The 72,089-nt window shown below is 44.4% G+C and overlaps 3 protein-coding genes across 6 annotated transcripts in view; 2 read left to right on the top strand and 1 right to left on the bottom strand.

Annotated features, from left to right (window-relative positions):
- LOC147635476 (putative beta-1,4-xylosyltransferase IRX14H) overlaps positions 1 to 25,190 on the top strand; it is a 58,494-nt gene extending 33,304 nt beyond the window's left edge. For both annotated transcript variants that reach the window (XM_086802767.1, XM_086802766.1), the window contains one exon: positions 24,135 to 25,190. In XM_086802767.1, the coding sequence (XP_086658893.1) occupies positions 24,135 to 24,381 (247 nt within the window). In that variant the 3' untranslated portion in view covers positions 24,382 to 25,190. The remainder of the gene's footprint in view (positions 1 to 24,134) is intronic.
- Positions 25,191 to 27,775: 2,585 nt separating this feature from the next.
- On the bottom strand, positions 27,776 to 59,649 carry LOC147635474 (uncharacterized). 3 transcript variants are annotated; one of them, XM_086802763.1, is made up of 13 exons: positions 59,429 to 59,649; positions 59,193 to 59,325; positions 59,014 to 59,076; positions 30,688 to 30,732; positions 30,524 to 30,589; positions 29,712 to 30,394; positions 29,575 to 29,620; positions 29,284 to 29,397; positions 29,038 to 29,154; positions 28,821 to 28,912; positions 28,703 to 28,728; positions 28,575 to 28,615; positions 27,776 to 28,392 (listed from the first exon to the last, which is right to left on the bottom strand). In XM_086802763.1, exons 1-13 carry the CDS (start codon positions 59,515 to 59,517, stop codon positions 28,114 to 28,116), a joined length of 1,794 nt encoding a protein of 597 aa, XP_086658889.1. In that variant the 5' UTR covers positions 59,518 to 59,649; the 3' UTR covers positions 27,776 to 28,113. The 3 variants fall into 3 exon arrangements, with proteins under 3 accessions (XP_086658889.1, XP_086658888.1, XP_086658891.1); XM_086802762.1 differs by having other exon boundaries at positions 28,575 to 28,728; XM_086802765.1 differs by lacking the exons at positions 59,014 to 59,076; positions 59,193 to 59,325; positions 59,429 to 59,649 and having other exon boundaries at positions 28,575 to 28,728; positions 30,508 to 30,589; positions 30,688 to 30,728.
- Positions 47,831 to 50,101, top strand: LOC147635475 (uncharacterized). The gene has a single exon (XM_086802761.1). The coding sequence runs from the start codon at positions 48,364 to 48,366 to the stop codon at positions 49,960 to 49,962; it is 1,599 nt and encodes a 532-aa protein (XP_086658887.1). The 5' UTR covers positions 47,831 to 48,363; the 3' UTR covers positions 49,963 to 50,101.
- Positions 59,650 to 72,089: the final 12,440 nt, after the last annotated feature.

The following is a 72,089-nucleotide window of genomic DNA, read 5'->3' as shown; positions in this document are numbered from 1 at the left end:
CTTGGTATTTAACAGATCTATCTCATGGCAAGAAGGCCATTGGTACAAGTTAAAACGCAAAGCAAATGGTAGCATTGATCGCTACAAGGCCAGACTTATTGCAAAGGGGTATGCCCAGCAAAAGAGCATTGATTATGATGAGACCTTTGCACCCACATCTCGTATGACTACCATTAGGTATCTCATTGCTTTGGTAGCACATCATGGGTGGAATGTACGTTAGTTGGACATTAAGACTGCATTCTTGAATGGTGATTTACATGAGAAGGTGTATGTATCGCAATCTCCTGGTTTTGATGTGAAACGAGAAGAGTCTAAAGTATACAGGTTGAAAAAGGCTCTTTATGGCCTTAAGCAAGCTCCTAGAGCATGGTATGAGAAGATTCATGCATACTTGGTTGCAAATGATTTTTGCAACAGTCCAACAGAGAGTACCCTCTATGTGAAGAGGAGTAAGGACACATTTTTGGTCATCGTTCTATATGTTGATGACATGCTGCTCACGGGACCCAATATATATCAAATTTCAGCCTTTAAGGCTAATTTGTAGTCATCGTTTGAGATGTCAGATTTAAAGCCCTTGCATTATTATTTGGAGATTCAGTTTATGCAGCGCAATGATGGCATTGTTATGCTGTAGTCTAAATATATACAAAAGCTATTGAAGAGGTTTAATCTTGAAGACTGTAAACCTGTGGCTACACCTATGGAGACAGGTACTCGACTTAGGAGACTCTTTTGATGCTAGTTTGTATCAACAGGTTGTTGGATTCCTTCTTTATGTATGTAACACGAGGCGAGATATACAATGTGCGGTCTCATAATTGAGCAGATTTATGCATAGCCCAGGTACGAAGCATTGGCAGGCTGTCAAGCGGGTTTTTTGCTATTTGCAGGGCACTCAGTATTTTGGATTGTTTTATGCAAAAGGGGGTGAGGCACAGTTGCATGCTTTTAGTGATTCAGATTGGGCTGGATGTTATGACACGCGAGTGTCCACTAGTGGGTTTTGCTTTCGCCTTGGTGATTCATGTATATCATGGCTCAGCAAGAAGCAGCCTACAGTGGCCACTTCCAGCTATGAAGCTGAGTACATGATAGCTTTGGCGCTACAATTGAGTGTGTATGGCTCAGACGTCTTATGGCTGATTTGGGTGTTGGACAATCGTCTAGCACTACCATTTTCACTGACAGCCAGAGTGCATTAGTAGTTGTGAGGAACCTAGTGTTTCATGCTCGCACTAAGCACATTGAGGTGCATTATCACTATGTCAGGGAATCTCTCTCTGTAGTAGAGATCAGCTTGATCTATGTGCCTACACATCACAACATGGTAGATTTATTCACGAAGGCTCTTCCTCGTGAAAAGTCCGAAGCTTTTCGTAAAGCTTTGGGCTTATTGCCTTTTTAGGATTGATCGGCCATATCATGTACATGTTCACATCATCACTCCAAGGGGGGATTTGTAGCATTATATAGTAGTGATGTGTGTGAACACACTTAGGACCGCCGGGGCATTTTTTCCCTCACTAGGAGGTTTTTTTCCCCGTGCGTATGTACATCCTCTTATCTACCTGTCTTGGGGTGTGTACTTATCTTTTGTATCTGGCACACATTTGTTCATTCTATTCTAGTGAGTTTGTGTGCTCTCAAGCTTCTCTATCTTGTGTGTGTGCATTGTTGAAACCCTAATCCTAATTCCAACACTGGTAGCATTGGTCTAGTCTTCATATAGACTAGACCATAGATGTCACAGCTTTTAGTTGGGATATGTTTGTTCATGACCTAAAGACCAGTTTCCTCCCGCCCTAGTATATGACCGGTTTGGCAGATGAATTCTATGGACTCAGACAGAACGGGTCTCCAGTGCTTAAGTTTTCCGGAAAGGTTATCACTTTAGCATAGCAGTTAGGGCTATCTGTGCAGGCCAAGATGGATCAATTCATTCGTGGATTAGATCCCAACAACATCCGGTTCACAATTTGCAACTTTGAACCCAGCACATATGACCGGGCTCTGACTCTCGGTCAAAATGAAGATGAATGGAGGCAAGCCCAAGCAGTCATCCCAGTCCAGTACCAAATCCCAACAGCAGCAATCTGTTGCACAGCCAGGGAAAGGTAATGCATCTTCCAAAGATACTAAAAAGGACGGCAGTAATAGCTCCAATTCAGGGGGTAAGAAGGATAAAGAATCTAAGCCTAAGAAAACCCCCGATGAAAAGGTTAAAGCAGACATCACTGGAGGTTATCTCCTTCCAGAGGAGCAAAAGAAATACCAGTCAGAAAACAGATGGTTTTTCTGTCATATCATAGAGCATGGTAAGAAGGATTGCCATAAATGGCAAGCGGAGCAAGTTGCCAAAGCACCTTCTACCACAATTGCCACAGCATCTCTAGCTCCTCCAGTCCCGCCTACTACCACTAATGCGGTTTAGCTTTTACCTTCTATGCATCCTATGCCATCCATGGTATTTGATACAAAGCAGGAGAGTGAGAGCGATGCTGCACAGAAAAGCCTCATCCGAGCTTATGGCTCTGCCAAGCCGGCAGTTTGTAGTCCTGTTTGACATGGGCAGTTCTGAGGATGCCATCTCTCCCCATTTGGCTAACAAGATGAGCTGCACATTAGTGCGATATCATTTGTATGTGGATGGGTTCACACCCGGTCTCTGCACCCATATATCTCAGAAGGCACAACAGCTTGCCTTTGAAGTTTAGAAGGTCTCATTCCAACGAGATTTCATTGTCTCGCCTCTTTTGGGGTGTGACATGATCTTAGGAATCCAGTGGTTTCACCAATATGAGCCTATTCTCGATTGGGAGCAGGACACTTTTACTATCTGTAAAGGTTTTCTTGAGTTCGTCATGATTCGTGGGAATGGAAGCATCCTTGGTATCCCATTGATTTCGCATCTCTAGGCTCGACGCACTATCCGCAAGGGAGCGAAAGGAGCACTACGTTACCTCATCGATAGCATCTATCTCATCTTCAGTCCCACAGTTAGCAGCCCTCTTGTCCAAACATCAAGACATTATGCTTAGGGACGATCTTCTGCCTAGTCTTCCTCCATTCCGTCTTGAGGACCATCATATCGATTTGGTCCTTGGATCAGAACCTCCTAGCAGGTTTCCCTATCGTCTTTCCAAGACCTTAGAGAGCGAGCTAGAAAGACAATTATCTGAGCTCCTCCGAGCTGGATTCGTTCGGCCTTCTTTCTCACCATTTGCTGCACCCATTCTATTTGTCCAAAAGAAGGACAAGTCTGCACGCCTTTGTGTAGACTACAGGGCATTGAATAAACTCACCATTAAGAATAAGTTTCTTATGCCAAGGATTGAGTGCATTTTGGAGTGTTTAGATGGTGCAAAATTTTTCACTAAGATCAATCTCAAGAGTGGTTACCATCAGGTCCGCATTTTCGAAGCTGACATTCAAAAAACAGCTTTCCGGACAGAGCGTGGTCACTACGAGTTCATAGTCATGCCTTTTGGGCTTACAAATGCACCAGCAATCTTCAATAAAATGATGTCCAGGATTTTCACAGTCCTTAGTGGTAAGTGTGTCTTCATCTTTCTTGATGACATGTATTCTCAGCCACTGCTGCGGAGCAGCATGAGAAAGATGCTGAGAAAGTCTTGCAACTTTTGCGAGATAATGGGCTCTACATAAACGCTAAAAAGTCTATCTTCGGCTTAAAGAGGTTCAATACTTGGGCTATATCATCGGTTCCGATGGGATTCGATTGGACCTCTCAAAAGTTCAAGAGATCTTAGATTGGGACATCCCTCAGACCGCCCAAGAGATCCGTTCTTTCATAGGTCTTTGTCAAGCCTACAGCACCCATGTTCACCAGTTTTCCAACCTTGTAGCACCTCTCACCGACTTGCTCAAGGGGGTGAAGACTCGTAAACAAAAAGTCTCAGTCACAGGCAAGGCAATTGATGCATTCCGTGTACTCCAGAAAGCTGCCTTAGAAGCACCTGTTTTGAAGTTAGCATCTTGGGATGAACCTTTTGAGGTAATTACCGATGCAAGCAATGTAGCCATAGGTGCAGTTCTCTAGTAAGATAATAGACCCGTGGCCTAGTACAATCGAAAGTTGGATGTCGTCGAAAAGAATTATTCGGTTTATGACAAAGAGCTTTTGGGTGTGATCACAACGCAAGCCTTTTCTTTATGGATAGGTTTTCACAGTCAAAACAGACCACCAAGCACAGTGTGGCTTCAAACCATGCCAAGTGCCCAGTGGAGTGATCGGCAAGCCAGGTGGAGTTAACTCTTCCAACGATTTGGAGGAATGATTGAGTACATCCCTGGTAAGCATAACCCAGTAGTAGATGCTCTTAGTTGAAAGGCCAGCATCCAGGCAGTCCAGGAGTCTACCATTCTCGAAATCATGGGGAAGGACTTAGATAGCATGAAAGACCAATATGTCGACTCCCTTGAGTTTGGTACTCAGTATAATTTGGTCCTCACTTCTGAGCTTGGCCATTATTCAGTACAGAACGGTTGGTTGTTCTTCAAGAACCGCCTCTGTGTCATTCGGAAAAAGCGATTAGCTCTTCTCCATGATGTCCATGACTCCTTAGTTGGAGGACATAGGGATATAGCACCCTTGAGAAATTAGAACGGTCCTTTTATTGGCCAAAAATGAGGCGTGATGTATATTCACATGTTCAAGCTTGTAAGATTTGCCAAAAAGTTAAGGTTCCACATTCAAAGAAGGCTGGGTTACTTCAACCTTTGCTTATCCCTGACGGACCTTTCATCGACATATCTATGGACTTTGTAGGGCCTCTACCAGCATCCACCGGATCTCGTAACACTCAGTGTTTTACCATTGTGGATCGCTTCAGGAAGTTCTGCAAGCTCATCCCATGTAAGCATACGGCCACAGCTGAGGACGTAGCTCGTCTTTTTCTCAAACATTGGTACCCAATTTGTGGTTTGCCTAGCACCATTACATCAGACAGAGATTCCAAGTTTACCTTGCGTTTCTGGAGAGCATTATTCGAAAACTTTGGAATGCATGTGACACATTGACTTCTTCAATCTTGACTCCACTTTTGCCCTTTGGCTTCATCTTTGTCTTTGTCCTTTCCTTTGCCCTTTTCCTTTTGATCATTCTTCCATTTGTAGCATTGCTTTTTGAAATGTCCCTTCTTGCCACAATAATGGCATTCCAAGTCCTTTTTGGAGCGGGACTTGCTCCTTCCCCATTCTTGGCTTTTACCCCTTTGTTGGGATTTCCCACGTGCATTCATTGCATTGGACTTTCCAACAGAGTTGTTTTTCCTGTTCATCTCCTCTTGAAGGAGAGCACCTGGCTGACAACACCATTAAACTCATTTAGATGGGCTCTCATAGACGCCCCTTCCTTCATTTGAAGACCTACGAGTTTCTTCAACCAATACACTTTACTTGAGGCACGTTGCTGGGCATACAAGTCCTGCAATCTTTGCCACATTCCCCAAGCTGTCTTCTCTTCACGTATGCTGAAAAGTAAAGAGTCTGACACAGACAACATGATGGTGGATCTTGCCAGCTCATCCATATCTTCCCATTCTTCAGCAGTAAGAGAAGCGGGCATTACACCCCTTTCTTTGATGGGCTTGTGCTGCTTCTTCCGGAGCAACACATTATAGCACTGGGTTTGCCAAATGTCATAATTATGTGAGCCTTCAAGCTTCTTGATGTGAAGCAATGAAGAGCTCTCACCTGTGGTTGCCATAGCAATATGCAACCTTTGACATAGTCAATGCCTGATTCCCTGCAAGATGTGCAAACACTGCACCAAAGCACACAAAGTGCTCACAGTTGTTCTCCCAAAGTTTATCTCCCACTGCGGAAGCACGAATGCAACTCTCCTCCCACTGAATGTGATAAAATCAGCAAAATCTGGTTGCTGCAGATTTATGACAGCACCTTAGATGTGCTCTGTTCCCCTTCCAAAGTACTGTACAACAGTACTAAGTGCTCACCAATGATGTACCAAATCTGTACCGGCAAGTACAGTAGCTGAAAATGAGCCTTTTCCTCACCCAAATCAATGTACAGCCATGCCAAAACTTGTACAAAGTTGTACCAAATCTGTACTGGCAAGTACAGTAGCAATAAATGCTCTCCTGGCTGTCCAAATGAGTGAAAATCAGACCTTGACAGTCCCTACCACTGCATACAACAGTCCCGGACAGAAATTGAGCAAAAGCCCCTTGACTGAAAGTGGATTTCTGAGGGTTCAAGGCATAAAAGTCTTCCCTGCTGCTTTGCCAAGCTCAACAAGCACAAAATCTTGAAAAGCCCCTTGATTCAAGATCAATTTCTGATCATGCATGGTACATTAATGCACATGAAGGCATCCAGAGTCTTCACAATGCTTCCCCCTGGCCACATATACATCCAATACATAAAAGCCCTTTGATTTACTGGCACATTGAGTGCTTGACAGGCATCAACACATTGCCCAAAACATCAAATGCCAGTGCCTGCATGCAAATCAACCCAATTGGCACAAAAGCCCTTTAATTTGCACTCCAATTTCCTGCAATTTTGCCTCGAATGTGAGATTACTCAGATCATACAGCATGTATGAATGCCCAATGGCACAATTACATCAAAAGCCCCAAATGTTGACATCCAATTTCCTGCCAATTGACCCGGAATGTGACCAATGTCACCCAATTGTTGCCAATTGTGCTCAAATCTGAGCAATTTGGACCTGTACCTGCTCAATTGATGAAAATGGACATGCAAATCCAAAATTGAAGCAAATACCTCGTACAAATTTAGTAGGCGGGATTTGCTGACGGGCTGTTGCAGGCTGATGGTCAGCGGCAGCACAATCTTAAAGCTCTCTGAGCCAGACGGTAACAATCATGGCCGCTTCTCTGACATTGCGATTGGCCCCTTCCTTCGTCCGGCCTGCGCTCGAGAAGGGCTCTCTGGCTGCTGCTCTCCAGCCCGCTTCTGTGGCTGCCTCCTTAGGCCTCAAGCCCTGCTCTGCAGCCAAGGTCTCCTGCTCTTAGTCAGGATGATCTGAAGGACTTGGCCTCCAAATGCAGCGAGGCGGGCAAGCTTGCCGCCGTGAGCTTGATGACCTCGGCGCTGCCCTAGAAATGATCCCTGCCGCTTGCGTTACTTTTGCTTTAAGCTGCAAGTTGGCGTGAAAGCACCGGGGACGCCGATGACGATGACCTTCTTGCCGGCCGCGTCGGAGAAGTGAGGATTCTCTAGGAGCGTTGGACACGTGGAACGGCGGGGACGCGACACCTTGCGCTTGGGCGGGCGTGGTGTGCGTTGCTACGCCTTGTGGCCAGGCCGTGTTTGTTGCCGCCGCCTTCGCCTGCGTGTCTTTGCGTTAAGGCCGCCCTCGACTTCCTGCTCTTTCCGCCCACCTGCCTGCGACTGGTTCAACGCAGGGACACACAGTCGCTGCCCAACGCAGGGACACACAGTGGTTTCAAAGCAGGGACACACACGCAACCTCTCTCATTGTCTTGCAGCGCACGTGCTCCTTGCTAAGCACTAGAAAGCTCCAAGCAATCTCCTCTGCTCGTGTCAAGCTCAAGGCTCCATAGTCGAGCTTCTTCTTCGCGATGAAGACGACTCTGCACACCCGCACACACACGGACACAACCGTGGCTCTGATACCAGTTGAAGGAAGAGAGTTAGAGTTTCATGTGGGAGACATACACAGAGAAGAAGGGAGAGAGAGAGAGAGAGAGAGATATGTGTGGGGATAAAGTCAACTCACAGTATGAGTGTGTGACTCCCCTATCACACATGTATATTTGCTCTAGTACACATAGTGCACTTAGTACATTAAAAGTACTAAGTGTACTATGTACTAAAAAACTTATGGGCTAGTACACACTATAAGGGTGGGCATAATGCCTTTACCCCAACATTGGACCTTTCCCAATAGTTAAAAAGTTAAGTGATGTCTCCATGAAGATGAAATTGCCTAACAGTTGGATGATGCATGATGTTTTCCATGTTTCTTGGCTAAAACCATATGTTGGACCAGAAGTTTTTGATGTTTCAGATGAATAACATCCAGACACAGTAGACGAAGCCGAAGTCATCGAGCTTGAGCAGATCTTTCTTCATCGTTTGAAGCATGGTTCTGGTCGACGGATACGTCAGTTCTATACGAAGTTCCGAGATTGAGGTACCCATGAAGCCATTTGGCTAGACGAGGAGTTCTTTCAACAGTAACCCCAGTTTGTCATGTGCACAGTGTGTATCTACCGTGTGCTACATGCACACAAGACTAGCTTCGAGGTTTGGGGAAGCTTGGAGCTAGGCAGGCTGATTGGCGAGTTGAGTTAAGAAAAGACTAGCGGACGGGCACCCAAGTATTAACGGGCGGGCGCCCAAGTGTGGACGCCCGATGACCGGCCAAGAGCCTATAAAAGGGTGGCCAAGGTTAGTCATTTCATATAGAGTCTCGCGAGATTTGTGAGAGCTCTATGGTCTTGGAGCGTGGATCTAGTGCAAACGTGCACCTGCTTTACGCAGGCGAGGCCGACAGCAATCTCGAGGCCTGTGAGGGTAGCTTCGTGGTGGTATGGGACGTCGCGAGGTGGAGATTGATCGGTACGTCAACCTAGTTAGCTCAGCTCGTGGCTCGGTGGGGACAGCCAAGACCGTGGGCTTGCCCATGGCTGTCATGGTTGGGAGGTGAGTCAGGTCTGCACCCCCTTGTTGTTTGTTTGTTTGTTTGCAGGATTCGAGTCTCGTACCAGGAACGATCACGAGGAGATTCAGTGGGGATTTGACAGTGGTATCAGAGCATGCCTCGTAAACGAGCAAGTCGGTAGGTAGAGAAGATGAGGTCGAAGAAAGGTATGTGTTCAAAAAAGCTTGCTGTTTTTTCTGTGCATACTGCTGTTTTCAGATTCAGTATGTTAGCGATTGCGGTCTAGAAAGGGTTGTTTGCTTTGCAAAGAAGAGGAAAGATGGTTTTGAATTGTATAAACAGTTTCAGCAGAGAGAAAATAGAAAAAAGCATCTTCGTTTGTTTTGGCTGAACGAGAGAGAGAGAGAAAGCGTGAGAGGCGAACGTGGCAGTGCTGGTCGTACCGAGCGATGCTGGTGGGCAGGTGTTGGGCAGACGTGCCTATGCAGGCGGCCAGGCTGGCAGCCGGCCAGGCCTACGTAGGCCGCCCTGCTGGCGGGCGCCTAGGCCTGCGTAGCCAGGTGGCCAGGCGCCTAGGCCTACGCAGCCAGGCGACCAGACTGGCGGGCGCCTGGGCCAGGCTTGTGCAGGCGGCCAAGCCTAGGCGTAGGCCAACGCAGGCCACCCTGGATGCTTGAGCAAAGCTGGCGCCGGCAGAAAGGTTGGCGAAGACAGCCGGTTGATGACGTCAGCAACGCAGGCAGCTGGCAGCGCTAATCTAGGAGGGAAGAGAAAAAAAAAACAAGGAAAGCACTCGCTGATTTGGGCTTGCTTTCGTTTTTTTTTAGTTTAATTTTTTTAAAAAAAGTTTAAAAGCCCCCCTCCAAGGTTTAAAGGTGTTTGTTTTTTTGAAAGAAAACAGAATATATATATATATATATATATATATATATATATATATATATATATATATATAACACAAAAGCAAAAGCTCAAGTAGCTTTTGGGGATAGTGCCACACATCTCTCAAGTTCTCAAGCTCTCAAGCTCTCAAGTTCCCTTGCACTTTTATTGTGCGAAGATCGAATATTCTCTCCACTTGTCCTCTTCACGATGTCGACCCAAGAATCGGAGGTGGAGCCCCTTGTCGAACGCGAAGGCTTGCCGGCTACGGAAGATACCGATGCCGATCTTTTTTACGATTGTGTGTCAAAATCAGATTTCCACGAGTTCAAAGTAGCTATCGAAGCTTCTTCTTCGGAACGTCAGGCACAAATTGCAGCCCAGATGCAAGCCTTGCAGAACTCCATCTCTCTTTTGACCACTATCCTCTCTACTCTTTCGGGTATGGATACCTTGGCCTCTGCTTTAGGCCCCAACATTACTCCGGAACCGTTCGGGGGCGAGCAAAAGCAACGTACCAAGGAGATCGTGGACACTTGGCTACATAAGTGGCAGGTCCATTTTCAGTTTCATCCATATGATGATGGAAAAAAGATCCAGTTAGCAGCAAGTTTCCTCTCCGGCAAAGCTTTGCTTTGGTGGAAGAAACTCAACCCTAAGCCAACAACTTGGGCACAATTCGAAGACGTCTTCAAGAAGGAATTCCTCAAGAAAGAGGATGATTATGATGTTGTTGCCCGGTTTACAGCTTTGACCATGATCTCGCAGCACCTCACTTATGACGTCTACCTCCAGAAGTTTAGGGACAAAGCTACAAATATGGATTCCACTACTCTTTTGGGGTTCTTCGTAGCTGGTTTACCAGACTCATACCGTTTACAAGTTAAAAATAACAAATGCAAAACATTGGACGAAGCCATTCATTTAGCTCGTATCTATGATGATACAATGGTCTCTTCCAAGTCTAAACCCGTTACCGAGCAGGGAAACAAGCACAAACGAAAGTTCTCCGCACCTATGGCTAACACGACTGAAGGAAAGTCTTCGGACCAACCTTCGAAGAATTCAAGTTCGACTCCAGCGAAGAAGAAATGACTCCTTAGGGCTTTAAAGCTCAAGAAGGAAGGACGTTGTTTTATCTGCGAAGAAGAAGGACACATGCATAATGAGTGTCCGAAGCAAAAGGGTGCAAAGACCAATGCAGGATCCAAACCAAAGGCAGCTAATCAGTTGTCTTTGACAGGTACGTCAATTACTGTACTTTCTCGCCCTAGTACATGTTCTGATTGTCTGTTCAACTCTAAAGTATTTGGCTTGCATAATCTTCTCCGAGTTTATGGAGAAGTGAATGGCTATAAAATTCACATTCTTCTAGACCCTGGCAGCTCACACAACTTTGTTAACTACAAACTTGTGCAGAAATTGAGTCTTGATACGACAACCCAGCGATCATACCTATGAGGTATGCCTACCTGCGGGAAGGCAAGTATGGGATCGAAAGGTGGAGATCCTTTCAATCTAGATTCAGGACTACAAAGATACTCTGGAATGCTATGTTATGCACCTAGAAAATGTAGACTTGTTATTAGGGATTGAGTGGTTTAAGACTCTTTAAGTCTAGATAGATTGGTCTAGTCATATTTTTTCTTTTCAGCATAGGGACATCCAGTATAGTATTTTAGGTGATTGTATTTATCCCTCTCAGGGACCTCTTGTATATACAGTTGATTTTGGAAATATAATGGATTCTTCTTTGTATACCGCTTTCCATTGTGTATTGATTCCACTTTCTTCCTTTCTCATCCTTTCCATGGATGTAAATGAATTAAGTGTGTTTGAAAGCAAAGAATTACAGAAGATACTTGATTCGTTTCAAGATGTATTTCCTAAGGAACTGCCATCGGGTTTACCACCTGAACGGGCCGTCGATCATCGTATTGACTTGATCCCTGGTGTCCATCCTGTCAGTATTCCACCTTACAGGATGAGCCAAGCTAAGGAAGATGAGTTGGCTAAACAACTCGAAGATTATTTGAGGATGGGCCAGATCCGTCCAAGTAAATCACCTTGGGGTGCACCTGTGTTGCTTAGGAGAAAGAAGGACAACACCTGGAGAATGTGTATAGATTACAAGAGATTGAACAAGCTGACAATTAAGAACCATTATCCTCTCCCTAGATCAGATGACTTGATTGACCGATTAGCAAGAGCGAAATATTTCACGAAGATAGATTTACGTACTGGCTATCACCAGATACATATTCATGAAAGGCATGTCGAAAGAACCGCCTTTCGGACTAGGTATGGCCATTATGAGTTTCTCGTATTACCTTTTGGGTTAACCAATGCTCCAGCCACTTTCCAGCAAATGATGAACGATCTTTTTCGTGAACATTTGGGAAAATTTGTGGTGGTGTTTCTGGATGATATTTTGATATATAGTCGTACTCTTGAGGATCATGTTAGACACCTCACGATTGTCTTATCTATTTTAAGACAGAATCGACTATATGCTAAGTTAAGTAAATGTGAGTTTTTTATGACAGACATCATTTACTTGGGACACAAGATCACTAGAGATGGATTGAGCATTGACGATGACCGAGTTCAGAAGGTTCTGGACTGGCCTATACCGCGAACAGTGAAACAACTTCGTTCTTTTCTCGGTTTTGTTGTTTTTCTTCGGAAATCTGTGCGAGAGTACTCTCAGCTTACACTACCGATGACTGACTTATTGAAAGGTCGTGGACGTAAGTCAAATCAGCCTATCACTTGGAATAACAATTTGGATATGGCCTTAAGACTTTTGAAAGATAAAGTCAAGGAAGCACCTATCTTAGCATTACCCGATCCTAGTCGGCCTTATGTTCTTGAAACTGATGCCAGTGACTATGTCATCGGGGCTGCTCTATTTCAGGATGGTAGACCGGTTGCTTTTGAAAGCAAAAAGCTAGACGACACTCAATCTCGTTGGTCAACCCTTGAGAAGGAGCTTTATGCTGTGATTCATGCTCTCAAGGTTTGGAGACATTATTTATATGGCTCCAAGTTTGTGGTATTGACTGATCATCAGTCAATCAAGTATGTGTGTGATGCGGATGATTTGAGAGGAAGGAAAGCTCGTTGGGTTGAATTAATGCAAGATTTTGATTTTGAGATTCGTTATAGAAAAGGGTCCATGAATAGTGTTGCAGATGCGCTTAGTCGAATTAGAGAGGTGAATACTTTGTCGTTCACCGAGATTTCTACTGACTTATTTCAGTCATTGAGAGGGCTTTGCAGGACTGATAGTTATTTTGGTTCATTTTGGCAGAAGATCCAGGACGGGAGCTCATTGATTGACCAAGACTCAAATGACTGAGCAGTCTACCATTCAGGCTGCAAGAGGCCAGTGGATGATTCGGAACGGTTTACTATTCCGTAATGACAAAATTTGTGTACCACAGATCCCGGACATTAGGTCCAAGATTCTTAAGGAGTGTCACGACGCCCCTTCTGTTGGACACCCTGGGATACACAGGACACTATCGTTAGTGAAACACACTTTTTATTGGCCAAAGATGAAAGGGTATGTAGAAGATTATGTTCTCAAGTGTCAAATTTGTCAGGCAAATAAAGCTGAACGCTTTAGACAGGCTGGGTTGTTGCATCCTTTGCAAATCCAAGGTAATAAATGGGAAAATATTTCCATGGATTTTATTACCGGATTGCCAAGAACACATCAAGGCCACGATTCTATTTGGGTTGTGGTAGATCGCTTGACAAAAATGGCTAGATTTTTATCGACCCGAAAGACTATTACAGCTACGCAATTAGCACGACAGTTTATCGAGCAATTGTTTAGACTCTACGGGTTACCGCAGGACATAGTTAGTGATAGGGACTCTAAGTTTACGAGTGATTTTTGGAAACTTGTTTTTGAGAAGTTGGAAACAACTTTGAATTTGAGTTCCTCAGATCATCCTTAATTTGATGGCCATACTGAAAGAGTGAATCAGATTTTGGAGGATATGCTTCGAGCATATGTATCCAAAAGACAGAGTTCATGGGAGAATTATCTTCCTATGTTAGAATCTGCATATAACAGTACTAAGTATACGAGTACACTTTTAGTCCTTTCATGCTTATGTATGGTTTTCAACCTAGATCACCTGTTATAGTAGGATTCTCTGGACTTCAGCATGATGTAGCACGTAATTTTTTGCAAGATATGCAGGAAATGTTACAAGTTGCGAAAGAATCTATTAGAAGTGCTCAAGATCGAGATAGGTTTTATTCTAATAGACATCGTTCACCCAGAGAGTTCTCTGAAGGAACGATGGTGTATTTGCGAGTTCCGAAAGATTCCGAGACTTTACGGACAGGTCGATCTCCGAAATTATCCCCTAGATACTGTGGACCATTTTGTATTACACGAAGGATTGGTTCAGTTGCATATGAATTGGATTTGCCTTTTCATGTATAAGTTCATCCTGTATTTCATGTAAGTAGACTTAAGGACGTACTAGGTGGATCAGACCAGTTAGTTACTCCTCAACATGACATTTGTTCCGCATGAACCTGAAAAGATTCTTGGATTTCGTGAAAGAAGATTGCATAATACGCTTATCACAGAATACAAGATCAAGTGGAAGGATCGTGTTGAGGAGGATGCTACATGGGAGACATTGACTACTCTTCAGAGAGATTACCCTGGCTTTTTAGTGAGCTCAGGAGTGAGCTCTTAGAGGAAGGGGAGTATGTCATGTGCACAGTGTGTATATACCGTGTGCTACACGCACACAAGACTAGCTTCGAGGTTTGGGGAAGCTTGGAGCTAGGCAGGCTAATTGGCGAGCTGAGTTAGGAAAAGACTAGCGGGCGGGCACCCAAGTATGGACGGGCGGGCGCCCAAGTGTGGACGCCCGATGACCGGCCAAGAGCCTATAAAAGGGTGGCCAAGGTTAGTCATTAGTCATATAGAGTCTCGCGAGATTTGTGAGAGCTCTATGGTCTTGGAGCCTGGATCTAGTGCAGATGTGCACCTGCTTTACGTAGCCGAGGCCGGTAGCAATCTCGAGGCCCGCGAGGGTAGCTTCGTGGCGGTATGGGACGTCGCGAGATGGAGATTGATCGGTATGTCAACCTAGTTAGCTCAGCTCGTGGCTCGGTGGGGACAGCCAAGACTGTGGGCTTGCCCACGGCTGTCATGGTTGGGAGGTGAGTCAGGCCTGCACCCCCTTGTTGTTTGTTTGTTTGTTTGCAGGATTCGAGTCTCGTACCAGGAACGATCACGAGGAGATCCGGTGGGGATTTGACATAGTTGTTGGCGGATTACTTGAAAGCCATGAACCTGCCTCCAAGCTAAGCAGGAGGGAATGTCACATGCACTGTGCACTGTAGTGTATGGTGCTCATCATCATCAGCGCAACATTGTACAGTATTAGCACCTTTTAGGATGATATTTGTCGTACGCCGTGACCCCATTGTAATCCTCGGTCCAAGATAAGTCAGGCATGAGCTACGTAGGTCATTCTCCGCCTTAGTCAGTCAGTCCATCCAAGTCCCTTGACCCACTTGAAGTGATGCATTCATGCATGTAGAGTCAGTAGAAACCTTAGGGTTTGCATTAGAAAGCACTCTGCATATTGCATAGCATTCATCCATTGCATATAGATCATTGCAGAAGCCTTGAAATAGCATCTGGTAGCCTTGGAATATTTATTAGGATTTATCTGGCATTTTTTTCACAATTTCCAGCATTTAAACACCATTTATCAGTCGTGTAGCATTTTGTATCCAGTCGGCCAGCATTTAGTGCCAACTGACCAGCCCTCAGTATAGTATAGTATAAATAGGCTTGCTTTGCTCATTAATTCACATCATCTCAGCAATCAGCATCAAGCGCTTCAGCGTTTCAATATTCAGCCCATAGTTCACCTCAGCATTCAGCGTTTTGGAGAAGCGTTTCATCCTACAGCCATAGGAGCATCAACACATGAGCATCCAACCCTCCATCAGCAAAACACAGCAGTCTACAGCATTCAGCCATCAGTAAACCTTGCGTTTTCTACATACAACGAGTTTTCAGCATTCATCTCTTCATCGTTTTGCTATAGTCAATTGGTGAAGGTAAAACTCAGCATTCATATTCATTTATAGCATTCATACATAGCCTAGAACAGTCCCAAACAGCCTCTATCTCAGCCTCAGATTTGCAACCTTCCCTCATTTCATTGGGAAGAGTGCATAGGCCCAAGATTGGACATCATTGGTGCTTCTACAGCCGTGTACAGTTCAGCCCGACTCTTGGCCTTCCGAGATCTTGCGTTAGGCTTATCGTCAGTCCACCGTCAGTCTCTTCAAAGTAATAAAGCAAATACTGTTCTGGTAACGGGATAGGGGGCCTTCAGTGGGTAATTCGGGACCCCATACGGTGTACAATTTCCATCTCTCTCTGGAGCAACATAAAGAGAAGACATCTTCATGGATGGAGGTGATCACAAAGACACAAAAGAAGATGGACGAGGCGGAGAAATGAATCGAGGTCGCCAAAAAAGGAAAAGGTAAAGAATCGCCACCCATCCCCACTCCCACCATCATCAACATGACCCTTGAAGAGGAGCAAAGGAGGAAGACCCTACATGTACGAGCGTCCGGTCTAAAAGACCGTGATGATGCAGAAAGGGAAACCAAGGAGCTCTTCTCTATGATGGGCATTGAAGCCACGCACACAAAGGCATGGAGAGTGGGAAAGAAGAGAGAAGGTAGTGGCGAATCTTCTAAGGAGAGATCACTTATCATTCGTTTCCCTTCCATGGAAGCGAAGAAGGACTTCTTGAAGAGACGTCCTACACTCAAGAAGATGGGAATATTTCTTGGAGATGACCTCACACTCTTGCAACTTGCCCACATGAAAGAAGTTATGCCCGAGATAAGGGCAGCCTGAGAGAAAGGGAAAGTGGCCTTCTATAGAGATGGTAGAGTGGTGATTATGGAGAGGCGCTCTTCATGACGGCGCGAGACCTATGGGACTACACTCAAAGTTGCTACTTGGAATTGTAATGGATCTCTACGCCTTGATGTAGGGGCTTTTGAGGATAGTTTCACTGGGAGGGACATCATCTTCTACTGTGAGATGCATCAGGCTCCTGGACAGTCCATGCCACATGTTAGTGGATACCGATGGGAGACGGCTTGTAGACAGGAGACTCCTTTAGAGCATAGAGGACGGGGATTAGGAGGAGTGGCAGTATTGTTTAGAGAGGAGCTACAGCCACTAATACATATAGTCCGCAGAGATGAGCAGGCTAGGTACATGTGGGTTAGACTGAGGGCAGAGACGGGCAGATATCTCTACATTGCTATATGCTATTTTGCTCCTAGTACATCAGTGTATGCATCACCTAGCGGGCAGTCTCCCTTTTCTATTTTGGATGATGACATTTGGGAGTTCTCCAAGGATGGTGACATCATTCTCTTGGGGGACTTCAATGCCAGGACCGCCCATAACCAGACAATATTTTATGATACCTCAGAGGAGATGTTGAGGGAGCTTGATGTTAGGGATATGGGCCTATTAGACTCTCACAGGATGAGGAACATACAGTGTATGGGGGGTATTTGATAGACATGGGGACTGCACATGGATTGGCCATCCTGAATGGCCTACAGAGATTCCCGACATCGAGCAGTTTCACTAGCTTTCCACATCGGCATGGTGCTAGTACAGTGGACTATGTTATGGCTCAGCCCAGTCTCATTCCCTCTTTTCAGGATTTTATGGTAGGCACTAGGCCGGTTGGAATAGCAGTGGATCATGCTATATTGTCCTTCACTCTCACATTTCAGTTAGCACCGCTCCATTGGGACATGTCTCCACACACACTCGTTATACCTTTATGAGGGAGACTGACACCGTGTACACGGATGAGATATACAGACGCTTATGTGCCGAGGAGCCGGGACAGCCATTAGATGAGCTCACTCAGATATTGATAGAGACGCTTCATGCTGCAGCATCAAAGGCATATCCCCATAGTCAGCCTACACGGAGACGATTTGGGAACATGCCCCAAAACAGTTGGTATGATGAGGAGTGCAGAGAGATGAGGATCAGATTACAGAGAGAGGTGCTCATGGGTGTTACCACTCACAGACAGTCACGGATTACCTTCCGGCACCTAGTGCGACGGAAGAAGAGTGCTTGTCTTGCTCAGTTAGAGAGGGATTTGTATCAGTTATTTATGAGTCAGGACTCAGGCGAGGCATGGAGACTATTCCATGAGCATTCACCATCACTAGCCATTACCTCCACAGAGATTTGGGGTGAGTATGCAGCATCCCTGTACACAGCACTAGGACAGCCGCCCCTGCCAGACCCATCGGAGCCATGCCCAGAGACATGTGCTTTCTTTACTGCTGAGATGGTAAGGAAAGCTATTGACAGGATGAGGACTGGGAGAGCATATGATCATGATGGTTTGGTAGCAGAGCACTTTATTCATGCCAGAGATATGCTTGCAGAGCTTATTGCTATGATGTTTAACCGAGCCATGTGTGAGGGTTTTCTTGAGACTTGGAATATGTCCACGATTGTGCCTATCTTCAAGTCAGGGGATCCCATGCTTCCTGGGAATTATCGTACCATCATGATTGGTCACACATTGGCTAGATTATATGCATCTATTCTTGAGGAGGAGTTGAGTAGACGGGCAGAGAGAGAGGGCAGGCAGGGTCCAGGAGAGGTTTCTCCACTCTTGACCATATCTTGACACTCAGAGCTATTATTAAGGAGGGCAGATTATATGGCAGGAGGATTTATTGTTGCTTTGTGGATTTCCGCAAAGCTTTTGACACAGTACCGAGAGCCAGACTGATGCGCAGACTACAGGAGATGGGAGTGCCCACAGAGCTGATTTTATACAGGACAGTTGTGGGGCAGGTACTCAGGGTATATCTGAGATGGTTCACTCCACTATTGGGGTGAAATAGGGCTGCTCCCTTTCTCCCACCTTATTTGGGATGTATGTGGATGAGGTTTCGGACTATGTAGAGCAGGAGGGTGACAGAGGAGCACAGCTAGCAGGGACATGGATTCCGTTGTTATTGTATGTGATGATATTGTGCTGATCTCAGATTCTCCAGAGGGGATGCAGCGTCATTTGGATGCATTGCACACGTTTGCACAGGACAGTGGATTGTCTGTTAACTTGGTAAAACCAAGGTGATGGTGTTTAACACCATAGCACAGTGGGTTAGGAGGTCAGTATCCACCTTTACATATGGTCAGGAGACAGTGGAGTATACAGATGCATATACTTACCTTGGTGTGGTTTTTAGTGGCCCACTATTTTCCTTGAGGAGAGCAGCGGAGACCAGATTGACCAGAGCTTATGCAGCATTGGGGAGACTAGAGAGGATGTGTTCGCAAGATCAATTTCAGGAACCTCGAACAAAGCTCTGGCTCTTTGACACTTTGGTCACTTCAGCCATGCTGTATGGAGTGGAGATATGGGGACCCTCAGTGGATCACCATAGCCGAGCTGGTAGCACTGATGGATGGAGACGTATGGAGAGGCCCTTGGTTTCTATGATTTCCCGGATGATTAGGGCCAAGGTCTCCGTACCACATGATATTATCCGTGCAGAGATGGCTGCCCCCCCATTGGTAGTAGAGGCACTCACTCGCTTTATACATAGCACTTGGGCTCTCCCTAGAGACAGACATGCTCGCTTAGCCCTGGAGTCTTCACGACAGTTGGCATCACAGGGAGACGGATCATGTTGGTATGCACAGATGACAGCTTGGTTCCAACTGCATGGCTTTAGTATGGACAGGCTACCTCCATTTCAGTACTCCGTGGATGCACCCTCCCTCTCTCTCACACGGGTAGAGATTACCAGACTTATTAGGCAGGACTTGACTCAGCTGGACACTAGGAGGACGTGGATACAGCCGACACACGAGCTTGGTACGAAGATGGCTTTCTATAGAGATCATCTTCTCCAGCTCACGGAGGATGGGTTTGTGATTAGACCCAACTACATGGATACTCATCTTTCTCATGGGGTACGGTGTGCTATTGGTCAGATGCGCACATCCTCACACCAGCTAGAGATTGAGGCTGGCAGATTCAGAGGAGTACCAGCTGAGGCCAGGATTTATCAGCTGTGCCAGATGGAACCAGAGACAGAGTTACATTACATATGTCACTGTCCAGTATATTATGAGATACGAGGCCGTTTTCACTGCCTATTTAGAGAGGGTTTCGGACCACTTTCTAGAGTCATGAGATACCAGGATCAAAGATGCCTCGGATTATACTTGTCGGAGCTGCGTAGACATAGAGAGGGTCTCTTGAGAGGGAGGGGATCAGAGAGGGAGAGACACCTACAGAGGCGGATTACAGACTTCTTTCGACCAGAGATTGAGCAGTCAGGCGAGCAGGCATTGCAGCTAGCCCCAGAGTATAGCCGCACCAGAGGTACACTGATTGATCAGGCTATAGAGCTGGGGTGGTCCAGGCGCCCCAAGATGAGAGGCCCATCTCGACACCGGCGGAGACTACAACAGAGGATCAGGACCATACTAGCACGGCATGGGAGACGTCCAGTCAGAGTACTCACCATGGAGGACATTGAGGATATCCGCCATCGACCGATGAGAGACATCTTTGGATAGTGATGTGTATGATGCTTACCTTTGTTGCTGGAGTTTTCCTCCCAGATGTTATCCATTAGGAGCTCCTAGTACCGTACTTTTCCTCATAGTTGGTTCAGTTTCAGTTAGTTGTTTAGTTGTTTTTAGCTTTTCTTACACAGACATTGTATCAGATCCACCAATTGTTGTAACCTTTTTGGTCTCATAGGCTTTCATTTTCTCTCTCTCTCTCTCTCTCTCTCTCTCTCTCTCTCTCTCTCTCTCTTAAAGTTTGAAGTCTTAAAATGGATTGCTAAACTTGCGAAACTCAAGATACAGAAGACGGTGTGAGCATTTGTGTGACCGGATCCTCAATTACGAATACTTCCGCTGCATGTTACAAAAATCTAGCAGATCAATATCCAAAAGGTAGTAAGCCTAAAGCTTTTTGGAAAGCTTCAAAATTCTCCTTGGGTAGGACCTTGGTGAACAAATCTACAATGTTGTTGTGTTGTCTAATATCTCGTGCATGCAGCCTCTCTCTGACATAATGGTAGTGCACTTCAATGTGCTTAGTATGAGCACGGAAAACTGGTTCCATGCCACAGCGATAGCACCAGTGAGAATGGGTCTAGCAGATTGTGATCCCACATGAAGTTCTGCCAATACTCTTTTGAGTCATACACACTCAACTGTTGCTGTAATAGAATTTTATGAATATTCCATGTCCAGCAAAGAGGCCGACAGTAGTCAAGTGGTCGACCAATACCTTCAACATGTATATAAGGAGAAAACCATCATTTGGATTCATTCATTCATCATTTGAAGAAGTCTAGAAGTCAATAATAGCATGTAGAATGCTAGAGGTCACCCTATTGGGGTAGACCAAGGGCCTTGGAAGATGTACAGTCAGTCATTCACCTTTTTGTACCATATAATAAAGAAAACCATGACACCAGCGATCTCTCTTGTCTTCTCTCTTCTGTCTTATTCATATTAGAGCATTCAGGCTCAACCACTAGCATAGTCCCAAGGAGGTGCATAGATCCATCAGAAGAATGCAACCAACGTAGCATATGGAGTGGTCTGTAATAGGCAAAGCTGGAGGAAAGCATACTTTGGGAGTATGTACCTAGAACCTGTACATCATTAGCTCTCAGATCAATTTCAAAGGCCTAGCAATAGGCATGATCAATTCTGGCAAGTGATCCGCCCTTGTGTTAAGGGAAAGGGATCGCAAGCATGGAGACAACAATGGACTAGATGATTAGTTCTTCAGCAAGACTTGGAAGTGGAAATCAGAAGTGAAAGGTGTGCTTCCGTAGCGCATGTTTTACAACCCAACCGGGTGAATTACATTGGTATCAAAAGCATGGTTGTTTCCCTCTCCTCAGCGGGGAAATGATCTTGTGGTCTTGGACACCACATGGATAGCTAAGCAAGGAGTGGTGAAGTGCTGAATTCAAGTGATACACATGCCTCGGAATCTATGCATGACATATTTGCATCTACATCACGTGCTCTTGCTTATTGCTTCAGCCCTTGCCACCGAGCAATTCGAGCAAAAATTACAGCGTTTTGAAAAGGATGATTATGCTAAAAAGGTGACAAGTCTTCATGGAGTTAGCAGACTCTCACTCCCATTCTCACTGACAGTCAGAGTTATGGCTGTAGCAACACGGAATCGACTCTTCCATGCTCGCACCAAGCACATAGAGATACATCATCACTATGTCAGAGAGGCTACATGCAAGGGAGATCGATTTGGTTCACTGTCCTACACATGAGAACATTGCAGATCTGTTTACTAAGACATTGGCTAGAGAGATGTTTGAAGCTTTTTGCAAAGCTTTGAGGTCCCATTTGGAGAGTGATCTGTCACCTTGTACATATTCACACTATCACTAAGGGGGGATTTGTAGGAGAACTCATAGTGGTAGTGCTAGGTGTGAACATGGGCTTGTAAGGGACACTTTTTACCTTCTATATTGAAGAGTTTTTCCCCTTGACCACTTGGTGTGAAAGGACACCATATGGACAGCATTTTATTATTATGCCTTGTACTAGAGAGATGCTTGAAGTTTTCTGCAAAGCTTTGAGCTTACTCCCATTTGGAGAGTGATTTGTCACCTTGTACATATTCACACTATCACTACAGGGGGGATTTGTAGGAGAACTCGTAGTGGTAGTGCTAGATGTGAACATGGGCTTGTAAGGGACACTTTTTACCTTCTATATTGAAGAGTTTTTGCCCCTGACCACTCGGTGTGAAAGGACACTATATGGACAGCATTTTATTATTATGCCTTGTACTTGTGGTTGTGAAGATACAACCTTATCATTCTAATACATTCAGCAACGTGTTGCTCTCCCACCTCTCTCTCTCTCTCTCTCTCTCTCTCTTGTTTTCTGCCCCCATTTCGTGCACATTAGGGTTAAGCCTAACCCAAATAGGGCTATTTGTAGCTGGAGCCTGGCAGTTTACCTGCATCACATCTATCTCTTTTGTGTCTCAATGTACATGGCTTTCCTAAGTTATCTGGTATCTAAACTAAAGCCATCCTTAATCACTCTTAGGAAATGATTATGGTACATAGTCATCCTAGATGGGTCCAGTAGCAGTCTTTTCATGTGCATCTTCCATGAGATTCTTGTGTACCGGCAAAATGAGTATGGAAAATTAAGCATGTATATTACATGCAAATTCAGGCTTCTCATGTGCAGATTTATCCATTGGCATGAAGCAAATCAGTTATTGCTGATCCTGTAGTGGAGACCTAAAAGCAACAGTATTAAGAGAAAATTTCTCTTTTTTTGAGAGGGTTTTCAATAGGGTTATTTAGCCTGTCACTTCCGGCTGCAGCAAGTGGGGGTCGAGCAGTTAGGGGGTCAAAGTCCCAAACTTTTTTTCAAATTTCATATAAAATAGAAACTTGAAAGGCATTGCTATTAGACAAGGTTTAAGACATCAAGCTAACGAGGATATACTGTAAGGGCACTGGTATCTTGGTGTGGAAGAGGGAGCTCTGAGCTGACAGCTGAAGTACACCATAGCTAGGCGTCACAAAGATGGACAAGGTTGGTAAAGGCAGAGGGGCATATTTAGAGAAAAGAAGTCATCTTCGTCAAGGGTGTGGGGACCGTTTATACGTACCCCTAGGCCCAGCCCATGGACATAATGCAGCTCTATGGTGAGACAGCCATCACTCAAGTGTGGGTCATGACCTTGAGCTCATGCTTGTTGGAAGATATCTGCTTGAGTTCACTTCAGTCCTCAATCCTGGCTTGCTCTTTGTTATGTTTGTATGGCTTTTGTTTGTTCCTTCAGTGTAACCTTTGATACTAAATGAACCTACTGGCTGTTAGAAGTACTTGTTGCTAGGTTCATCTCATCCACTAAATTCCAGAAGTTTGAACATGGCGTCTGGAACTTACTCTAAAGCTACTTTTGAAGGTTCCCTCTGGTTTACTGAAGAACTTTTCTCGTTCAATGTTAAGGAAAACAGTTTTTCACCAGAGTTGCAGTCAGGAATTTGCTGTGTGATTAAAGGGTTTCTTTTCCCCTTCTGGTTGTAAACCATTTATAGAAGCACTTAAGGGTCCTTGTTGCTTTGACATCATGTTTCATAGCTCGTTGAATCCTGTCTGATCTTCACAGTGACTATTCTCGTATAGCATTTATGGGAAGGGCATGGACGGTGCACGATTATAATTCATTGTCATAGTGTCCTTGCGAGAACGGGACTTCCTTGGTGCTTTAGCCATAGCGGTGGATGTGTATTCTTCCAAATTCCTTGTTCAAGTCATGGATGGTTCTAATTCTTTTCATGTAGTTTTTGTTTTGTTTTGTGAAGCAAATTTATAATGATAATGTATTAGTCTCACTTATGTTGCAAGATGAATGATAAATGACTTGCTTTGGTTGGTTTTGCTCTTAGTGCTAGCCTGTTTCAGATGATGTATGCCAATGTATGTGTATATGTGCAGGTGGGTAATTAGTCCTCCTCTGGATATTGTGGTGCCATCGAAGCGCACCCCTTGGCCAGATGCTCCTCTGGCACGTCCTCCCCCTCCTCCTGTTTTACTACCATCTGATGCAACCAACCAACGCGGTAAGCGCAGAAGTAAGGGTGCCAAAGGGGGAAGAGGAAAACGGGGAGCTCATCAGGCAAAGCAGGGTCAAGGTGCTGAACAGGCATCTCAGTATTTGGGTAGTACAAGACAGGAAAAATGAATCCCTTTCCTTGTTCATAGATATGATTCTTGTTTGTATTTGTTATGTTCCATCTCGACTCTCTGTGCATGCACTCTATCCAATTCTTTTCATGGAGTATGTCTTGAAGCCCAGAATGAAGTCTTGCAACTTGTAGCAAGCATTGAAGACGTCCCATGCAAAGCACGACAGGACAGACAGACTCTAGAAAGTTGTTCGCTCTTAAATAGTGTATGCATGCAAAGCAGAGTGCAACATGCTGAAGATGGGGCATGCAATTGAGTAGAAAATGCAGCACCTTTGATGATAGTACAGCAGAAAAATGCTACACATGGCATCTTGCTGTCTCAATGGTAGCTAACTGCAAAAATTGTTCAAATGCCCAGAAAGCTTGTTGCTGGCTAAATATAATGGCCTTCCTTTTTCCTCACTGCTCTTGCTCTATGAACTACTGAATCTAAGAGGTAGTGGCACAAATCAATAAATAGTCTTGAAGTGCTGCTTGATGATATGCCTGAATGGTGGAACTCTAGCACCTTGGTCAGTGAAGATGAGCAAAACTGCACTTGATTTTCTGTATTTAGCATAAGTAATTTTCTGGTCTGAGTTATAAGTTGTGATGAGGACTTTTTTGCTCATTTTGCAAATTTTTTAAATTGCGAGCATGTTCAACTTTTTTCTTGATTTGAAGCTTAAATTCAACATGGAATGAAATTTCCGATACCAATCTGCTGGTAGGGAAGTGCTTATCTGCAGCAGTCAGCAAAAGGATGTTTTCATGCTGGCATTTTTCTCACAAATTATCAAAATAATTTGCTCGAAGGTAAAAATTTGAAGCTGCAACATCTACAGTTGCTATACCAGACATTGATTAGACAAATGTGTAGGCTTTGAATCTGAACAATAATTTCAGATTATTTGAAGGCAAACCAATTTGTAGGCTTTCTTCAGGCAATTAAGATCTATGTATTCCACTGTGTAGCAGAGTGGTGAGTGGGGTTGAAGTCCCAAAGCAGAGAAACAGGGTTTGGACCCGTGCTCACTGCTGGTGGAAAAACTTATTGAGAAAAATAAAAGACTGTAAATTCTCAACTGCATCTTTTTCATTCCTCAGTTGCAATGTGAGGGATTCTCATCTCAATAGGTATATGTCTTGCATTTTTGGGGAGAGAATGAGGAGGTGGGGATCATTCATCACTGTCGCCCTCTCTTGATTAGAGCTCACCTCTTTGTACATCTCTCGGCAATATGCTACTAAATACTCTCTCTCTCTCTCTCTCTCTCTCTCTCTCTCCCCCTCTCCGAAGAGCAGATGCACTCAGAGCCCACAGGAGACAGAGGACACCTGGCTTTCGGACACCAAGCCTATACCAGAGAGAGATGATAGAGATCAGAGCTCAGTTTCACAGAGGGTGCGGAGCGACTGGCTTGCTTCAGAGCAGACCCAGGCATGTTCTTCAGGAAGCTGTGGACACCCCCTTCATTGATGTATACCATTCTATACTCCCAGTATGGTACAGGATGGAGCTAGCTAGGTTGCATATCATGATTGTATATTCCATGCATATAGCTTTGCATTCTCCTAGTAATAGAGCTCCATCACCTCCCCCACTCATTGTACTTATTGCGTGCCCAGATTCAGTTTTTTAGTTCAGTACTTTTTCATTTTGTTGGGATGACAGAGGATACCCCACACAGGTACACTGATTTGTCTCATAGGCCAAGTTCGGTCTTTTGGAAGACGTTAATAAAATATTTCTTTCTTTCTCTCTCTCTCTCTCTCTCTCTCTCTCTCCAGCATGCATACGCACATCCTCATGGAAATTGTCCTATGGTTAATGTGCCTTTATATTTTCAAGGATTATTGACAATTCCTCAATTCCTTATGGCAAAATAAAAATTTGTATATCAAAACAAGCTAGTTTCACTAAAATTGAGAAAAGATTATTAAAAAAATTGTCTTAGCATTGGTAACTTTAAAAGCTTTTGCTAGAACTGACACTCCCTCATGGCAATCCTTCTATATCTATATAATTGATCCTCAATGCTGTTAAAAACAAGAAACTACATCTTTGTGGAAAAGCTAAAGGGTAGTTGCATAAATTTTAAATTGAGACAAATGGCAATCAAAAAGCATTGTTAGCACTGCTAAGTTTAAAAGCTTGCTAGAACTAGCAACGTGTTACACACAATTGATTTCAATGCTATTAAAAAAAAAGAAATTGTCTGCAAAGAAAATCTTGGGTAGTTGCATTAAAGAAAATGGCATTATATAACATGATTATATCTTTTGAGCTCCTTGTACTCATATAAATATTTGTCCACACCAAAACACACGCAGAGGATTATGCAAGTCAAAAACCTGTGTCCAGACTTTGTGCATTTTTGGGACTTACCATTTAATTACACCCTAAAACTACCAGTAAGCAAGTCATTAAGAACAATCGAGCACCCAATATGATACTCGATTTGAAGAATTTGCATTGTGATGGGCTTCTCTACTTGACTTTATTTCCTACACGATGGCACTTACAGTCTAATGGACTCCATAGCGGAGAGGCCAGTAAAAAATCAGTACTGTAATTTTAAAGTGAATGGCCAATGTTTGACAATTTAGAGCAAAATCAGCTTCAGCACTTTCCAGAGTGTGCCTACTCTTTGGATAATTCAATGTTACGCATTGCCATGAGTCTACATCCATAGGCAGCACTCAACCTGCTTCCTTGCTTGCTTTCCAGTGATTTAAGCCACATATACAAAAGCCAAAAGCATACATGTAGAACCTGAAAACATACAGAATATAGGCTGGGCTTTCTTGATAGCAGCATTCGGGCTACACCTGAATTACATTAATTAGTGCCCGCAAGCAAGCACTAATTCATGTAATATTAACCTTATAGATAAGGTTTTTATTTTTCATTTTCTATTTAAACTTTTTCATCTCTCTTGATTCAAATTGCAGACATCACCTCGCTCTTAATTCAAACTGCACCAAACATCACCTCTCTGAATTCGAATCGCTAACATTGTCTCTCGTTCAAACCTCAAGAATGTCTTCCTCTCGAGTGGATCACATTCCTCTCTCGCATGGAGCCAAATGGCCCCAGCCACCCAAACCTCCACTACGCTATTTATAAGCGCAATAGGAGTCGGTTAGAAGCATCCAGAATATCTCGAACCTTCACCACCCATAGTATTCGACCTTATAAAATCTAACGCCATTATTATTAAGATTTACCTTCAAATGCCCCAAGTCGACTAATTAATTAATAGCAAACCAGCATTTTAGTGCCATATTGATCTTGATTTGTGACTTTAGATTAAGTCTACTGCAGTGCTTGAAATTGTTTTCTTTTTTTTACTTTTCAAATCAATGAATGCAAAGGCTCTGAGAAGCAATGGCTGCAAAGAAAACAAGTTAACAAGATTTGTATTCTTTCCATTAAACAAATTTCTCTTCTCGAGCTATCTAAAATCTCTACACAAGGCTGTACATGTCTGTGACTATCTGATCCCCTTCAACTTCCATGCCGGGGTAGCTTCGTATTAATTACACATGAAAATTACTGCCACTTCGTCCAAGCCAGGAAAATCCTTTATCCAAAACTCAGGGTCATGAACTTGGATTCAATGGACAAGGGACCACACGAAGGCTCTTCTGCAACTTCAACAGAGGGTGGTACACTTCTCTAGCTACAAAAACAAGCAAGATGGAATATACAGCCACCCCTCGTCAATCAGTGAAGCCCTTAATCAGCTCAGCATAGTGTTTGGCTTTGTGTCTTCATCATGCTTGGCACTGAGAGGACGTTCGACAAACCTTGGAGGAATAGTTTGTATAGTAATCCGCCCCTTATCATACCCATCCATGAGACATTTACCAATCTTTTGCCTCCATTCCAAATTGTCGTCGTCTTTGACATCATGGACAACTCGATCACAAAAATTGAGAAATGAGCCAAGCCCAGTGTTTGGAGTCCAACCGTAACCCTCCAGAACTTTTGATTCATCAACCGTCAGCTCGTAACCCACCTACACGAAGACAAAAGAGGCTAAAAGATCAGCAGATATGCAGAAGTGAAGGTGCCTGCATGCCTTGGATACTTCATGGCCCACATAAATGTTATGATCTTGCAAATCTCACACCATTATGATTGAAGAAAATCCCACATAGACCTGCATTCGTAGAGTGGAAGGGAAAGATTACCACATACCTGTAAGGGCCTATTTTCCAAAAGGGCTGTTTTGCCAAGAGCTGTAACACTTAAAACCCGGATCAGCCGCAAAACTTGCCACTTGACTGGTAAAGACTCTACTAACTCGAAAAAATATGTGGCATTACCATATTCAGGACGCTCCAGAACAATCCTGAAACCCAAAGCCCATGCTAAGATATGTAAAAAAGGAAAAAATTCTCACATACGCCTCAAACAACAAAACCATAGAATGATGTCAGCTACCTATTATGTCTATCAAACACAAAGATGAATGCCTGCAGCTGCCGACACCAGCCCCATTCCACTGGCCAGCTTCGTTGTCTGAGTGACTTGGTCTGAGAAAACATGACAAGTTCACTAAATTTAGAAGAAGGTAATAAATACAGTGTGTGCGTGCGTGCACGTGCGCCAAAGAAAACCCATCTCTGCTTCAATCATATTGACGTTATGAGATATAGACCTGGTCAATTAAGGACACCAAACAAGACAAGCAGTACGTAGGAGCCTTGCTGAGGCCTGTTGTGTGTTGTCGGATAACCTGTGGGTGTTTAAAGAACCCTGTCGGAGTGCCCCAAAGCTGCAGGCACAACTAGAAATCAATCACAAATGTTGATATACTAGTCTCAGAGAAATGCACCAATATGGTGGTCTACAGCCTTTATTTTTTTGACAGGAATGCCATGAATAACATCGTTGTTCTGCACACCTTGCTGGCAATGCACTCCAGATCTTTGAAATGATCATCACCATCCCCCCATTCATCTTCACAAAAAGAACCATAGACAACCATATCTTTCACAAGTCCTTTTTCTTCCAGCTTCTGTTCTACCGGGTGAAGCAATAAGGTTAATCCAAAAAAAAAAAGATTCTTACAAAACTCTCTCTCTCTCTCACACACACACACACACACATGCGCACATGCACACAAGGGAAATCACATATTGTTTGGGAAGACCAGACTGAATTGACCAGACATAGCATGATACAAAGTTCTGACCTCAAGTAAACCAGGAGCGTCTTCTTGCAAGGCTGTCTCGATTGGCCTGTAATCAATGCAAACAAGAGAAACATTCAGTCACAATAGCTCATGGAAGTGCGGATAAATCACAGTTGGAATCACTGTTTTGAACTCACACTGCCCATTTTCTGCTCAACTTTGAGCTTCTCTCTGAACCCCACCATTTCTTTCTCTTAAGGGACTCTACATCACACACTGCAGAAGTGACCAAGTAGTCTTCACTCGTAAATTGCTCTTTGCAAATTTTACTTTGCATCAAAAGTTCCAGCCGCTGGGAGAGTGGAACATGATCTAGCTCATCCATATCATCTTCAACAGCCTTTCTGCCAGCCATAACTCCAGTACCGAGTTGTTTCTGCTCACAACCATACTTCTCTTGGGGCTGTTTCTTCAGAAAGACAGGATTGGAAACCATTGCCTTTCTAGAAAGAATATCGTCGCACCTTTTGTGACCCAAAGGTGCATGGCAGCATGTTGTCTGGAGACTGCCAACATCTGAATTATGGTTGTACTCTGTGTACTCATCGTCGCTGCAGACTTCGGTTTTGACCTTCCCATAACTCTGCTCAAAGATTTGCACAGGTGTACAAGCGCTCTCCGTGGTCTCGTCCTTGAACCCGAAGGTAACAGAGTCCATTTCCAAAACAGATTTAACAGGAAGAATGTGAGAGGAACCAGAAGAGCGCACTAAAATTCCAGGTTTCTTTTGCAAATGAGGCACTCTCTCCAGGACCAGTAACTCTCCAGATTGGTGTGGCATACTGCTGCAAAGCTCGGCCCTTGTGCTAGCCAAACAGACCTGTAAAAAAAGAGAAGTTATGTATAAGGTAAATGCTGAAAAGAACTATGCTTTTAAACATATTTTGTAGCATAAAACACTAGAATGAAGGATTTCAAAACAAAGCTACACACAAGTTCTGTGTCTCACAAATTTGTCTGTATTCTCATCCAGCTTTTGATCTTTCATGTCTGCCATGAATGATCTCAAAATTGCCTACATCAAACAAGCACCGTACACCTCAGCTGCTGCAACATTACCTGCTGAGTACAAAGAGAAGTACTTAAAGCATTTGGACAGGGCAGAGATAGTACCAGTTGACCTGCTAATTGGCATTGCATTTGTTTCACCTCCACAAACTGCAATCATCCAATTCATTGTTAAATTACACTTCAAAGTCCATCCGTGTTAGCTATGAGGAGGGCTCCTCTAAATGCAGATATATTTGTGCTTATAAGCAATGTATGTATGAGTGCCAACTAACCAGCTAACGAGTAGCTGGAGGGGGCTGATTGCCTTTAAAAAAAGAACCCTCCCCTCCCACTTTAGTCATCAATCAATATGCCTCCTCCTCAGGAGTCAAGAAGCTCCATAAGAGGTCTCGTGTGTGTGTAAAAAGGCGGGTAACAGCAGACTTGGCCAGTGTTTGGGGGAAGCATCTGTGTTTCACCAACTTGGGCATATTTCTGCAATCAATCACCTTTTGGCTTGACTTTGCAGTTTCAGCAGTGAACAATCTTTTGTAATCTAAAGCATTTGCTTACAGTTATTCAATGTGCTTGCCATTGTGTATTTTTGATTGTCCGTTGTTGTTTTCCCTCTATTCTGCTAATCTGCAGGTGTGAATCACATCGCCTCTCTATGGAAAGCTGTCAATAAATACCATGGACCTTTTGAATAACCCGGCTGTTGCTGGCTGGTGCCCTTGGGCAGCCCACCCTTTGTCTGGCCTAAGCTCTGCTAACCTGCAGGTGTGTGTCACATCACCTCTCTACGGAAAGCTGTCGATAAATACCATTGGCTTTGGACCTTTTAGGTTGAAGTTGCCTTGGCATCGGAGAATTTGAGTCCTTCAGGTCCAAAGCCAACCGAGCTCGTTCCTGAAGATCCACCTAGAGCATTTGACATGTTCATGCAGTTTGGACGGTATGAAGCTGTAAAATCTCAAAACCACCTAAAGCAACAAGGCTGTCCATCTTTCCATTGAACTTGAGCAGCTTCAACATCTTCAATATCTGGCTACTCTTTTTTAACACAACCGGAAGTGGAGCTGCAACAGGCTAGAGAGTGACAAGAGCTAGGAGATCTAAAAGAACTCAAAGGAAGAGGGATCCTGCCAATGGGTGTGTAGCATAGCTGTGTGGGTTTGTGTAAGCCCAGCGGGGCATGCAGTGACAGACTCAACCACGTGTCCAAGAGATAAAGATATATAGAGAGGGGAGAAACATAAGGGAATAGGGATCGTGCACAATACACCACATGAGCGGGGAACAGGCCCTGCCCCCTTTCAGGAATTTATTCAGGAACAATCCACAAGTACGCTGGCCAGGATCAATACAATCAATGAACACAAAACAAACAGATATGCCGATGTAAGATATCAAAGTCGATGTGATGTGATGTCTAGGCATGAGATCCCTGATGCCGAGCACATCGTAGGGATAACCCACAAGTATCTCTCACCGGGCTAGTACCACATCCGATATCCAATGAATCCAAGTCCAAGTCCCAATCCAATGTCCAAATCCAAGTTCATATCCAAGTTCAAGTTCCAGATCCAAGTCCAAGTCCAGGAAACACTAGCTCATCCCATGAGTAATCTCCACAACACCTATAGCCTTGTCGATGAAGAAAACCATGGAAAAGCTCTTTCTCGCAAGAAAACATATATAAAAACCGTTTAAATGGTTTTCGGGTGATAAAAACCTCTAAAAAGTAGTTTTTAGGATTTTTGCTGCAGTTTTAGGATTTCTTTTTTTTTTTGGTCCTTACAATCCATACAGCTGTACGGATCCATACAGTCGTACAGTCAAGTGATGATGCGGCACAGCAGTTGACAAAGGCGCTCTGAATCAGCGAGCAACGATGAAAAATTCCATGATTTGGTTCATGATGATGATGGAGAAGATGATCTCCATGCTTCAACGATGAAGAGGTTCTTCAACTTGGTGCTCAAGAGAGACTCATGCTTTTTTTATTCTCGTTTTTTGCCAAAAAGTGATGCTTTTGCCTTTTACTTTGCTTTTGGTCTTTTTAATAGTAAAATATTACTCAACTTTAGTCAAAAGTTCTTGCTTTGCTTTTCTAGCTTTAGGGCCTTGCTTCGCTTTTTGGTCCTGCTTAGTCTCCTCTTTTCAATGGTGCCCTTGGCTCACGGTCAACCCTAATTGACTTTTTGATTTTTTCCTGCTTTGCTTTTTTGACCAAGAATGGTACTTTTTCTTAATCAAACCTTATGGATTGCTGAATTTCTGCACCACCTTCATGATTAGTTGGCTGCCCTGCACCCTCATGGGTTGGATCACCAACTGTGGAATGAAACTCCATAGGTAGTAGGCCTTCAAACACATCATTTTCAGCCTGATTTGCATCATAACTAGCCATGGATAATTCTGATTTTTCATCAAAAATCACATCCCGACTAGTGAATATCTTCTTGGACAGTGGGTCATATAACCAGTAGCCCTTGCTCTCACGGCTGTACCCAACAAAAATACATTTTGTGGCTTTATCATCCAACTTCCTCCTCAACTCTTTGGGTATGTGTGCATATGCAAGACACCCAAAAGTACGAAAATGTGATACGGAAGGCTTGCGGCCATGCCAAGCCTCAAAAGGAGTAATGGAAACCAATGCCTTTGTGGGACATCGATTCAAAATATGACAAGCACACATAACAGCTTCCACCCAAAAGACATGTGGTAGCTTCTTCGCCTTTAACATACATCTGGCCATCTCCATGAGTGACCGATTCTTCCTTTCTGCAACCCCATTTTGCTGTGGAGTATAAGGAGTAGTATACTGATGCTTGATACCTCTACTCTCAAGAAAGAAATTCAACATGTGTGACATATATTCCCCCCCTCGGTCAGAACGGAGGGTCTTAACCTTGCATCCTGACTCTGTTTCAGCAAGCGCTACAAAGGCCAAAAATGCATCATATACCTGTAATTTCCGTGTCAACGGATAGACCCAGCATATATGAGAGAAGTCATCAATAAATGTAGCAAATTAGAAGCAACCTCCTAATGACTTCGTCTGCATGGGACCACAAAGATCACTGTGTATAAGCTGCAACTTTGCAGTTGCTCGTAGAGCCTGATCACGTGGAAAGGAAAACCGATGCATTTTTCCCAACATACATTCTTCACATATGTGATCTGGAGGCTTCTCCATAAGAGGTAGGTCTGTCAACATGTTATGTCGCTGCATAAGCATAAGACTACCAAAATTTACATGCCCCATGCGAGCATGCCATAACTCCGCATCAACCATAGCTGGAGTAAGAGTGAATGCATGATAAGCAGACTGATCCACTGTCTGAAATGCATCCAGCTGATAGAGTCCATGACATAATGTACCAGTAAGCATCAAGGTCAAAGCATTAGCTTTGTCTCTGACCATGCATTTGTCATCATCAAAGTTGACTTGCATACCACACTGTGCTAAAGAAGAAATGGACAACAGATTCTTCTTTATCCCTGGTACATATAAGGCATCTGTAAGGCGAACAATAGAGCCATCAATGGCTGTGAGCTGAATCTCCCCAATGCCACGAACTGGATATGAAGCATTATTGGCACACTGAACGGACTTGCCAACAGGGGCAAGGCATACATTACAAAACAAATCCCTGCGAGATGTAATATGCTTTGAAGCACCACTATCAAAATACCAAGTACATGCATGCTCAGTCACACTGAGTGCCTGTGAAGACCAAGAGGCATCATAACTGCATGTGTAGAAACAGTAATCCCTGTTTACAACAAAGGAAGCAGTCTCCGGAGGAGCTTTAGAGGCATCGTTTATAGACATCCCAGACTCCTTCTCCTTCTCTTTGGCAATCCTCTTCCTACACTCTATGATGTAGTGACCTGGCTTCTTACAGTATGCATTTGCCTTTCTTCTTGGGCTGTCCATCACCTTTCTTGGTATCCTGAGATGAACCACCATCACCTGAATTCTGATTTGAACTCTTTGGCTGAAACTTGCCTTTCCCTTTTTGACCTGTCACAAATGCTTGTTCAGCACTTGTGTTCATGTTCATGTTCATGTTCTTCCTGATCTGCTCTTGCTGTAACAAGTCAAAGAGGTATGAAAAGCCAAGTAGGATCTTGGCAAAGAGTTTAAGATGGCGGATACAAGCTGTGTCTCAGGAATAATCTCATCCACATTGATGAGTTGCTCTCTCAAATCCTGCAGCTTGTTCAAGTGGCTAGACATATCATCTCCTTCATGCATCTTCTGGTTTTCCAGCTCTCTTTTCAAAAATGAGATCCGTGCCTCATTACGAGCAGCATACATTTGCTCCAAAGTCACCCATGCATTCCGTGAAGAGCCAGCTGAACGAATATGAGGTATAACAGACCTCTGTACTGACAATGCAATAAGTGATAAGGCTTGTGCATCTTTGGCATCCCATGTCTTCTGGGCATTTGTTCTTTGAACAGGCTGTGGCTGAACCGGTGCCTGTGCCTGTTGTCCTCTTCCACGAGCACCCCCTTGAGGAGGAGTCTCTGGAGCCAATGGACCTAGACGTGGTTCATCACCACTAACAAAATCCCAAAGACCTTTTGCCACGAGCACATTTCTCAGCATGAAACTCCACAAGGAGTAATTCATGCCATCCAGCTTGTCTTCCTTAGACAAGTACATGAACACATCACTCTGCTGTTGATTTGCCATTATGCCAGTGCACAATGTTGTACCTGTGTATCAAAAAACCCAAAAACAACAACCTTGAAAGCAACTGTACTCCACTGAGTACAACTGACCCAAATATGCTTGCACTCTCAATCCTCTGAATGTGCAAAACAATGCACCACTGACTGAGTAGAGCAACAAAAGTAGTGGCTCACACAGTGCCAAATGCCCGAAAATGCCCAAAATTTCTGCACCCAAAGCCTTGCAAAAGCCTGTGTTTCTTTGCAAGAAAACCTCCCTGTATCTGCCAGAAAAACTCACACATAGAAAACGCCCAAATTTCAAAACATGTAAAGCTTTAAATTTTACCCATGTGATTTTGCAGGTACTAGTCGACTGTAGGCTGTACGGAACAGCTGTCCAGAGCAGTGTACGGAGGAGAAGCGGCGAGTGTATTGCTGCAGGTATACGCAGCAGGTGCTGGTCGTCTGCTGTCTGCTGTACGGAGCAGACTGGTCGTCTGCTGTCTGCTATACGCAGCAGGTGCTGTACGGAACAGCCGGCGCCTGTATGGACAGACAGCAGGCCTGTACGGACTGTACAGCTGTCTGTGCATGACTGTACGTGGGCTGGAGTGGCTGCAGCTGATGGCGAGGGCCTGTACGGGCAGCTGATGGCGAGCTGTACGGACAGGGCAGGCGAACGTGCTCTGATACCAAAATGTAGGAAATGGTTGTTAGGGTTAGGGTTTTGGAAGGCACACCAACAGGAAGCGTGTGAGAGAGAGAGAGGAACTCGTTTGCTCATATATTGATAATGATAAAAAGGAGTACAATAGCCACATATAAAAGATGTGACCTAAAGTGTGTTCACATGGTCCAGCCATAAACTGTGCCAGGTGGACCAAACCACTTATAAACCTCTATAAGTGAAACTAAGCTAAACTGGGGAAAAAACCTCCACTAACTAAAGTAAAAAGTGCCCCAGTAACCTACTGATGATCACTAGCACTCCCCTGGGTGCATACACAGCATAAAACCCAACATCCATGGGGCATATAAATAGGCCCCATGCTCCTCACCATTGTATCATTCAGTTTTGTGCGGGATCTTGTGTATAGAGAAGAGTTTACACGCCTATTTCTCTGTGTCTCTTGTGCTGTCTATTTTTTGCACTCTACTTGCTCTTGTGGACCCAAGTTTGGTTATCATTTCCGCTGCGTATTTTGACATGGTATCAGAGCCCTAGGCTCGTGATAGATCTTGGGAGTTTTCTGAGCAAGAGGGGGATAGTTAGATTGCTGATTGGTGGACTGTTTTGGACTGTTCGGGAAGAGAAGGTGCAAGAGGAAGGCGGGCTAAGGTGCTGGACAGCCACTTGCAGGTTTTAGAGTTTTTTTTTCCCACCCACCCACCCTTTTCAGTTTCATCCCCGCGATGGTTTACTAGAGATGGCTGAGAAGCACGTGAAGATTCCAACTCTCCCCACGTTCCCTGTGGACCGTCAGTTGGATGGGAACAATTACGACATCTGGAAGGTTATGATGGAGTTTGTGCTGGAGTCATATGACCTTGCTGATTTCATCATCATCGGGGTTCCACGGCCGGAAGCAGAGGAAGGGGAGTTACTATCGATGAAGAAGGACCGAGAGGCACAGGCACACATGTGGGATCGTGTCAACGCCAGGGTCCGGTCATTTATTTTCCTCAATTGCACAATTGCACACCACAAGTGATCAATCATGTAAAGCACATGACGCTGGCCAGAGGCATATGGGAGCACTTGGCTTCTCTTTATAACAGGGTATCACCCATGAAGAGGATCTCCTTGGAAGTGCAGATGCAGGTTATGAACCCTGCAAAGTCCTCGACGATGCGGGAACACATTAACAAGTTGTAGGCCCTTCAGCAGGAAGTCCTCCAGGCTGGGAGGGAGATATCATCTGAAGACATGGCCATCACTTTGCTGTCCCACTTGCCTGCTCAGTATTCTGCTTTCTACTCCTCGTTGATTACGAGTGGCAAGCTCAGCACCATTACCTGGGAGGAGCTTGTGCCAATGGTCTTGGACCAGGAGGAACGTTTCACGAACCCTCCTCACAGCAGCGGTTTGGAGGCCTTAACTGGCAAATGGTCGAAAGGCCGGAATAACAACAAGGGCAAAGGGAAGGCTTCACCGGAGAAGTCTTCTGAGAAGAAGCCTGACTTAGAACGAGAGAAGCTGAAGGCCGAAAGATCCTGCAATGATTGTGGCGAGAAAGGCCACTATTGGAGGAAGTGTCCTAAGCGGACTGGGAAGAGTGCTGATTCCTCAGCCTCAGCTGCAAAGACTCCTGCATTTGTGCACTTAGAGATGATGGACTCCGACGCTTCATCATCTTCGAGCGAGGAGGCAGTTGGCTTCACCGCGAAGGATACCCAGGAATGGATTCTTGACAGTGGTGCTTCCAGGCATATGACTCCGTCCCGTGACTTCTTTTTGGATTTGAAATGGCAGTCAGGTCGCATCTTTATTGGCGACAACTCCACTATTCCGATACATAGTGAGGGCCGGATGGAGATTATTCCCGATGGCAAGGGGAGCAAGCATGCTTCCCGTGTTCTTTATGTCCCTGCTCTGGGTTTTCATCTTCTGTCAGTGCATGAAGTATGCAAGACTGGCTTTCGGGTGGAATTTGAGGAGCATTCAGTTGCTCTACGGGACCGTGAGACTGGCCAGGTTGTTTGGGAAGGCGGTGTGGAGAATGGTATCTACAAGCTCTCTGCACTCTCCTCATTGACATGTTCTCAGGTCGGAGATTTGTGGCACTTTCGTTTTGGCCACTTAAATGTGGATGCACCTCAGCGAGCTTTCCGCGACCAGATGGTGGTTGGCTTGCCAGATGTTGGCAGTAGGCAAGGGCGTTGCAGTTCTTGCATACGTGGTAAGCAGCACAGGGAATCCTTTCCGAAGCAGGCTTCCAGGCGGGCTTCGAAACCATTGGAGTTGATTCACACTGACTTGTGTGGACCTCAGCAGACACCATCTTTGGGAGGATCTCTCTACTTTATGATGCTTGTTGATGATTGTACCAGATTCACGTGGGTCTACTTTCTTTCCCAGAAGGACCAAGCTTTTGCACGGTTCAAGGATTGGCACGTGATGGTGGAGAAAGAGTCTGGATTTCAGGTAAAGACTCTCAGGGCTGACAAAGGAGGTGAATTCTCCTCAACTGTATTTCTCAGATTTTGTGCAGATCATGGTATTAAAAGGGAATTGGCCAATACAGGATCGCCTTCGGAGAATGGAGTTGTAGAACGCAAGAACAGGACTGTGGTGGAGATGGCGAGGACCATGCTGGAGCATCATGATCTTCCTTGTCCACTTTGGGGAGAGGCTGTGGCAACGGCTGTCCATACTCTCAACCGATCTCCGACGACTTCAGTACCCCATATGACTCCATTTGAGGCATATTTTGGCAGGAAACCTGATGTCTCGCACAATTCTCTTTCCAAAGGATACAAATTGTATGATCCAGACAGGAACGAGATTGTTGTCAGCCAGGATGTGGTCTTTGACGAGCATGTTCCAGTATCCACTGTCGAGGAGCGGTCACTTCTTGGAGATCCAGAGGAGTCTGATGATGATTCCCAGACCATTATTCCAGTTGACCAACCTTAGTCAGTACCGGAGATTAAGCCCGCAGCTGGAGTAGAGCCCCCGCGACCACAGGAGGCTCCACGATTTGTTCGAGTACCTAGGTGGTTGTTAGACACCCTTCGGGAGTCGGGTGTCACGGAGTTACCCTCCGAGTGGACCACAGAGGACGGCCCTCGAAAATCACACAGAGTCCGAGATAAAAGCAATACAGCGGAGCTTCTTCAGGTAAACTATGCTTTGATGTCTCGTATTTTGCGGGACAAAGAGCCCACTTCCATCAAGGAAGCCCTTTCACAGGATACTTGGAGGAAAGCCATGCACGTGAAACTTGATGCCATCGAGAAGAACAACACATGGGAGTTGGTACCGAGGCCGTCGAAACGGTCAGTCATTGGTGTCAAATGGGTCTTTGAGACCAAATATACGTCTGATGGGTCGGTGGACAAACACAAAGCTAGACTTGTGGCTAAAGGTTATGCTCAGCGGCCAGGCATCGACTACGAGGATACCTTTGCACCGACAGCACGGATGTCCACGATTCGGACCGTTCTTGCCCTTGCTTCTTCTCATAGGTGGACCGTGTATCAAATAGATCTAAAACCTGCGTTCCTTAATGGTGACCTGCAGGAAGAGGTGTATGTTGAGCAACCTCCAAGCTTTATTGTTCCAGGATCTGAAGGGATGGTTTACAGGTTACGTAAGGCCTTGTATGGTCTTAAGCAGGCTCCCAGGGCTTCGAATCACAAGATTGATTCCTTCTTTGTTCGGACTGGATTTCAGCGATCGGTTGCAGATCCAAACCTGTATCTCTTTCGAGAACGCGGCATGGTCACGATTATCATCCTTTATGTGGATGATCTCATTCTCACCGGCGGTCATGTGGAGCACATTGGAGTGACGAAGGCTGCCTTGTCAAAAGAGTTTGAGATGACCGACTTAGGCTTACTCCACTTCTTTTTGGGATTGGAGATCTGGCAGACCCAGAGGGGGTTTTTTATCTCTCAGCAACGGTATGTTCATGAGTTGCTTGAGGCCTTTGGGATGGAGAACTCCAAGCCTATTACTTCGCCGATGGACCCGAACACAAAGTTAACCGTTACTGATCCTTGTGAGCCAGTTGATGCCTCGCAGTACCGAAAGTTGGTTGGTTCATTGATCTGGTTGCTGAACACCAGATCTGGTTGGTTCATTGATTTGGTTGCTGAACACCAGATTGGACTTGAGCTTCTCCGTGGGGCTGTTGAGCTCTTTCATGCAGACGCCATTGAAGTCTCATTGGGACGCAGGATTGCGGATCTTGCGGTATCTACAGAGTACGAAGGATCTAGGACTCTTTTACACAGGAGGGGATGGAGTCAGACTCCAAGGTTGGAGTGACTCAGATTGGGAAGGAGATCCAAACACGAGGAGATCTACTTCAGGATACAGTTTTACCCTCGGCTCAGGAGCAGTTTCTTGGAGCCGCAAGAGACAACCAACTATTGCCCTCTCTTCGACAGAGGCAGAGTATCGGACTGCTTGTGGTGCTGCTTCCGAGGTTGTGTGGCTGCGGAGGCTGCTAGGCGAGATTGGGTTTCCACAGAAGGAGCCCACAGTCATCCAGTGCGATAACCAGAGTTGTATAGCTATTGCTCGGAACCCGGTCTTCCATGCCCGGACCAAGCACATAGAGATACAGTATCACTTTGTATGTGAGAAGATCTTGGCTGGTGACATCTTGCTACTTTATTGTTTGACGGAGGACAATGCGGCGGACCTCTTCACGAAGTCTCTACCTCAGGCTACGCTCAGGCGGCACTCCAGCTCCCTTGGGTTGATTGCACAGCCAGGAGCTGCGAGGGGGTGTTAGAAGTCATCTCCTGTCTTAATCAGACACCAGGGCCTTTGTTGTGGGTGTGCCCGCCCTGTATAGGTGTTTTATCATTTTTCCTCACTCCCCGTATTTTTTCCCCATTTTTCCATGGTGTGGATGGATGCCACATGTTGGCAGGAGCCCATGGTGCTGGCCGACTGCACCTCATGTGCTCCTAGTGGCTGGCCGACTACCTATGCTGCAGTCGTGGAGGCTTTTATGCTGGCCGACCTGGTTTTATACAGTCGTGGAGATATTGTGCTGGCCGACCTGCTTTATGCAGTCGTGGAGAGCCTCTAGCGCTGGCCGACTGCATCCATGGGGCATATAAATAGGCCCCATGCTCCTCACCATTGTATCATTCAGTTTTGTGCGGGATCTTGTGTATAGAGAAGAGTTTACACGCCTATTTCTCTGTGTCTCTTGTGCTGTCTATTTTCTGCACTCTACTTGCTCTTGTGGACCCAAGTTTGGTTATCATTTCCGCTGCGTATTTTGACAGTTGGCTGCATGAAAGGGACTGTCGGCTGCACACAGAGGTTGTCGGCCGTGCCAGAAGGAAGGCGGTTGCAGGCGCATCCATATATAGGATTTATGACCAGTCGGCTGGCTGACCAGCAGTCGGCCAGCACTCCAATGGTCCAAGAGGCCTATAAATAGGCAATTGTGCTCATTGATAGAGTCATTCACTCCCTTATGGAGTGGGTCCTTAGTGTAGGACTGTTTTGGTGTTTTCCACCTTTTCAAGAAGGCAGCCTATGGCTGTAGACTTAGGGTACCTTTTTGTACCATATGAATATACTGAATTTCCAGCTCTCTCTCTCTCTCTCTCTCTCTCTCTCTCTCTCTCTCTCTTTTGTCTGCGTTTTTGCATCAGCATGTTCTAAGTGGTGTTTAGGGCTGAAAGAAGACTCTCAGAGCTTCCGCGTGTTACATTGAAGGTGTCTCTATGCCCCATGTAGGAAGGAGCATGGCACTCTTCCATTACCTTGGCCTCAATTCCTTGTGTCACACATAACCTAGGTTTGCATCATAAGAAAACCCTACTTGATGACATAAAAAGCTGCCAAATCTCTAATCTGCAATCTGTTCCAAAACATCTTTGAAATACTCTTTGGTAGCATAAGGATCCTTCATCATAGTGAAATCCATATAGTAACCCATAGAAACCGCATGGCTCAGGGGTCTCCTAGATAATGCATCTGCTACCTTGTTGTCTTTGACGGTCATAGGCGAGTAGGCAACAGGCGTGAAAACCCTAAAGAACAAACTGCTCCAAGTATAACCCATATCACCAAGAAGAGGAGATTGATGGCAACAACCAATTGAAGAGGATTTGGTTGTTGATTTGCCAGACTCAAACAGCTAGGAGATAGCTCGGGCCCAAGATCAACAACAATCTTGTGACAACATAGTGATCTCTCATGGAATCCAACTCTCTATGATAGGCACTGGTCAGTGAATGTACCTGTGATCTCCTAGATAGAGCATCTACAACCACATTCTTCTTTCCAGGTGTATGGATAATCTGGAAATGAAACATGGACAACAAGTTTGCCCACCTCATATGCTTCTCAGAAAGCTTAGTTTGGATCACAAAATATCTCAAACTTTGATGATCGTCTTCACCATGAAATCAGCCTCAAGCAAATAATGGTCAGTGAATGTACCTGTGATCTCCTAGATAGAGCATCTACAACCACATTCTTCTTTCCAGGTGTATGGATAATCTTGAAATGAAACATGGACAACAAGTTTGCCCACCTCATATGCTTCTCAAAAAGCTTAGTTTGGATCACAAAATATCTCAAACTTTGATGATCGTCTTCACCATGAAATTAGCCTCAAGCAAATAATGCTTCCATGAAGTAAGAGCATGAATCACGGCTAAAATTTCTGTCTCATAAACCCGCAAGTGTTTGGCATCCCCTCTAGCTAAACTTGGAGCAATGGGACAAACCATGCACCTTTGCTTCACTTCTATAACAGTCATGGCTCCATGTCCACCATCTCCATCTCCAAGCTCTCTGACTCGATTACTAGATCTTCTACAAGAAATGTAGCCTCACCCTCCTCCATATCGGACTTGGAAAGACTCTTCGAAAGCTGATTGTCTGACCTCATTTGACTTCAATCTCTTCAATGCTTTCCGATAGAATTCTTCCATCAAAACTGCAATCCTTTCCATCGAAGTGAGAATCTTGTCGGGGGAGCACCCGACACAAGCCATTTCCTACCTAGGTTAGACCTAGGCTAAGACTTTTGTTGATTCTAGTCTACATGCAAAAATGGACTGAAAATGCAAAAACGTAAACCCTAATTTAGCTTTTTGACTTTGCATACTAAAGCTAGGGCTAAAAGCACAATTGCAAGAACTATGCTGATGCAAAACAAGGAAACCCTAATTTTGCTTTAAGCCCTAATTTGGCATGCACAAACTCTACCTAGGGTGAACCTATGCTCTTATACCGATGTCACATGAGTGACACAACAAAAAGACAGATTAACACTAAGCACATGAGAGATTAATGCTAATCATACTTATCTTGCAAATGCACAAAAGACAAGGAGAGACATACCTAATCTACTATATATAGCCAAAACATGCTGTATTCACAGTGATGAACTTGGATCTTGATTTAATCCTGGTTATGCATACCTATCTATTGATGCATGGCTGAATCAGTGTCGCTGAATCACTGATTTACAACTTTCTGATGATCTCCTGATGCTGCTTGCATTAAGGGCTGAAGATTGCAACACACACTTGTATTCACCCTATTGTGTGTAAGGGCAGATGAAATGAGATGCTTAAAATGAACTCTAAACTACCCTTTTATAGGGGGTCATGATGTTGGTCAGCCAGCCCTTTTATGACCCCGAATAGTTGTCCAAAAGGTCATTTCTTGTGTTCATATTGTGCCCAACTTGTATCCCAACGATCCTCCGCGCACCTATTGGGCTACCAAAACAGCCCCAAACAGAGCATACTCTACCACGTACTTTGCCTAGAAGGCAACCACAAGTAGGAAGCATGTCCATGTGGCACTCACATGGGTGACACATGTAATAGGAGCTAACCTAAAGGTTTGACCAGATAAGAGGAGGAATTGATCACTCCAACTCAATCTTATGCATCTAAAGGAGAGGATGATCTACTGCATGTAAGGTTTCTCAATGTGCCTATATTTCTATCCTGGGATGTCCTATTCCATGGGGAATAGTTAATCTAAGGTAAGCGGACTTTGATTTTGGGAAATCAAATACAAGAAAGAGATATGATTTGAATTGCACTTGGTTTGATTAATGGAGGTGAGGCATTTATGTTTTCACCAATTTTGAATGATTTTCTGATTGACTTTGTGAATCCGTTAGGTACAATGAATAGTTTTGACATTACATCTACATATACCTAGATGAATCCAGGAACATGCCCAAATTCACCTTTTAAGAACGTGCATGTTATATACTCATGGTAGTCAACCCACAAGACTATATAACTATCAACTACATTATGCATAGTATGGACTAGATACTACGACATCCCCACTAACGTCATCAGTGCTCAATAGTGGGTGTAGAACTCTATATCAAGATATGCTCTCACGCACGCACTCCACACACACACACACATAAGAGCATATATTCACACAAAGGCCTTCGTACTAAGTTTCTGTCAAACCTCCGGAGATGCAGGACAGACTCAGCCATAATGAAGCCTAGCACTAAGGGAAGTAGCAAATAGAAAGAATCAGTTCAGCAAATAAGAGGTTGATAGGGCAAATGCACCGCCAAATATAGAAAGAATAAGCACAATATCAACTGGCCACAACTCCGACGAAAAATTCACAATGTGAAAATCGCATGTCTGCTAATACGGCTGGATTATATACCTAGGTCCTAGATGAATCCAGGAGCATGCCCAAATTCACCTTTTAGGAACGTGCATGTTATATACTCATGGTAGTCAACCCACAAGACTATATAACTATCAACTACATTATGCATAGTATGGACTAGATACTACGACATCCCCACTAACGTCATCAGTGCCCAATAGTGGGTGTAGAACTCTGTATCAAGATATGCTCTCACACACACACTCCACACACACACACACACACATAAGAGCATATATTCACACAAAGACCTTCGTATTGAGTTTCTATCAAACCTTTGGAGATGAGGGCAGACTCAGCCATAATGAAGCCCAGCACTAAGGAAAGTAGCAAATAGAAAGAATTAGTACAGCAAATAGAAAGAATTAGTACAGCAAATAAGTAGTTGATAGGGCAAATGCACCACCAAAGATAGAAAGAATAAGCACAATATCAATTGGCCGCAACTCGAACGAAAAATTTACGATGTGAAAATTGCACGTCCGCTAATACGGCTGAATTATATACCTAGATCATAGTCACACGGGACACGAAATGGGGATGGGGAACGGGGACAGAAAAGATTGAGAATGGCCATTCCCTATGACTATAGAGTGACACGGGACGGGAATGGAAACGGGAAGATACTCTCATCCCCCACATTCCCGAGTCTAAAAATGCCCATTCCTTGTTACTATGACCTAGATGAATCCAAGAACATGCCCAAATTCACCTTTTAGGAACGTGCATGTTATATACTCATGGTAGTCAACCCACAAGACTATGTAACTATCCAAGGTGGTACCAAACGTTATGTACTGTACGGATCCGTACGTACTGTACGTTGTTTGGTACGGTAAAAAAAATTTAAGGTACGTAAAAATACGTACCATTGGTAAAAATACATAAAATCTCAGAAATTTCAGCCACCTACATAAAATTTCAGTCCATGTCCACATTGACATATAAAACTTTCGAAATAGAGACACAACAAGGTCACAAACCTACTAATTCAAAAGTGAGAAATTAGAATCACAAGTCGTCAATCATACTTGATAAGTTAATCATACTTAATACTTAATACTTATTGTCACAAGTGAGTCGTCCACAGATGGTGGGCTAAGGCTCTGAGAGAGAGAGAGAGAGAGAGAGTTATGTTGCTGCCTTGGGGGCCTGAGCAAGGGTGGGTGAGTTATATTGCCAGCCGTACTGGGCGCCAGTGGCGAACAGAGAGGGCGGCTACGCACAGAGGCGCGAAGCGAACAGGGGCGGTGAGGGCAGAGGCGAACTGAGGTGGCGGTGAGCAGGGGGCGGCCTAGGGAGAAGGCGGCGGCGACAGTAGCGAAGAGAAGAGAGTGCGACTGTAGAGAAGAGAGAGCATGGCGGCTAGCTCTTACCGGAAGGTTGAGGTCGTACGGCCTCCAAAGTCCAGACGCAAGACGCAGACACAAGACGCAGGCACGCTGCCCCCCCTCCCCCCCCCAAAAAAAAAACGGATCGATCCGTACGTACGGATCTCCGTACGGTACGGATTGGATCCGTACGTACGTTTTGATCCTACCTTGTAACTATCAACTACATTATGCATAGTATGGACTGGATACTACAACATCCCCACTAACGTCATCAGTGCCCAATAGTGGGTGTAGAACTTTGTATCAAGATATGCTCTCACACACACACACACAAGAGCATATATTCACACAAAGGCCTTCGTACTGAGTTTCTGTCAAACCTCCGGAGATGCATAGCAAACTCAGCCATAATGAAGCCTAGCACTAAGGGAAGTAGCAAATAGAAAGAATTAGTACAACAAATAAGTAGTTGATAGGGCAAATGCACCGCCAAAGATCGAAAGAATAAGTACAATATCAACCGGCCGCAACTCGGACGAAAAATTCACAATGTGAAAATTGCATGTCCGCTAATACGACTGAATTATATACCTAGATGAATCCAGGAACATGCCCAAATTCACCTTTTAAGAACGTGCATGTTATATACTCATGGTAGTCAACCCACAAGACTATATAACTATCAACTACATTATGCATAGTATGGACTAGATACTACGACATCCCCACTAACGTCATCAGTGCCCAATAGTGGGTGTAGAACTCCGTATCAAGATATGCTCTCACGCACGCACTCCACACACACACACACACACACACGTAAGAGCATATATTCACACAAAGGCCTTCGTACTGAGTTTCTGTCAAACCTCCGGAGATGCAGGGCAAACTCAGCCATAATGAAGCCTAGCACTAAGGGAAGTAGCAAATAGAAAGAATTAGTTCAGCAAATAAGTAGTTGATAGGGCAAATGCAACGCCAAATATAGAAAGAATAAGCACAATATAAACTAGCCACAACTCGGACGAAAAATTCACAATGTGAAAATTGCATGTCTGCTAATACCATAGTGACAGGGGGACGGCGGGACGGCCACGTGGGACGTGGGAACGCCGTCCCGATTAACTGCAGGCGCGGGACGGAGGCGGGACGGCGCAGGGGACGGGACGGAGGGGACGTGGCAAGGGGACGGCCGTCCCCGTCGGAGGGGACGGCGGGACGTTGTCAGCCGGGGACGGGGACGCCTGCAACGGCGCAACGGCTACAGAAAAGTAGCCGTTTTTTTTCGGGCAACGGCTACTAGCCGTTGGCGGCTGGCCGTTTGAGGCTGGCCGTTTGAGAGAGAGAGAGAGAGAGAGAGAGAGAGAGAGAGCTGCCATATGCTATATAATGGGCTTATGCTACTCCTCTTCTACTCATTGCTCAAGCCTTCCATGAATGATGATGTACCTCTAGGCTCTCCACCATCTCCCTCTCCTACTCAAGCTTTCCTCTCCACTATCTCCCTCTCCTACTCCACCACCTTCCTCTCCACCCTCTCCTACTCCACCACCTTCCTCTCCACCCTCTCCTACTAGACTACTTCAATCTTCCCTCTACCTCTTCTCCTACTCTACCCTCTAAGCTCTCTCCACCCTCTTCTACTAGACTACTTCAATCTTCCCTCTACCTCTTCTCCTACTCTACCCTCTAAGCTCTCTCCACCCTCTTCTACTAGACTACTACTAAGTTACTAACTATTCATGGCATCCTCTTCTCGTGCGGGCGGTAGGAGTAGAACGGATGGGTGGTCATGGTGGGATGAGGTCAACTTCGAGCCTCCTACTCATGCGGGGGGTGCACGTCCATGGACATGCAAGCTTTGCCCATATAAGCGTGTGGGTGGGGCCAATAGGGTGAGGGCCCATTTGTTGCATGAGCCCGGTCATGAGGTGAAATTTTGTGAGCGGGTCACACCGGAGATAAGAAAGGAGCTTCTTGCAAAGCTTGCCGCCCATCAAGCTTTGAATGCAAGCCAAAGGGTGCGTGGAGTGGATCCCAACACTTATGTCACTCCAACCCAAACATCAGGTTCTACATCGGGTGGTGGTGCATCTTCATCTACCCCTCTACCACGTCCTCCTCGTGGCACTACTCGTGGCTTCACACAAGCCGCCTTCTCAATGCCGCAACCTAGTCCACCCTCTCTCTCTCGTCGGCAAAGTACTCTTGAGGGGAGTTGGGATCCCAAAAAGAAGGAGGAGGTTGATGCCGCGGTGGCCCGCTTCTTTTTTCATGACCACATTGCTTTTCGTGTGGCACGGTACGTATTTCACTCACATGATTTCATCATCATGTCTCACGAGTCTTGATTCACGGATCACCATTTTGCCATTCTAATTACTTGCCCTCTTTTTTTTTGAAATGATAAATAGGTCCGACTACTTCAAAACGATGGTGAAGAAGATTGGCGAGTACGGTCCTCACTACACACCTCCATCCTCCGAAACCTTGCGGACCACTATGCTTGACAAGGAGAAACGCCTTGTTGAGCAAGCGGCGGCAAACACAAAGAGACAATGGGCTCGCAATGGAGTCTCTTTGATTGCAGACGGATGGAGTGACACACGGAAAAGGTCTATCCATGGCCTTGTGGCATACTCACGGGGGGAGATGTACTTTGTCTCCTCACATGATGCTTCAGGGACGGGAAAGAGTGCGGATGTACTTGCTGCTGAGTGGAGTAGTGCTGTCGAGATTATCGGCCCCGAATGTGTGATCGGTTTCGTCACGGATGGTGAGGCGACAAATAGGGCAGCGGGAGCTATTCTTGAGAGTATGTATCCTCAAATCACCGTCTCTTTTTGCATGGCACATTGTCTCAATAATCTTTTGAAAGATATTGGGAAATTGTCATGGATTGAATCGGTGATTGATGATGCATGTGCAATTGTGACCTTCATCAACAATCACACATACCTTCGATCCGAGTTTGGGAAGAGGTCCACAAAGGTCCTTCTCAAGTACTCGGACACTCGCTTTGCATACAACTTTCTTATGTTGCATCGCTTGAAGGATTGTCAGGGTGCCGTGCGGCAACTATTCATCAGTGATGAGTTTTGCTCCTCATCTTTTGCACGTACACAGGTAGGGATTTCATGCAAGAAAAAGGTCGACGATGCTGATTTTTGGGAGGACCTCAAGCGCACTGACGCCATGGTGCATCCCATTGTCCACTTGCTCAGGATTGTTGATGCTATGCAGCCATGCATCGGCAAAGTATATGAAGCCATGGACCAGATGATAGAGAGTCTTGAGAAGCTTGAGCCAGACGTAGATAGATATGAGGAGATCCACTCGCTTTGTGTGGCGAGATGGAGCTCATATTCCTCTCCTTTACATGCAGCTGCTTTTATGGTGGACCCAGAATTTCAGGGAAAAGGGCAGGAGGGTGATAAAGAGGTGAGCAACGGTTGGAGACTCATCTTGGATCGCCTCACGCCGGATGCAGAAATCGGGCGCAAAATTAGAGACCAGCTCTCTAATTACAGGGCATTTCAAGGCTCATATGGATGTGCAGATGCGCAGCAGGACAGATTCAAGGTTGGTGCAGCATTATGGTGGGAGGACTTCGGATCAGATGGACCAGAGCTACAACAGTTGGCGATCCGGATCTTGAGCCAGTCCGTTAGCTCTTCTTGCCTAGAGCAATTATGGTCCTCCTACAGCCACATTTCATCAAAGAAAAGAAATCGGCTTGGGGTGGAAAGAGCTAATGATCTTGTCTTCATTAGCGCAAACTTGCGCATGCTTGGCAAGAGTGCAAGATGCAATGCCGATACTTTTACACAGTGGGAGATGGAACAGGAGGAGGCAGCTACAACTATTGCACAGGAGGGTGGGACAGATGGTTCTCATCATGAGCCTTCATCGGATGACACAAACCCCATCCACACTTCACGCACTCATGATCATGAGGCTAGCACCTCTCTTATTGGGAGCGCAGAGTATGAGAGCGAGTGACTTATATTTTGTATCGCCTAGGCCCGCGAGTGACTTATATTTTGTATCGCCTAGGCCCCAACATCTTTTGAGTATATCTATTTAATGTTATCAACTTTAAAGTCTTTCTTTTCCGACTTTGCAAGTCTTGACTCTTGACTCTTGCACCTCGTAGCGTAATTTAATTTTAAATGTAATGTGTATCATGATTCATAACTTTTGGAGTTAGAAAGCTTGTTGTTATTGATTGATTAATCTTGATTCTTTACTCCTCTAAAATTAACAATTTTGAGTGCCGTCCCCACCCCCCGTCCCCGTTCCCTACCTTTAGCCGTCCCCGTCCCCGTCCCCCGTCCCCGTCCCCGTCCCCTGGTAACTATGGCTAATACGACTGAATTATATATCTAGATGAATCCAGGAACATGCCGAAATTCACCTTTTAGGAACGTGCGTGTTATATACTCATGGTAGTCAACCCACAAGACTATATAACTATCAACTACATTATGCATAGTATTGACATTACGTCTACATGCACGCACATATGTATATAACCTAGACTCAAAGAAAAATTACAATGATATTAAGGTTAGTTGTTTGATCCAATAGATTCTCTTTCAAGATGATACAATTTGTATGTTGGATGTTGTTTTGGAAAGGGTACCCATTACATTCCTATGGTAGGAACATCCAAGGGTCCACAAATTGGTACTTAAGTAAAACTAATGTTTTACTGACCTTCATTGCAGCCCATGTACTGGTCTTATTGGCCTTCGAACCCAAGCCCACTTGCATGGGAATTTGTCATTTTCCATGTACATTTCTCATCACTAGAATTCCTAAAAAGCATTTTGGGCTAACCAAGGAATCTTCAACAGTGTTCGATTGTGATTTGAAGTCTTCATCGTTTGTATTGGAGATTAGTTGTAGCACATTCTTTGTGACATGTGAGGTCTTCGACCGACGTAAACACAACCTTAGTCTAACTAAACTGCACTTAATGATGTTTAAGAGATAGACAAATATGTGTCAATGCAATGCAACTATATTAGATGATGAATGCGGTTACAATGAGATCCAAATGGATCTATACTGCTGAATATGCTGATATGCTGAATGAACTGCTGTCCCACTGTCTTTCCCTTGTCTCCTGGGAAGGAAACGCTGAAGGGATGGCTTTGGGACTGAAGCAGTGCTGACTTGATGCTGAAACGCAGATGTACTCCTGTTACCTGGGAAGGAAACGCTGAGGAGATGGATGCGTTTGCTGAAGATGATGTACTGTATGCTGAATATGATGGACTGGTTGCTGAATGCTGATGCGTTGGCTGGATATGCTGCTCCCAAAGCTTCCTGGAGGAGAAACGCCGGAGAACACTGGGCTGAATGCTTCTGAACTGATATGCGCTGATCTATATGCTGAGAGAAGAGGCTGAAAACGCATGATGATCCAGATGATGATCATCCTGAACTGAATGCTGAGGTCTCTATATATATGGGTGAGGGCTGCTGGTCGGCCAGCCTGGCTGCAGTCGGCCAGATGTCAGAAGCCCACGACTGAATATAAAAATGCCAAAAATAGCATAAATGCTGGTCGGCTGCCCATCATGACTACCATGTGCTGTCGGCTGGTCACCATATGCTGTTGGCTGCCCATAATGAATACCTTACATGCTTATGAAGTCTAAGGTGCTGATGTTGGTGATAAAACACCCTCATATATGCCTGAATAAATCATGATTAAATGCCTGATGATGCTTATGATGCTAAAATGATGCCATGTCACTGTACACCTGAATGGTGTGCACGTGACATTCTTTTTGTACATAATACAGCCAGTAGTTTTTAGGACTCTTCTGTGTGCTGTGTTGTGCTCTGTGTGTGTGTGATTCCATTACACTCTTCTTTCTATCTCTGAAAACCCTAACAAATAGACACAAGTTTTCTACATATAGACTATGATCTCCATACATAAACAACCCTCAACCTACCCTTTTATGGGCATCCTAAGGGCTGGTCGACTGAATGCTGCTCGGTCACTGGGGCAAATCCCATGACCACATAATTCTGAATAAAGCTGGACACACTTGGCAGGTCCATGGGCACCTGAACCGTACACTTTTGGGCTGCCAAAACGCTGCCTACACTGGCCACTCTCAACCCCAAACTCTGCTTTTCAGGCTGCTGCAGCTATAGGCTATGTCCATGTGCATCCTACTCCAGGTATGCATGTGACACACATACTCTGCAATAAGAAGGCATCACCATTGGGACCTATGAATTGTTAAAATTAAGGGGGAAAGAAAAGTAACCCATTCATAATGAAAATACACTTGATTGAATTCATACAAATGAGCTTGTACATAGTGCTTATATAGCCGTGAGAAGTACACTCTATGTGACTTGTGTCAGAATATGCAGCGGAGATGATGACCAGATCTGGGAACACGAGCAAAAACGCATGCAGAAAAATACAGCACAAGAGAGAGAGAGAGAGATGTAGGCATGTAACTCTGCTCTATATACACAAGAAGATCCCGGGTATGATACACAACTGGCAAGGGGGCTGGGGGCCTATTTATATGCCCCCATATGAGCAGTCGGCCTGCTGAAAAAGGCACTCCACGACTGTAGCAACAGTCGGCCAGCAGCAAATGAGGCCCACGACTGCGTACATCCAGTCGGCCCCCAGCAGTGAGATAATCCACGACTGATGTCTGGGCAGTCGGCCAGCTACTGGGTCCTCCAGCCGCCTCAGGGCTGCCTCCCAAGCCACAGAAAAATGGGAAAAATAAGGGAAAAATGCGGAGAGTGGGGAAAAATGATAAAACACCTCATAAGGGCGGGCACACCCACAACAAAGGCCCTGGTGTATAAAACTAGACAAGAGATGACTTCTAACACCCCCTCTCAGCTAACCAACCATAGGGAGCTGGGGTGCCGCCTGAGCAAATCCTGAGAGAGTGACTTCGTGAAGAGGTCCACCGTACTGTCCTCCGTCGAATAGAATTCTAGCAAGATGTCATCAGCAACGATCTGTTCACGAACAAAGTGCCTCTGGATGACCATGGGTTCCTCCAGTGGAAGCCCAAACCTGCAATGCAACCTCTGCATCCTCACCACCTCACAAGCAGCCCGGTACTCTGCCTCTGTCCTCGACAAGGCAAAAGATGACTCCCTCTTACTGCTCCGAAAAACTGCTCCCGGGCTTGAAGTAGATCTCCTCGTGTCCGGATCTCCTCCCAAACTGAGTCACTCCAACCGTGGAGTCAGACTCCATCCAACAATCCCCCTCCTGTGTACAAGAGTCCATGATCCTTCGCATGCCGCAGAAACCACAGGAAGCGCAATCCTGCCTCCCAAAGAGTCATCCGCAACCATGAGCTCAACTGCCTCATCAGGAAGCTCCCGTCCAATCTGGTGTCCATCAACCAGATCAATGAACCATACAGCTTCCGAGTCAAAAAGGCATCACACTGCTCACAAGGATCAACACCTGTTACGGTGCACAAACAAGTCCTGGAAACCTGCTGAAGACCACACAAGGCCTTCTGAAACCTGTCAACCACCCCCTCTGAATCCGGAACCACAAAGCCTGGAGAAACCACCTCCTTCTGCAAGTAATCACCTGCCACCTGCCTGGCTTTCCGAAAGGTCCCCGTGGAAAGAACATTCTTATCTACTGGAGGTTCTTTGTCCCGAATACTACGAGACATCAGAGCATAAGTTACCTGTTCAGTTTCCTCTGACTAACGAGCACAAGAACTACCAACATCAGTACTGGAAAGTTCCAGCCAACTGCTGCCATCTTCTGGCAAGCTATCCACCATCGGGTCCCGGAAAGCCTGCACCTGGAGCGTGTCCACACTTAAGTGGCCATTACCTAAGTGCCACTCATCACAAACCTAAGGACCTGGGAGAGAGAGTGCTGAAAGCTTGTAAACTCCATTCTCCACTCCGCCTTCCCAAACCACTTGGCCTGTGGCTTTGTCCCAGAGAGCAACAAAATGCTCATCAAACGCCACCCGTACGCCAGTCTTGCAAACCTAATGCACTAACAACAGATGAAAACCAAGCGCCGGAACATACAACACCTGGGAGGAATGCTTCCCCCCTCTGCCATCGGGAACTATCTCCATCCTGCCCTCACTGTGAACTGGGATAGTGAACGTATCCCCAGTAAGAATATGACCAGAACACCTGCAGAGATCCTGTAAACCGGAACGGGAAGGAGTCATGTGCCTGGAAGCACCACCGTCTAGAATCCACTCCCGAGTATCCGTTGCGGAGAATCCTCCAATCTGCTCCCTGCCTGAAGAAAATGAAACATCGGTGTCCACCACCTCCACGTGCACAAAAGCCGGAGTCTTCATGATTGCTACTGAGGAATCTTCACCCTTCTCGGTCTTCCGCTTGGGACACTGCCTCCAATAGTGGCCTTTCTCGCCACAATCATTACAGGTCCTCTCTGCCTTTAGTTTCTCGCGGTCAGAAACAGACTTCTTCTCAGAAGACTTCTCCGACGAAGCCTTCCCTTTGCCCGTGTTACGGCCTTTCGACCATTGGCCAGTTAAGGCCTCCGAACCTCCACCCTGAGGAGGGTTCGTGAATCGTTCCTCCTGGTCCAAGACCATGGGCACAAGCTCCTCCCATGTGATGGTGCTAAGCCTACCACTGGTAATCAAAGACGAGTAAAATGCTGAGTACGAAGAGGGCAAGTGTGACAGCAACGTTATGGCCATGTCCTCTGACGATATCTCCTTCCTAGCCTGAAGAACTTCCTGCTAAAGAGCCTGTAGCTTGTTAATATGCTCCGGCATCGTCGACGACTTTGCAGGGTTCATAACCCGCATCTGTACTTCCAAGGAAATCCTCTTCATGGGCGATACCCTGTTGTAAAGTGAGGCCAAATGCTGCCATATACCTCTGGCCAACGTCATATGCTTTACATGATTGATTACCTGCGGTGTGCGGTTGAGAAAGATAAACGAACGGACCCTGGCGTTGACACGATCCCACATCTGTGTCTGGGCCTCTCCCGGTCCTTTCGGATCCACGGTAACTCCCCTTCCTCTACTTCCGGCCGTGGAACACCACCAACGACGAAATCAGCGAGGTCGTAAGACTCCAGAACAGATTCCATCATAACCTTCCATATGCCGTAGTCGCTCCCGTCCAACTGACAATCCACTGGGAACGTGGGGAATGTCGGGATCTTCACATGCCTCTTGGCCATCTCAAACAGATCTGCCATTGCGGGGATGTCCTCTGAAAAGGGTGGGTGGGTGGGAACAAAGAAGAACTAATACCTGCAAGTGGCTGTCCAGCAAATCAGCCCGCCGTCCTCTTGCTTCTTCTCTTCCCGAACAATCTAAAACAGTTCACCAATCAGCCACAAAACAGTCCCCCTCTTGCTCACACAAATCCCAAGAACTATCTAGAGCCTAGGGCTCTGATACCATGTCAGAATACGCAACGGAGATGATCACCAAATCTGGGAACACGAGAGCAAAAACGCATGCAGAAAAATACAGCACAAGAGAGAGAGAGATGTAGGCGTGTAACTCTGCTCTATATACACAAGAAGATCCCGGGTATGATACACAACTGGCAAGGGGACTGGGAGCCTATTTATATGCCCCCATATGAGCAGTCGGCCTGCTGAAAAAGGCACTCCATGACTGTATCAACAGTCGGCCAGCAGCAAATGAGGCCCACGACTGCATACATCCAGTCGGCCAGCAGTGAGATACTCCACGACTGATGTCTGGGCAGTCGGCCAGCTACTGGGTCCTCCAGCCGCCTCAGGGCTGCCGCCCAAGCCACAGAAAAAATGAAAAAAATAAGGAAAAAATGCGGAGTGGGGGAAAAATGATAAAACATCTCATAAGGGCGAGCACACCCACAACAAAGGTCCTAGTGTATAAAACTAGACAGGAGATGACTTCTAACAACTTGATACATTTTTGGATGACATTATTGATGAGGCAGCAGTTAGCAAGGAGGTGATTCTAATACGTTTTATCATATATGATATAGCTTAGAGGAAATGATTGGATTATTTCTAACATCCCTCTTAAGCCAAACATTTCACTCAATACATAGACGTATACCTAGTAATCCCCCTTGATACAAGAATGAGATAGAGTCCCCTCTTAATGATATTGGGTGTATATACTCTTCTCCATAATACAGACGTATACCTAGTAATCTCCCTTGATACAAGAATGAGATAAAGTCTCCTCTTAATGATATTGGGTGTGTATTCTCTTCTCCATAATACAATCAGGGTCATGTAGGATAAAAGACAAGGTTTTAGAACCCAAAAAGAAAGAGTAAACTAAAAAACATAAGATTCATCATCAAAATCAGCACCAACAAAATTACTTTCTTCAACAGTGGCAAGATTGGCTTTTTCTTTACTCTTCTTGTTTTTTGTCTTTAAAATAACATTTGTGTGGTGGATGGTTGGTTTTACCACAATGCACACAAAGGTTATTAATAAAGCAATCCTTTGTGAAATGGTTGGTTCTTCCACTTGTTGTTGGTGACAGCATATGCTCCTCTCGAAGTGAGATTATTATTGAAGTTCAGCTTCTTCTCCTCTTCCTGTATTGAATTGATTGTACTCTCCAAGGAAAGAATTGATTCTTTCTCTTTGAGCACAGTGACAATGTTGTTATACTCGATAGACATTGCTTTAAGCAAGATAGCTATAGCATCCTTATCAAGCACAAGGACTTTTACATACACAAGTTGGGTGATAATGCTTTTCAACTTGTTTGCAAAAGATGCAATAGATTCATTATAGCCATATTATTGCATTTTTAGACTTATTTTAGAGTGCTTTGTCCGTGCTCCAAAGGTTTTCTCTAGAGTGTCCCAAGCTTTAAATGCAATATCACAATCATCAATGTAATGAATATAATTTTCATCTAGTGCACTAATAATGATACCTAGGACTTGTTCATCCCGTGCTTGATTTACGGCTATGACAGCTCTAGTGGACACACCATTTTTCCCTTCTGTTGGTTTAACTAATGCCCAAAGATTTTTCTTTCATGAGATGTCCCTTGACTTTGATCTGCCAAGTGTGAAAACCTTGGCCATTGAATTTATCGGGGGACTTTGCGTTGGTAGCCATGATTAGGATAGATGTCATTTAAGAGTGGTCTTACCACTAAGATAAGACGCTTAGGACAGCGTCTATAAACCCTTTCCAAGATGTGACACTTAAATGCTTTCAACTTTAAAAAATCATGTACAAATTGAGATGTATGCTTCAGTTAAGCTGGATTTTTCAAAAAATCAAAAAATCCCCAAATTAATTTGTACCTTCTTTTTTATCTCTGCAAATAATGCTTCTCTTTCCAGATGTCGGGTTGTTGCTGATATTTCTTTTTTCTTTTTTTTAATACATATGTATAGGACTTTTATCAAGCCTTATAATAAGGCTTATAATAAGGACTTAATCTCCCTAGCCAGCCTCCCTGCGGCTGTCCTTGGCCTCCTCACCGGTTCCAAGCCACTACAGACGACAAACCAGCAGACGACGTGTGCTGACAGTCGTGTGGACGACTGTGAGACAGGCAACGTGGGAAAAATGGCAACGTGCAGTAGATGGCGAACCAAAAGGCAGTTGGCTACGACGGCCAGTAGGGACGGCGGGAGCTCGGGCGGTGCGGACTGCAGAAGACTCAGGCGACGGTGACTGGCCAATGTTGGATAGCTTCTGTGAAAGGGCTAGCCACGTGGGAGACGTAGGTCGCTGGGGGAGTTATGCACTAAGGATGCAAAGGGTGGATGAGGGTGGCTCAACCTAGACGTAGCTGCAATGGCCAGGAGAGAAACAGGGGAGCCAACGATGAGATGAGCGAGCCAAAAGGCAGTTGGCTACAACGGCCAGTAGGGACGGCGGGAGCTCGGGCGGTGCGGACTGCAGAAGACTCAGGCGACGGTGACTGGCCAATGTTGGATAGCTTCTGTGAAAGGGCTAGCCACGTGGGAGACGTAGGTCGCTGGGGGAGTTATGCACTAAGGATGCAAAGGGTGGATGAGGGTGGCTCAACCTAGACGTAGCTGCAATGGCCAGGAGAGAAACAGGGGAGCCAACGATGAGATGAGCGAGAGGCGACGTTCGATAGGATAGCGCCCACCAAAGTTAAGGATGGTGCAAAAGAGTAATAGAAAGATCCACAAAAAAAAAGAAAAAGAAATTAAATAACTCCAAGCTCAAAAAATCCAAAATAGAAGTCTACTCTAGAAAGCTCCAAAATAAAAGTCTCCTATGCTCTTGATACCATGTTAAAATTAAGGGGGAAAGAAAAGTAACCCATTCATAATGAAAATACACTCGATTGTATTCATACAAATGAGCTTGTACATAGTGTTTATATAGCCATGAGAAGTACACTCTGTGACTTGATTCATTTTTGGATGACATCATCGATGAGGTAGCATAATCACAAGTGGCTAGCAAGAAGGTAATTCTAATACATTTTATCCTATGTGATATAGCTTAGGGGAACTGATTAGATTATTTCTAATAGAATGGACAATGGTTATTGGAAGGTAATTTTGCTCAAAAAAGCATGGCTTAGAAAAGTTTTCACCTGGTAAGTAAAATGAATTAGGAAACCTGAGTTTGTTGGGTTTAAATCTCAATGAATGCTTCCAAAATACCAACAAAGTATATTGTGCTTTACAGCCCCTTCGCTCCATTAACTACAAGCATCCTGAATAGAACAAAGGCACCTGCCAACAATATATCTCTGGCTCGTACACATGCACGATACTTTGAGCTTGCATTATAACATTGAACACATATGTGTAGTTCTTTAGACTATATCATACCAATCGGGCATCTTCAATGTAGCCATGTCAATGGAGTATGGTCATAGTAATTCTTGGCCAGGCTCATTACACATGCCATGCTTGCTTGTAGAGAACTTTCAAGGCTCATTGGAGATGCTATGTCAGTGGTATACACTTGTACAAAAGCATACTGCATTCACTATGTTTGCTGTCATGTGCAATAATGCATAATAGAAGGGTTCGTTTGTCGTGCACTACCTGGTTGTGTATGTTTCTGCTGATCTGCTCTGCTAAAGCTTTCTCTATAAGGGCTTTTTTTTCCTGCAAAAAAGAATTAAAGCTTTCAGGAAACTGTGTGTGAGAAGGACCAGCCCCCTCCCTCTCTCCCACGCACACCCACGCCGACCTCCCCTCCCCCCGACACACAGTGAGCAAACCTGCTCCTGTGTTTGCTGAAGGAAGGACCTCCGCAGAGTGTCTGTCTCCTGTTTGAGCGACTGCACCTGTGCTCTTTCGGCCATGAGGGCTTCTTCTTGAGATTTGAAAGAGGAAAACATTTCGGTGGAAGCACTGGGAATTCAATGAAAAAAATCAACAAAAATGCGCAGAAAGGGCGAAAAACAAAATGCATTTAAAAGGGGGAAGAATCGGAGCTTAAGAGCAAGGAAACTACATCTCCGCGTTCTGCATCATGCCTTCCCATTCTTGCCTCAGCCTCCGGCAAGAATCCCTAACCGGTTGCAAAGGCGACTCTTCCACCATGACCTAGCCCTCGAAGCTCAATATATACATCTCTCTCGTCTGTCTCTCAAGGTTTTCATTGTTCATACAAGTCCGTTGTTGCGGCATTTTTTAAGGTGTGTGTTTCTATCTATACACACTCTTTCTTCTCACACCTATCTCACACCCCCTCTCTCATACACATACTCTCTCTCTCTCTCTCTCTCTCTCACACACACACACTCACTCCACACGTATGCGTGACTGTATATTAATTTATATATCATTATTATAATATATTATAATTAGCATATAACATTATATTATATTGATTTATATATTTACTATATATATGTCTTTAATTATTTATGTATTATATATATAATATTATATTATAATATATTAGTATAGATTTAATATATATATTTATTTAATATCCTTACTCATATTGTTATTATAGATATTTGTATTCTATATATTTTATACTTAAATATCATATAACTTTATAGTTTTGTATTTTATTATTTATTTAAAATTTCTTCTCTTAACATACCCCTACACTCTTCTATCTCTCTCTCTCTCTTTTCCCAATATGTGCCCCTCCCCCCTCTCTCTTTCTCTCTCTCTCCTCCAACACATGGCTCCTCCCTTTCTCTTTTTCCCCTAACCCAACACTTAGCCCTCTTCCAAATGCTAAGTGTCCCCTAGATAGTATAGATATAGATAGATACATCACACACACACATATACATACATACATACATATATACATATGTATGATATATATATATATATCATACATGTGTGTGTGTGTGTATATATATCATACATGTGTGTGTGTGTGTGTGTATATATATATATATATCATACATATATATGTATGTATGTCTGTATGTATATGTGTGTGTGTGTGTGTGTAAATGTAAATAAAAACACACATACATATATTTTATTTATATAAACACACACATGAATATATACTTTATTTTATTTATATTTTATTAATATCTTCTTTTATTCTCTCTCTCTCTCTCTCTCTCTCTCTCTCTCTCTCACACACACACACACATGTACACACCCACACATGCAAAAACACTCTCTCACATACAGAAATATATATATATATATATATATATATATATATATGGGTGTATTTTTTTGGTGAGCATTTTCGAGTGAGCGCTTTTTGGTGTTTAGGCAAGCGGTTTCTCTCTCTACACTTCTCTCCATCTACTGTCACGCAGATTGCAACTCATGGTGATAGTAGAGGAGAGGAGTAGATGGATATAAGAGCACTACATACATTGCAACTCATTTACAACTATCAATGCAACTCATTTACAACTATCATTGCAACTCATTTACAACTATCAATGCAACTCGTTTACAAAGTTACCATATTATAATCTTTAACTTCCATTATATTCCCTAGCAAACTTACAAGGCCACGACATTACATGACAAACAGCTACAACATGACACTATCATTTGTACTTCTTCACAAAGAAACCATATGAAAGCATTTTGGGCCTCAACTATCATCTTGGCCTTTTCCATCTACCCTAACTTGCGAATGAAGGTGGCAACTTTAGCTCTAAGAGGATCCTCCTTTGTGTCTTCAATGATAGCAATATCCCAATAGCTGTTGCTGCTTTCACCTCTAGCATGTTCTTGTTTGCAAGGTCTACCGCTTAGCATGTTTTAAGCTTCTTGTAGAGCTCATGCACTTCAAACGTGTTGTCCATGCTTCTATAACGGCATCCGATCTCGGTTCCTTTTCTTTGAGGTGCATGAAAGATTAAAGAGCTTTATTTAAGATGGTTGCAAACGTAGTAGTATTAGAGGGATTGCTAGATGAAGCCATGATAAAGAACTTTACAAAGAGCCTATTGCAATACGAAGATATAAGGGGAGGGTGGTGTGGGATGTGTCTAGAAGAAGAGTATTGGAATCTCTATTGTTTTTATAACTTTCAAAGGAATACAAAATACTTTTTTGAGCACTAGAATTCTTACTTTAAGCATAAGAATAACTACTTTAAGCACAATTGTTATTATTTTAATGTCTCAGCCAAACACTCTTTCTCTCTTTCACTTACTCTCTCTCGTGTTGTTAAGATCACACCAATTTCTCCATCTCTCTCAAAAAACAATGCCATGGAAGAAGCAAAAAACAATGCCATTGACATAATATGAGTGAGCAACAATAATGTCTAAAACCAATATATTTCTTTCATTACAAGCTAATGAAATACATCAGTACACGGACGCTGCACCTACCTGTGGAAGAAAGAAGGTGGTATGGGGTAGGGAGCTCTACCAAATGGTGCAAGTCAGCAGGTATGGGTGGGAATAGCAGCCTTGCAAGGTTATTTTGTGGTGCCCATGATGAGGAAACTGTATAAGAACTACGGGGGATGTATGTGGCATGACATGTCGATATTGGGGCTCCATTGGAACACCAAGTGGCCATGAACGAGGCACTAGACTATGTTGGGCTCATGGGTACTAAGAGAAGTGGAGGATATGGTGCCCTTGCATCCAGATCTATTGCTCTCGTCAAGCATACTCGCTGACCTCAACCCTGAAAAATTGGTTACCCAAATCATCACAAGCATAAAGGCAAGAAGGTGGCAGACATGAACTAAGGCACACCTTGTCGCTCTCCACGTCAATGCAATGTTGTTGCAATGTCATGCATGCTCTAGCCATGGTCCAAGTACCAGCAAAGCATGGACATACTCTCATTGGGGTGCGTGAAGATAACGATGACCAAAACAGAGACCTACGTGCACACACTAGTAAGTTGTTATTATGGCTCACCCTAACCCTCCTTGAAACACATCCAAAAAAAGAGATTGACTGGTGAACCGCAACTGTTGTGAGGATCTTTCCAGTGGCCGAGCTCATAACCCTAGAGGTCTCCAAGCTCTACAACTCCTTGAGAAGCAATTCTACCGCGTCTCATATCTTGAATGTATGACCCTTTGGTGTATTTACCATGACTCCTTGATGTAAGATAATGGTGGTAGCTCTTGTTAATCCTATAATTGGATTAACATTCCCCCTTCCTGATGGGGCGATCGCGTCCGTGTGATCGCGTTGAAGACCTTTGTGTGCGGAGAATGAACAAGCTTTGGTGATGGCATTGATGTTGAATGACATTCAATGGTCTTTGTTCCTCCGAAAGGAATAAGAAAAGCTAGTTAATGAATGAAGAGGTTAGTGGTGTATTGGGAATTCCTAATGGGGTGGGGGGTGGGTTTTTTTTGCGAATGATTGCATTTTTATATTTGTGTCAGCCCTTAATTTTTGGCTGGCTCACTTTGTTTTTGGCAATCATCGGCAAGGTTACATGTGATATTTGTTAGTGGGGACACTAAGAGATGTTAATAATGGGAGAGAAGAGAGAGAAGGATCTGGAGGTACATAGACTTAATCAATCAGAACGAGATATGATTCTCAGTTCCTCATTTGATTCATTGAAGAGCGACATTCATCATTTGAAGTAATTGGCTTGTGATGATGTCCCTTTGTGTGGCAGGATTCTTGTCAAATGTTGTTGAGTATGACTTGATCCTATCTTCTTCTGTCCATGTGCTTTTTATGTTTGTATATTTAAGTGCTCTTAGAAGTAGATTTTCATGAAGTACAAGAATTGAGTCATATAGACTCTTATTAGACTGCTCTATGTTGAAGTAGCCACTTGTTGGTGGTGAGGATTGAAAGAATTACGTCGGCTTGCGAGGCTAATATAGAGATCTTCACTAGGGATTGAAGATCATTGATTTGTGAAGATGGTGGCGTCGTTTGGAGAGGTTTGTAATTTGAAAGAAAGTTCCAGGGCGTTGGATTGTACCATTGACCAGGCTTTCGCCTACCATGGCTCCCCCCTCCAGAGATGTACCTGGAAGTTGTCGATGGTGAGGCTTTGGTGTGGTGTAAATGTTCTCCAGTGCATGAGTATAGATATGTACTCACGAAGCAGCTGCTACATTAATTTAACCAAAAGAATAGTAAGCAATAAGCTTAACAAATATATAGTGGCTATTGTGTGATATGGTTTAATCCGTGATGAGGCTTAAATCGTGGTTGAGTGATTTGCTTGCTGTTTCTTGGGCCTCCATTCTTGTTGAACTATAGGTGAAGTTGTTGGGGTTGAAGTCGACGGTGAGGCTTTCTTCACATTGTTCGATTTTGGCAACCATATGATGGAATTACCATCATAGTATCCTTGTTGTTGAAGTACATGCACATGCACCCATCTTTAACGAACACTGTAATTTGGTTCTTACCGATGTGCTTGGTGTTGAGGCTTTCTTCTTTGTGCAAACTTAGGGGACTTTGTGATGCGCTTGGGGACCCAAGCTTTGGTATTTCTTTGATAGTACCCTTGTGCTTGTAATAGTGTCTTTGGTACCCACACTTGTTGCATTGGTGGAGTTGTTTGAGGAACTCGCATAGGATTTTCTGGACGGTGTTGTGGAGTACTCTTCTTCTTCCTTGGCCTTCGAGTGCTACGTTGTGGCACCCAAATTTGATTGGCACCTTCATAGTAGCCTTGAGCTACGAGTAGCTGCTTCTCCATGCACATTTTGATACTATTAAGATATCGTGATTGTGGGAGTCTTGGTGGAGTTTTCTTTAGGGTTGATGTGGATGGTTTGGGGCCCTCCTTGACTTTGGTTGGCGTTGAGGCTACAGGTTTGAGACTCATTGGCATTGTTGATGATGAGGTTATAGTCTCTTGTGGAGTGGCTGTCGGTGACGAGGCCTTTGAGCATGTGGTTATCTCCTTTGGTGAGGTTTGTTGATGAAGATGCATAGAAGCCAGGGCCTTTCCTTTGAGTTCCCTGTTAGAGTTAGATGGTTGGGCTCTGGGAACTTCTTCAGGAATACCTGCTGATTGCAAGGTTTTGGCATCGAACTTCATAGGTGAGGATGGGGTTGAAGGAGTAGAGGCTTTATCGGAGTTGGTTGTTGACGCAGATTGTAGGTCATTGTGTAGAGGGGATTTTGTGGAAGAGGCTTGTATCATTTTGTGTTCAGCATCATAGATATCCATTAAAGTTGGATCCTCTTCTTGGCAGTATGGTATTGTTAACTTTTTGTCTCGTTGACCATCATGTGATGACTCTATCACTAGTAAAGCACAATGGTGCTTGGGCAGCAACAGTCCATTTATACCCCAAGATTAAATCTTCTTCCAACGCATAATCAACCACAAAAAACTTGCAAGTGAAGGGGTTAGTTTCAATATACATTGTATGTTCAAAGTACCCTAGACATGGCATGTTCAAGTCTTGTGTAAAGGTAATCCTTTCAGGATGTGCCATGAGTGTTCGTTGACCTAACAAATCCCATAGCTCGAGGGTCATGAGATTGTGTTCTCGTGTTGGATAAAGCTGTGCTTGAGCTGTGGGTGATTTTATTTGCAATTTCCAATCCAACTACAATCCTAGGGATCTTTTCAGTAAGATATGTTGGAAGTTCTAGCTCCTGCAAGGTTTCTTCCTCTCGTAATAATAACAATTGTACATTGCCGGCAGGAGTGTTCAAGGTGACTGTTTACATGGATTCATCTAGTGAATACAACGATTCACTTATCCAAGGTCCACCAAAGATGACATCATACTCAAGGGAATCTAGGGTAACATGAAATGTAAATTCCATATCGCTATTAATTGTTTGAGTAGTGTATCTAAAGTAACCTAGAACTTCAATGTTTTGTTCATTGGTTCCTTTTGCAAGACTATTTCTTGTTGGGGTGAGTTTAGGTTGTCCCAATGACACCCAAGTGTCTATTTGTCATAATGTTATAACTTGCTCGAGAGCTAATCAATGCGTGTTTGCGCCAGCTGAACATCATTGTCTGTAGGAAAATCCAACCATACCATGATAGAATCTTCCAAAGGAACCATGGCTGTTTCGGTTATTGTTTCGCCTTCAGATCCTGTGTCTGTTTCATATTTCCGTTCACTTTCATCCTCTGTTTGGGTCTCAACTTTTTCAATAGTATGCGTACAATGACACACTTGGCCCTCTGACAATTCTTAATGAGGGCTGTTTGGAAACTTGCAAATCCTGACATTCCTGTTTTATGTAGTTTGTTATATCCTTGTATAACTTAGGTTGAGCCATTAAAGGTGCAAGTGTTGATGTGATGTTGGCTTTATCCATGAGAGAAGAGCATTCCTCCGAATGAGGTTTTGAGAGACTGTTTTAATCTTGTAAGAAAATTATCGAATTCCTCACGTGCTTTCTCAAGCCTATAGTTCGTACAGTCTATTTCAAATGACTCTTCAATAGAGAGTATGTCTTCCTCTTGAAAGGGAAAGCGGTACTCCTCTAGGCTTTGTATCTTGGCTGTTGTTTTAGGTTTGGCATTATGAGGTTCAATCACAACCGGTGACCCTGTAAGACATTCAATCACAACCGGTGACCCTGTAAGACATTCAACCAAGCTAAGCATGCTCTCCTGAGCTTGCCTTTTGCGTTCCGCATATGTCATGTGATCATTATTATCCATTTGGGGTGGTTAGGTGGGTTCTAGTTTCTTGATTGGTCTATGTAGTACACTGAGCGAAGAGTAAGAACTTGTTTCATCCTCACTTAGTGATGTACTAGAACTTGTTTCATTTTCTGACTTTCTTTGGTTTGTCAGTTTTTCATTATGTTTACCCATGTGACGAGATTGAATTTTCTTTTGGGTTTTTGTATCATGTGTCATACATATGGGTGTTGAGGTTTGTGTGTGGTGGTCTTTGATGTAGATGCTTCTGCATCTTGTATAGCTTTTGGCTCTTTCATGTTTATGTCTTGTATAGACTCCTTTTCCCTGTCTTTTAATTCGACCTTTTGACAGTTTGTTGTCCTTTGTTTTTCTTGGTTTTAGAAGGGTTTGCTCTTTCTTTTGGGTTCTGTTTTGAAGCATGTTCTTCTACCCATGTTGAGGTATTATCTTTTACATTTTTTTGGACTGTTTCTCGTGCCTTGGCTTGTAAGCATATAAGCATATTCAAGGGTACCGTGGACAATTGCCGTTTTGTACACTTAAGATGTTAAGAGTTGTATTTTGTGAGACAAGTTGCATTGAAGCAACTCGTCTTGGGCAATCTTGGAACATGTGATCAATGCCACATCGTTCACACATGGGTCGCAAGGTGTCAGTGACTATGGACATGGAAGTATTCCAAACTGTGCAGTCTGTTACCTTTGTTGGAATTAGGGTTGTAGGAAAGCACACAAAGCTTGGAGAAGAAGAAGCAAGAATGCACACAACACACAGTGTATTAGATTGTGTCAAAGTACAAAGATAAGTTAGCCCTAGAATGATGGGCGTATATACAAGCTGGGGAAAAAAATATCCTAAGGAGGAAAAAAGTGCCCCAGCGGTCCTAAGTGTGTTCACACACATCACTGCCTATATATATGGCAACAAATCCCCCCTGGGAGTGATGGTGTGAATGAGAGCTAGCACTCATGTATAGGGAAGTGCCATGCCTGAAGTAGATCAATCCACAAAGGGGAGCAAGCCCAAAGCTTTGCGGAAAGCTTCAAACTTCTCTCACGACGAGGAAGTGCCTTTGTGAAAAGATCGGCGAGGTTGTCATGTGTTGGCACATATGCCAAGCTGATCTCTCCTGCTGAGAGTGTCTCCGTGACATAGTGATAATGCACCTCAATGTGCTTTATGCGAGCATGAAAAACTGGGTTTCTCACAACTGGCAATGCACTCTGACTCTGTCAGTGTAGATAGAGGTGGCAGACTCTTGTCCAACACCCAAGTCAGCCCACAAGCCGTCTAAGCCACACACACTCAACCGTAGCTGTGAAAGATGCCTTGTATACTTAGCTTCACAACTAGAAGTGGCCACAGTAGGTTGCTTCTTGCTCAACCAAGATATGCATGAGCTACCGAGCATGAAATAAAAACCACTTGTGGACACTCTTGTGTCATAGCACCTAGCCCAATCTGAGTCCAAAAAAGCATGTAAATCTGGTGGCAACGATCCTCCCTTGGGATAAAACAACCCAAGATGTATGGTGCCACTCAAGTAGCGAAAGATGCGTTTAACTGCCTTCCAATGCTGAGACCCTAGGCTATGCATAAACCTGCTCACCTGTGAGAGTGCAAACGGAATGTTCGGCGTCGAAATGCATACATAAATGAGGCAACCAACAGCTGTTTGAAGATGTCTTCGAGCTTATATGCATCTGACATTTGAAGACATGATCAACACTGGATTCTGGAAGTCCCACAGCATTCTGTCTCGAACACTCCGAAAACTCCAGTCTAGGCATAACTTCTACCGACACATGAATTCAGTGACCAAGTCTTCTGACCTCAGTATAACAGGTTCTGAGGACAGAACCTACATCAGGAAGGGGGGAATGTTAATCCCATTTGGATTAACAACATGATCCTCAATTGAGGACATTAATAAGTGTCATGCAAAGGCACTATAAAGGTTGTACATTATGAGATATTGGCCACCCAAGGCCTAGTTAGTAAGTTTTGGGCTCCTAAGTGTGAATAAGGACCAATTGTATATAAGGTATTTTCTAATAATGAAAAGGACACAATCCCCTTTATGCTATGGAGAGCTCTCCCCTTATGCTTTGTGAGAGAGTGAGGACACAATCCCCTTTGTGATATGGAGAGCTCTCCCCTTATGCTTTAAGAGAGTGAGGAGTGAGAGCATTCTAACATTGTGTCTCTTTCATGCTTGTGTGTTTATGCTTGTATGAGAGAGTGAGAGAGAGTGTGATGGTGTGATGCGACTCCACGGTGACAGTGTGGATGTGTTCCAGATCATGAACAGCAAGCCAAGTTAAGAGAAGCACACTATGAAATTACCGGAGGACACATGGACGGAGAAATAACAGCCCGAAAAATTTTGCAAGCACGCCTATGGTGGCCTACTATCATAAAGGATGCCAACAATGAAGCAAAGAACTATGATGTCTGTTAGGCGAATGGGTCAACCCGGAAATGCCAATAGATTGCCCATCTCACCTATACTACCTCTATTTCCATTCATGAAATAGGGATTGGATTTTCTTGGACCAATCAAACCGCCTACAAAAAAGCAGCAGATGTGAGTACATCATTGTGGCCCCACCGATTATTTCACCAAGTGGCCACCGATTATTTCACCAAGTGGCCGGAAGCTAGAGTTGTAAAGAGCAACTCCGCAGAAGAAGTGGTGAAGTTCCTCTTCAAAGATATCATTGCTAATAAGCATGGGTTGCCTGTAGAAATAGTCAGTGACCAGGGGACACATTTCATGAACAAAGTGATGAAAGGGATGATGGGGAGATATATGATCAATCTCACAAGAAGTCCTCACGCTACTACCCACAGTGCAACGGCTAAGCAAAATCAACCAACAAGGTTTTGACCAAAATTCTCAAGAAAATTGTAAATGCTAACAAAAATGTTTGGGACCAGAAGCTAGATGCAGCCCTATGGGCATTCCGCACATCCTACAAAGTCTCAACTGGGCAAACACCATTCAAACTGGTCTATGGGTTGGAAGTAGTTATGTACATGGAGTCTGAGAGTAGCCATTCAAGAAAAACTACCAATGGAAGAATCCAAGGAGATCTAAAGACTGGAACTCTTAGCCTTAAAGGAAGAAAGGCAAATTAGCTCGCTAAAGATGGAGATAGTATAACAAAGAAGAAGTGATAGGCATCTCAAGCACAAGATTTTTGAGAAAGGAGATCTTATGTTTTCCAAGCTAGGACCTCACCCCGAAAAATTCAAAATTCAGTGGATTGGACCATTTATAGATAGTGAAGAAACCAATTAGCTAAAATGCCTTCACCTTAGAAAACTTGGATGGTACACCCTTTCCAAAAAGAGTGAACAGCTTCAGGGTGAGGAAATATAAAGGCGGCCCAGAAGTAATCACATAGGAACAAGCAGGAGCCGGTCCCGGAGCATTTGTGGCATGATCTCACTAGTAGAAGTGGATGCAAAAATTCAAAAGATCATGAAGCCCCGGAAGGATGGCCAGTCCATAAGGGTGGCCAGGCTGTAAAACCTCAGAACTCCACAACCAATCAAACCCAGGACAGTAAAAAAGTAAGTGACCAAGGAGTGCCAGCCCGATCCACATCAATATCTTTAAAGGTCACGATGTCGGCATGAGCAACTGCATAGAGGATATGTGTCACATCATTAAGACCCCACTAGCAACAACGATAAGATGGGAAGACAAAAAAAAATGCTTTAATACCATTAGGCCAAGGCAACGGCCTGAATTATATCAAGGGTCACATCACATCAAAAAGCAGGAAGCTGAAAATGACAATAACCCCAAAAAAGGAAGCAAAAAGGAGAAAACATCGCAAAAAAAGAACACAAGGAGCCTAAAAACACACATTCGCAACAATCTGCTCTTTTGATCACATCTCTCACACCCATTTGCAACACCCTCTCTAAAAACATCACCATGCCGAAGATCAACAAGCCCCAGAGGTTAGACAAAAAGCCTAAGAAAATCCTCTACATGACCACGATCATCGTCGATATATGGAGAAAGGAGCATCTAGAGTGGGCAAGGAAGTGTGGATTCAATAAACTATTAGAGCACCAGTGGGAAGAGCTGGAGGACCTCGAGGATGGGAGAAAACTAGTAAATCAGTTTATGGAAACAAATACAGTTTAGACAGAGGGAAAAAAGCCCATAAAAGTTTCAGAGCTCGCAGTGCATCACGCACTAGGATTACAATTGGAGGGTGTGATGGACATAAATCTGAAACCAAGGGTCGAAGAAGAAATCCCTAAAACTAGGAACATGCATCAGATAAAGGATGTGGTAGATGAAACCCAACGGGAGCAGTTCATGTTCTTCTTGTAGAACATCATGTTTATGGGCAAGACGAAGGACATGTCAAACAAAAACTACAGACTACTTAGAGAGCAGAAGCATGGGAAAAAATAAACTGGGCCGCCATTTACAAGGAAAATTTGGCTAAGAGTGCATCCACCTAGGCCAAGGAGAAACAACCCACAGTGGTACATGCGCACTTACGAGCAATCACTCAGGCTGCCAGGTCTATGGATTGCCAATCCCACCTCACGAGAGGACAACAGCTAGCCAAAAAATACGACCAGTTGCCCACGCAAACTAAAGGCTAAGATGTGGGGACAACAACTTGCCGCAAAAGAAACGACTAGTTGCCCACCAAACCAACAAAGGCTAAGACGTGGGGACAACAACTTGCCGCAAAAGAACGACTAGTTGCCCTCAAAAATAAAGGTAAGGAGAAGGGAAGGTGCATCAATCGAAATGACACTTAGCATGCCATGCAATATGACATAATGCCAGATCAAAGGAGCATACTCAGCAGAAAGACACTAAACCAGCCAAATTAATGACCAAGTGCCTCTTGCTAAGCACCAAAACAATGGCCTTACTCACACACACAAGAAAGACACTTTACTAGCCCAAAAAAGGACTAAGTGCCTCACATACACAAAACACAAGACAAAATTTGATTTAAGAGACAAAAAAGACTTTAAAAAGTCGATTTCTTGTATTAACTTGAGGGTGTAGTTCCAAACTAGTTTCGCTCTAGAGTGAGCTTTTCAGTGGAACACCCAAGTTTGAGATTACAAGAATGAGAGTTCTCCCTTATGTAGAGAGGGGAGGGCTAGCTTTTGCCTCTTTGCATGTGGGACCCATTTCTGTAAGGGGATCATGGAGTAGTGCCTCTAATCCTTCCAATGTATGGATGAAACGATGTGAATCCATGTCCTTGAAAGATTCAAGTTGCGGCAGTGGCTCCTTATCATCCAACCTTCTCCTTTTGCTTGGACTTGAAGGATCTGGTGAGCGTTGGCACTTACTAGACTCTGCTGGATCCTCTAGAACTTGTGTTGCGATTGGTACTTCTTCGATTACTAGTCCCTCCATAGCATGGTCCTTCTGTGTCTGTTCCTCAGCTCCCTCTATTGGTGTATCCACTAGTCATGAATCCTTGAGAGGGGAGAGATCTTTGAAGATGAGTTGCAGGGTGGCTCGTTGGAGGGGAGAGTTGTTGTTGTTGTTCCTGCACAGTGGGCTTTGTAGTTTTTTTTGGAGGGCCTCTTGGTATGTTTTGATCTTAGATGCCACTGTCTCTTCTAGTTATTGAGATTCTGTTGTGACGTCTACTAGTAGCCCTCTCATTCTCTTGTCTGTCTTCTTCTTTCTCGGTCCTTCTTGATTTTCTTTATGAGCTCCCGTGTTTCCATTAACACTGCTTGCCCCTCTTCTATCCTTCCAGTAGCTTCTGTAGGTTGGGCAGGGGATGATAGCTAGCTGCAGGCTTTCCTCTGGTTCTGGCTCTTTTAATGGCCTTTGTTCCACATGGTTAAGTATTTGAGTTAAGAGGTACGGGTTGCTGATCTTTGACTGATGGGCTTTTAGGCAATTTTCCAAATCCTCATGCATGTAAAATGCCTAGTCCTCCTCCTTCTCTTCATAAGCTTTCGCTATCCTGTTCAGGCCCACCCCGTTGGTACCTGTCCACCAGCTTTATCTGCATCATTAATGACATTTCTCTGTAGGCTTTTTCGGTGGCTTCATCTCTGATGTTTTCGTATTCGGCGCCATTGGA

The sequence above is a fragment of the Cibotium barometz genome, chromosome 9 (genome assembly GCF_041138505.1).
Source record: "Cibotium barometz isolate CiBa-2024 chromosome 9, ASM4113850v1, whole genome shotgun sequence".
In the NCBI taxonomy this organism is placed as follows: Eukaryota; Viridiplantae; Streptophyta; class Polypodiopsida; order Cyatheales; family Cibotiaceae; genus Cibotium; species Cibotium barometz.
The sequence above is the reverse complement of the archived record's forward strand: the minus strand, read 5'-3'. Positions and strand labels throughout refer to the sequence as shown.

What these genes read in the sequence shown, in the direction of transcription:
- LOC147635475 (XM_086802761.1), top strand. Translation starts at nt 48,364, where the DNA reads ATGATAAATAGGTCCGACTACTTCAAAACGATGGTGAAGAAGATTGGC.
- LOC147635474 (XM_086802762.1), bottom strand. Translation starts at nt 59,517, where the DNA reads ATGGTGGAAGAGTCGCCTTTGCAACCGGTTAGGGATTCTTGCCGGAGG. An exon ending in GCAGAAACATACACAACCAG is followed by an intron (nt 30,733 to 59,013) that starts GTAGTGCACGAC and finishes GGATGATTGCAG; the next exon opens with TTTGTGGAGGTGAAACAAAT. An exon ending in ACGCTCCTGGTTTACTTGAG is followed by an intron (nt 29,398 to 29,574) that starts GTCAGAACTTTG and finishes CCGGTAGAACAG; the next exon opens with AAGCTGGAAGAAAAAGGACT.